At 42.1% G+C, this 72089-nt stretch overlaps 1 protein-coding gene across 2 annotated transcripts; it reads left to right on the top strand.

Annotated features, from left to right (window-relative positions):
* Window positions 1–18387: 18387 nt before the first annotated feature.
* ACTR3B (actin related protein 3B) lies at window positions 18388–45094 on the top strand. 2 transcript variants are annotated; one of them, XM_082045564.1, is made up of 12 exons: window positions 18388–18547; window positions 27533–27588; window positions 29324–29448; window positions 30428–30538; window positions 30923–31018; window positions 31745–31852; window positions 32944–33087; window positions 33700–33873; window positions 36602–36694; window positions 42901–43026; window positions 43475–43558; window positions 44151–45094. In XM_082045564.1, the coding sequence occupies exons 1-12, from the start codon at window positions 18504–18506 to the stop codon at window positions 44283–44285; spliced, it is 1296 nt and encodes a 431-aa protein (XP_081901690.1). In that variant the 5' UTR covers window positions 18388–18503; the 3' UTR covers window positions 44286–45094. The 2 variants fall into 2 exon arrangements, with proteins under 2 accessions (XP_081901690.1, XP_081901691.1); XM_082045565.1 differs by having other exon boundaries at window positions 44147–45094.
* The last annotated feature ends 26995 nt before the right edge of the window (window positions 45095–72089 follow it).

Below are 72089 nucleotides of genomic sequence, written 5' to 3'. Positions count from 1 at the left end.
GGATGCAACAGATCTAGTCTTCAGTAAAGTATTTGACACCATAGCATTGTTATCTGGAAGCTGAGGAACTATAGGTTAGATGAGTAGACTGTTAGATCAGTTCAAAACTGCCTGGGACCAGGAGGTTTGAAGAACATTACTAACAGCCTGACACCCAGGTGGGGGCTGGTTAGTAGCTACGTACCATGGGCTTGATACTGGGGCTGATGTTGATCAGCACTGTCATTGCGATCAGTGAGAATGCAGCCTCAGAAAACTTATGCGTGATGCTAAATTAGAGGAAGCAATTAGGACACTGAACAATAGAGCTTTGATCTGGTGGGATCTTGAAACACTTGTGGCTTGGGCCTTAAGACATTCAGTCAGGTGTGTGGAGCTTGGTACCTGGAGCAGAATAACCTCATGCAGCAATACACACTGGGAACTTACTGTGAGAAATGGAAACTAAGGGCAACTTTGAGGGCAAGGGCCACAGTTTACATCTTGGGAGATTCAAACTGGACATTAGCAATACTTCCTCAATAGGAGGACAATACAGCACTGGGGTACATTATTTAGAAGAGCTGTGGAATCTCGATCCTTGGAGGTTTTCAAGATTCAGCCAGATAAAGCCATGGCTGATTTCATCTAGAGTTGCTGATGGTCTGGCTTTGGGTGGTAAGCTGGTTCAGATGGCCTTCAGGATCATTTCTCTCATTCTGTAATCTTTGTTTCCACACAGCAGCTAGAAGAGTCATGAGTGACTTCGACTGCGAGCTCCCCAGATCTGTTGGGTTTTTCTTGCTTATAAGTTTCTTGCACGTGTGCAAGCGGGACTTCTTTGTCAAAAGCGGTTTTGACTTCTGATACTATGGAAAGCTGTATCATCTGTGATGTACGTTACATCAGCAACAGGGATTCTCTTGAGTAAGGCAACTCTTACAGAGTTGCACATGTAGAGTGTGGCAAAGACAGCACGTTGCACCCACGTTCACCTGGCATGCTCGTGGTTCTTCTGTCAAGATGATGGAAGATGGTCATGGGAGCGACATAGAGTCAGTCAACAGTTCACTGATCAGTAGTTTTCCAATCAAAATATACACTGGTGGAAAACAAAAAGTTCTTGCAGATTCTCTTGATTGAATGAAAATGGGTTGGGTGGATTTCTCATCTTCAAAACTCCAGGGTGAGTGTTTTGGAAGTTGTTGAGGCATTATTGATCAGCAATTTCGATGTGAAAACTGTCTTGTGAAACAATTTTTCCGATAGATCTTACAGTTAATTATACTAAGATATTTGAAAGACAAAAGGCCATAGTTGAAATGAAACATTTAAAAAATGTTCTTTTTGGCTCACTGGTGGATTAGAGTACAAGACTTTGCTCTTTTGGTTCTGAAGTACTGAAACTCCCCCAGGATGGGAAACCTCTTCATGCTGTTTGTTAAGTAAAATAGCCATCCAGTGTCATATTAGGTCAGAGTGGCACAAAATAGCCTTGTTGTGGGTCGGGAACACCATCTTGTATTTTGATTTCCTGTATTTGGTGGATCCTGACACTGGTGCAAAAAGTCACTTTGGGATAACCAGTATTTCTCTGATTTTTAAATGTATTCACTTTGTTTGTGTTCATACCTATTTCAATGCTTGTTATTCTGCATACATTCTCACAAAAAGCTGCTGATGGGAATGCTCACTGAAGCAGCAAAATTGTAAGAAAACATTCAAGTATATCTGCAGAAAATTAATTAAAAATATATCAATATAAAACCCACTCTTTCTTTTCATCAACTGTACGATCTGTGTGCTCACATAAGCAGTGCTGGCCTTAATATTCTGATGATGATGTGTGTTTATAACCAACTTGCTGAGGGATAGGTTACAAAAAGAGATTTCTTACAGAGAAGTTTGGAAAAAGGTAATGGTAGCCTCTGGAGAAAAAAAGTTATGATAATATTCTTTCTCTGCAAAGAGGTTTTTCTGAAATACTTGCAGATTATGTAGATCATGAAAACATGGTCACCTTTTCGCTGCCATAATCTTTGATGAGCAGTGCAACAGTGAATAGTGTTGCATCAAAACATTAGCTGTGAAAATTAAGCACTTGACTAAAACAAATCCGAGTAATTTAAGATTTCCGATGTGCAGGCTAAGGCTGCAATTGCCTGATTGCTTTTAAATGACATAAATTCATGCTGCTGCTGCTACAAGACGTGATCCCTCTCTGGGCTGCACTGCTTAATCTCAAAGGCTGATTTCTCCTCCATCAAATTTATGGTCTCAGAAACAAAGCCTAAAATTCTGAAGCACAAAATGAAGCATCCAGAAGAGAACACCCTGTTGCTAGGCCATCCGGAGTTGATCCAAAAAGTTTTTTTGTGTGCCTGATCCAACACAGGGCAGTTTCTACCCTTTAATTTGTGAGGGAATTGCGATAGATCTGATAGGTTGAAATAATTTCTGCATAGATCATTTGACTGCAGCAGAGTTTCAACAATAGTGATTTCACCCAAGGTAGCGACTGGAGCAAGAAATGTGTTACAATACTTCCTGAACAACTGCATGCAAGCACTAGCTTATATTTATTAAATGGATGGTCAATAACAACACAGCAAGTTGGGAATGAGTAGTAGACTTACAGGAGCTGCACAGCCCATGATCATGGATTTCTGGGAACATCTCCACGTCAATGGGGCATTTCAGAAGTTACCTGCAATACTAAAAATGACGACAAGGAGCCTCTGCATCAAGAGCAGGGTTTCTGACACACAATAGCCACCAACAAAGGTCCCTGGATTTCTGAGAGACCGCTGCATTTTCCAGCAGATCTTTCTGTTGCTGCTGGCATCCCACAAGCTGATTTGTGTCTATGTTAACTGGAAGAGCCGCTTCTTAGGAAGAGATGCAGTTGTAGCAGGAGAGTGAAGCATGGAAATATCCGCATCGTTGAAATGGAACCACTGGTTTGAGTGGTATAAAGGGTGCTGAGAACAGAGCACTAGGAAAGAACAGGACTGGTTTGCAAGAAGAGAGGGGAAATAGGGGCTGATACGGTCAGGAGTCGGAGGTTAACATCACATCTTCTAAGTGAACACAGTAGCTGCTAAAATTGGTGATTTCTTTCTTGTGTTTAAAAATAACACGGGTTATTTGGATATGGGGATATGGGGATATGGGGATCCAGCAAAGCTCTTCTCACCCCCTAATCTGGAGTCTTCAGCTAAATGTCATGTTTGCCTGCCCTTCCAAAGACAACCCAGTAGTTCCTTTAAAAATAGATTTAAATAAAATAACCAGAATCATTCCCTCCATTCCCCTTTCCTTTTTGTATTGGCAAACAAAGCACCAGCAGACAAAAGCCTTCACTAGTATAATCCCCAACCCCCCAAATTAATTCAAAAGGTAGCATGGAGGTAAAAAAAAAGTATAATCTGGGTAATTTTACCCATTATTAGAGCCTGAAGGCTGCATGAGCAAGTGTTCTCCACCTTCTCAAGAAATGAGGTGCCTCTGGGGAATTAAACACAGCTAGAGAGATGAGGAGTCTCAGGAGCAGTGGAAGGGAACACAAACAAGGGCAGGTTGCATTCCTCACAAGCAAATCTGCTTATGGTTTAATGCAGACCTAAATTAGAGGACTGGAGAAAGAAAGGGAAACAGTCCTGATGAGTTTGAGCGATTGTGGAAGTATTCCAACTTTATCTGCATCTTCAATATTGTCCTTTTTCTCTTGGGATACTGTATTGGAAAAAATATCACAGTTCATGATTCAAGGTAATTAGCCAACAGCTGTGATTTGAATCATTAATTACAAGCATCTCTGCTTACATAGGAGTATGCATTGACCTTTGGCTAGATGAACTGATGTAGCACTGCCTTCTTTTGTCACATTTTACAATCAGTCTCTTTCATCCTTATGGCATATTGTCTTGCTGTGCTTTGCCTGTGGGAGCAGAGAATCATAGAATCATTTCGGTTGGAAGAGACCCTTAAGGTCATTGAGTCCAACCATAACCTAACTCTGGCACTAAACCATGTCCCTAAGAACCTTGTCTAAATGCCTTTTAAACCCCTCCAGGGATGGTGACTCCACCACTGCCCTGGGCAGCCTGTTCCAATGCCCAGCAACCTTTTCCATGAAGAATTTTTTCCTAATATCCAATCTGAACCTCCCCTGGCACAACCTGTGGCCATTTCCTCCCATCCTGTCACTTGTTACTTGGGAGAAGAGACCAACCCCCTCCATGCTTCAACCTCCTTTCAGGCAGTTGCAGAGAGTGAGAAGGTCTCCCCTCAGCTCCTGTTCTCCAGGCTAAATCTGGGTATTTCAAGCCAGGCCGCAGCCTGTGCTCCCCTCTTCATAAGCAGTTCTTTGACTTGTGTCCTTTCCCACCGGAATACTCAGTCCTCAGTGGCAGCAGCGACTTGGTGCAGAAAATGATTGTTGGCAGGTTATCATAACACTGTCTTCACAGGGTCAGCCAGGTGTTGACCACAGAAAGAGAAATAAATGTTGATTTTTTTCCTCAGGGTCATCCACTCCCTTTCAATTAAACACGAGGTGAACCAGGCCCAGCCAGTGCTGAGACTCTGCTGACGTTCTCCAGCTGTGCATTTATCATCTGCTTCTATTCTTTGTTTTTTTTTGGTTTTTATTTTTCCCCCTCACTTTTGCAGGATGAAAGTAATGACAACGTGGGATTCTAAATATACCCGAGCTGCCTGCAGGTTCTGTGATTGCGCTGTAGGCTGTGTGAAATCTGCAGGCGACAGTACGCCCGCTTGCCGTGTTGCTTTAGGTGAGAATCTGTTTAGTGCCCTAAGACAAAGTTAGACACGTACAAAGGCCCAAAGGCTAATGCACTGAAGGAGATGTTGGCGGTGTTTGCCTGAAACCCTGCTGTCTGTTAGCAGGTAATGTCCCCACTGAAAATGATGAGTTTGGTTCGGTGGTAGATCTCCATGACAGGTTATTAGCCACCCACCAGCACACAAAGTTTCAGCAAGTAAAGCATTTCAGGGAGAGAACACGTCCATCCTCCCAAGGGCACCTGAGGAGACACAGTGAGGTAGTCAGTTATTTTTCCAGGCTGGGGGTCTCAGACCCGTCAAAGCAGCCCCTTCTGCTCCCTCACCTCCTCTACTCCCAACCACTCCTTCCCACTCCCTTACTCCTCCTTCTGCTACGCTGGCACAAGCATTTGGACATGTGGTGAAGTGCAAAGGGAGAGCTAATCTGGCTAAAAAAATCCTGGCTGAAAAGGAAGGGGGGTGGGGGTGAGCCAGCTTAGCTCTCTGCTCTGATTTATTTGCAGCAACCTAGGAGGTACAAAGAAGAAAGATGTAGAATCAGAGTATCATAGAATGTCCTGAGTTGGAAGGGTCCCACGAGGATCATTGAGTCCAACTGCTGTCCCTGCATGTGACAGCTCCACAGTTCACACCGTGTGTCTGAGGGTGTTGTCCAGTCTCCTCTTGAACACTGTCAGGCTTGGGGCCGTGACACCTCCCTGGGGAGCCTGTTCCAGTGTCCAGCACCCTCTGGGTGAAGAACGTTTTCCTGATGTCCAACCTAAACCTCCCCTGGCACAGGGACTTCTTAAGTAGACAGAGCTGCTGAAAATAACGCTCATCAGATATCTTTTTTGTGATGACTTCTTCCTGCCACCTGCAAGGAGACAAGATAGCCCTGTTAGAGTTTGCTCGGTGAGGATGGGTAAGAAATTACCTGCTCACAAGTGCTGAACTCCAAGCTGGGCATCAAAGCAGAATTTAAAATAACCTGTCAAGTGATGCTCAGGATCTTTTACACTCTTGTTTGTTTGGCCTATAGTTCATTTTAAAATAACAGTTTTTCACTAGTGAGACTCTGCATGGTTTGAACCTCACTACCTCCAAACAGAGGAACTGCTGCTTAGTTCAAAACAGATAAGAGAAACCAGTGAACCATTAGAGAATCATTGACTGAAAGGGAAACATCTCCTTGGTTTTTATCAAGGAGTAGCTCATTTGTACTCAGAAGTTTAATGGCTTATGTAATTTGTAAAATATCTTTCTATGATTTTTTATTGTGGTGTTAAATATTATAATTATGTTTATATGCATTTATATACCCTCCCCTCTTTTATTTTTCAATCCTACTTACTTCTTGGCCTGAAGCGATAACTGGAGGCTGTAGAGAGTGTTTTCAATGACTCAGTTTGAAAGTTCCTCTGGGGATCGGAGGTTGCACAAGTGCTTTAGAAAGCACAACCAAGGACTCAAATATACTCAGTAGCTTCAGGCACTGGCTTAAAGTGAAATAACGCTTCAAAACTAAGTCCTGGCCATCAGGCAGTGATTCCAAGCTGCTGACACAAGTCCTGCGGGTCTCCACATAGTAACTGAAGGCAGATAGCTCAGAGGGCATGTCAGCCTGCCCAAGGCAATACCTCTCCTATGTGCAATGAACCAACGGGATGATGAAGCCTGTGGGCTGAGGAAGAAGCTCTTGGGCAAGCCGATGGGAAGCGATGGATGAAGATGTGTCTGAGAACAGGTGCCTGACTTGGGACTACCCAGGGGTTGTCTCTGTCCCTTACAGATCAAGAATACTGAGCTCTAGGAAGGTAGGTGTGCTGGTTCGACTGAAAATGGAGTAATTTTCTTTGTGCAGTTATAAACCTTTCTTTTTCATAGCTAGCATGCTCATTATTTGGACTTAGTTTGAGAACAAGAGATAACACCCCAGGACAGAGTTAATATTTTTAATTGCTCTGGTCTGAGAGCCAAGGACATCCCGAGTGTTTGGCCCACAGGTGTGAGGCAGCGAGGAAGGGGAACAGGGATGGAGCAGAGCTTGACTGACATCCAGACTGATCAATAAGAGTTTTCCATCCCATTAGCATCATGCTTCAGATATAAGGAGTCAGGGCCTTCTGGCTGGCTCTGCTTTTCAGCTTGCTTGCTTGCTCTGGGGCGTACCCGGGGGAGTTTCAGGCCTGAGTTTTAGTTTGACCTTTTCCCATTTTACAGAGGCTTTAGGACCAGGCGTGGCTTGCTGGGACTGGCTGCTCAGTTGTGGATGGAGTTCGTGGGGAATTGCCTTGAGTATCTTTTATTTCTGTTATATACATGTATATATTTACCAGTAGTGTATTAGTATTTTGTTATTTTATTAAACTGTGTTTATCTCAATCCAAGTTTCTCCCTTCCCTTTTGATTCTCTCCCCTGTTGGGGGTGGCAAGGGAGGGGGTGAGCGAGCGGCGATCGTGGTTGTATTGCTAACTCACTTTAAACCACCACAGTAGGGAATAACAGGTGGGCTCTTAAATGGGAAAATACAAGCCGTCCCTGAGTGAGAACCACATCCCTGCCTTCAGGAGATGTCCAGCAGTAAGAAGTCAGGTTCACACTTACTTTCTTACTGGCCCATTGAAAGTCGTCTTTGCAGCTCAGCACACCAGCTGCAGTAGGAGATACATGGGAGTGGGACAAGATCTTGCCAGAGAAGTGGGAGCTGTGGAGGAGCTGGGTCTTTAACATGTTAGGAGTGTGTGGCAGACACTGAGTTATGATACAGAAGGCTACCACTGTCTTCTCCACCTGCGTAAGAGTCACCTTGATATACTAAGATAAACTCTTTATTTTTTTTTTTTCTTTCCTTCCTTTCTTTTCTTTCCAGGGACTTTTGCAGGAAGCACAAAAAACTCACAGCAATTTTGAGGCAGCCTTTATGGGCTCTGCATGTTCCTTCTTCTCTAGACCTCAGGTAAGTTTGTATTCCAAAGTGGTGACAACAGTTGAGATAGTTAAACACACACATGTGTATGTACAGACTTAGTTCCTCTGGCAGCTATTTGGTACTGCAGTAACTGGTCAGAATCATTATCTGAGAGTGAGTTCCCCCACACTGGCTGATTTGCTGGTGATGGAGGTGGGGAGGATCCAACCTTCTGGCTTTTAAATCAGGTAAACTTTTTTTTAAAAAAAACAAACCTGAATTGTGTTAGAGAAGTACAACATAGAACAAGGCCCTTGCGTTCCACTTATTTCCTCATTCCAGCGGGAACGGCTTTGGGCAGCGGTGTGGTGCACAGAGATGACGATGGCTTTATCGTTCCAAAGTAAGGCTTCACGAAGTGATGATGCAGTGGCTGCGTCCCTGCAGTGTGCTGGGCAGATTATAACTGCTGGATAATCTTGAAACAATTGCCTCACCCTCTGTAGCTCTGAGCTCCTGAATTACTTTAGAATCCCATGTTTCATCTGTAAAGCTGAGAAGCAGATACATTTTTCAAACAGTAAGAAACATTTTTCTTTCCTATTTTTCTCATGCCAATTCTATAGCTTTCCTGAGGGAGCCAGACTGCCTGGCTAAGTGGAAAAGTAATAGTGGGTCTGCAATAAATAGATAAGATTAAAAACTTGCCCTATTGTAAAGGGTGCAGCTGCTTGATTGCATCTGCTTATTTTGTCAGTGTGTGATATCCACTTTCTTCTTGTCAGACTTTGAGATTATTAGTACTGAATCTTCACCTCATTGCTCACATCTACTGATAGTCTTTTTTTTACTTTTAACCTCATGATGTGATAGTCTCAGCTACTGTAATGATAGCTGACTTACGCAAAAAAACCCCCACAAATAACAAAACCAAACCATCTGAGGAAACGCACGGCACCCACAGAAGCACTTTTTCCTCAGCTGCTCTGAAGAGCTGGTACAAACCTGAACATTTCTTGGAGTGGGAGTATCGGCAAGAGACAATTTGGTGTGCAAGGGCTTGCAGAATCATGGGGTAGCTACTCACGTCTGCCTCAGCTGGGGGTCTGCTTGTAGTGGGTAAATACATTTGATTTAGCTTTGATCTGCTTTGCTTGGGCAACACGCAGGGTGAAGAGATCAATGGAAGAGCCACCCACTTGGTTAATCACCTACAGCCCACCCCATGCTGCTGCGTCGTCACTCCTACCCATAGCTGAGATATCTAGATTAGGAACAGCTTGCATATGTTTACAGATGCTGCAATTCTTTTTTCCCTGTTACTGAACAGACCTGTTGCTTTGTGGTATACGTGAAGGTGTTGTGTGAAAGCAGGTGTCCACAGACTTGAAACTCTTTCTTTTCACAAATGCTGAAGCTATGATATAGACTTGTACCATGGGGTTTTGCCTTTCTATAGTAGTAGTACTGAAATATTTTTTAATTCATTAGCAAAATTCTATACTTCACGGAAAAGTCTGTCTGTTACTTGATCTATATGTCAGCTGCCGAAAACAAGTGGAGCTGGATGCAAGGAGCTATTAGTGGAGACACAGGAGCTGAGGGGGAAGAAGCAGCAAAGAGTATTTGAGAAAATTGTCTTTTTCCATACAGCAGAAGATGAAAATACTGGTTTGGGAAGATGGGTTTCCTTTGATATCTCATGTAGAGAAATACTAAAGTTTGATGGTGAATGGGCTTGTATAGGTCAGAAACACTGAGGCTGACATAAACCTTTATGGTGCTTGGGGTAGAGAAGCAAAAATGTATAAATCAGTGGACAGTTGTCAACAGGATAACTCCCACAGGTCTGAGCTCTCTGCAGCAGGTGACAGCTGTTGGATGCTTGACCTGGGAAGTTAAGAGTCAAAACCACAGCCCATACTCAGCATTTTTACTGCTAAATGGATGAATATTTGCAGTGAGCTAAGTCCAACTAGAGATGTTGCGGATTCTTGATCAGTTTCAATATACAAATGACCAATAAAGGTATATTTACCTGAGTTACAAGTAAGGTCCAGCTCTGTTTTTTGTGAATCTTTTTGTGGCAGGGCCTTGGAGAAGGAAAGAGCCCATTCCCCTGCTGAGAGAAAGAATATTCCAGGATTTTTGTGTTACTGAGGAAAATGAGCCCCTGGCCTCTGTGGAAAGCTGCGTTTCCACCTCCAGGTACTGTGTGCCAGTACCAGCCCCAGAGCCCTTCTGGTGTGTGACTTGTTGCAACCTGAAATAGTCACAAATTTTTCCTCAAATAGCCTTTTTTTTTTTTAAAAAAAAATAATATTTTGCTGATTGAGCAAGTTAAACACAGACTCAAAAATATATTGGGTATAAATAGTAGGGGTTTAGGAGATGAGGAAGGGGATGCTGCTTTTGATGGTGCTGCAGACCAGCCAGTGCCCTTCTCCTGGGGCAAGGCTTGGTCAGACCCGCTCAGCGTCGCTGGGGTTGGCCCTGTCACATGTAGTTTGGATGTCCATGATTCTGGACAGCTGTATGCAGCTGCAATAAATGTTTTCTTAAAGCCCGATTAGATCAAAATGATGTTTGTGTTGCGCGTGACAGTGCTTGTGGTGACTTGGAGAACCAAAGACTTCACCTCCACAAAGAGCCTTCTTGATATCTCTGGTTTGGCTGATTAACAAATGCATTTAGTAACTGGAAAAATATGTTGTTGCTTTGTTGATGTGTTGACTCATTTGATGTATTTTAAAAGCAAACAAACAACAAGCCGATTTGCTTGTCCAAACAAGTCTAGCTGACATATCTGCAGAGGCAGGCTGGGCTGGAGGATGTCAAGATCGCCTCTCATCAGATTATGGTGATCTCTTGTTTGCTTCATGGTCTGTATGAAGAAATCAGTTTTGTATTACCACCAGCTCTTCTGGGCCTCAGATGAGGTTTCATATGGCATCGTTGTGACAAACAGATCGACGCTTTATGAACAGCCTGTGATGGGAAACTTACCAAACCATGGAACTGGAGCATGTTTGATATTGATAAAAACTACATTGCCTAAAAGTTATCTGAATGGTATTTTAATTACTCAGACAGTAACAGGAGAAAATTATCCATTCAGTGCACAGGAGACAAGAAGTTTCCAAGCTGGAGTAACAGAGGGTTAGTTCTGCAGGCAAATTTATTTAAGGATGGAAACCATTGGACAGGAGGTTCTGCACATCCAAAAGTGTGCAGTTGCTTCTGAATGAAGCCTGATAGTGGGGGTGGTTCTATATAGTGTGTAGCTGGGTTGTTGTCTGCATCCTGGAGTATTCCTGAAGGTACTTAAATCTCTCTCTCTTTCAGTGTGTTTAAAAAGCCTGAATTGACATTTTTGGAACTGTCTGTAATGCATCTGTTTCCAAGCAGACAGAGATTTGGGTGGCCACATGTGCTCTAACGATGACAAATTCATCCCTGAATTGCTGTGTTCTGCACTGTTTTGCTGGCTTTCTGTAGCCATTGCAGGAAAATTAAGCAAAAACTCCAGTAGATATTGGCACCTGGGAAGTTGCCTCTGCCATGTTAATTTGTTCTTGTCTGATGACACCAAATTGGGTGGGAGTGTTGATCTGCTGGAGGGCAGAGGCCATACAGAGGGATCTGGACCAGCTGGATCGTTGGGCTGAGGACAATTGTCTGAGGTTTAACAAGGCCAAGTGCCAGGTCCTGCGCTTGGGTCACAACAACTCCAGGCAGCGCTACAGGCTCGGGGAAGAGTGGCTGGAAAGTGCCTGGGGAAAGGGATCTGGGGGTGTTTGTTGACAGTGGCTGAACATGAGCCAGTGTGTGCCCAGGTGGCCAAGAAGGCCTAACAGCATCCTGGCTTGTATCAGGAACAGTGTGGCCAGCAGGACCAGGGCAGTGACCGTTCCCCTGTGCTGGGCACTGATGAGGCCAAACCTTGAATCCTAGGGTCAGTTTTGGGCCCCTCACTGCAAGAAAGCCCTTGAGGAGCTGGAGCGAGTTCAGAGAAGGGAACGGAGCTGGGGAAGGGGCTGAAGCACAAGTGTGATGGGAGCGGCTGAGGGACCTGGGGGGTTCAGCTGGAGAACAGGAGCTGAGGGGAGACCTTCTGATCTCTGAACTGCCTGAAAGGAGCTTGGAGCATGGAGGGGGTTGGTCTCTTCTCCCAAGTAACAAGCAATAGGATGAGAGGAAATGGCCTCAAGTTGTGCCAGGGGAGGTTTAGATTGGAGATTGGGAAAAATGTCTTCCCAGAAAAGGTTGTCAGGCATTGGAACAGGCTGCCCAGGGCAGGGGTGGAGTTGCCATCCCTAGAGGGGTTTAAAAGGCATTCAGACAAGGTTCTTAGGGACACGGTTTAGTGCTAGAGTTAGGTTATGGTTAGACTTGATTCTCTTAAGGGTCTCTTCCAACCAAAATGATTCTGTGATTCTACAATAATAATGTACCTGTGCTGATGCTGCAATCTGTCTGTGGGGGTGTTATTGGCCTTTCTCTGTAAATTTATTGGCTGTTTTCTGCACATAACTACTGGGAATGTTCAGATCTTTCAGGCCTCTGCCCTTTACTCAGGCTTGGTTGAAGTTGGTCAGTGAGTTCAAGTTGGAGTGAGGGAAAACACTGGCAGATAATACAAGCTTTATTTCCTAAAAATACCAAACTTGTCACAGAGGCACCCCAGAGTCAGTTTTAGGTGGATAACAAGATCCAAAACAGTCTTTATTCCAGACGAAAAAGTGTAGCAAATAAACTGAATAGGAATATGATTTATACAATTAGTTAGCACTCTGACAACATAAAATACAGGTTCGGATATCAGTTGAGGAAATTTTTGGGGTACAGGAAAATAAGAATAATGAGGATCCACATCGTGCACGCACACACACACAAGAAACAAAAACAGAGCCCTCTGACTCCTGGGTACCCACAAGAAATAATCACTCGCCTGGGTTAGGCGGGGGCTTACACTTGCATGGTTAGGCAAGGACTGATTCAAGGATATATCCAGTAAATAACCACTCACCCAAACGAGGGGGTGAGGCGCTCTCAATCCCGGGAAGTCTCAACTGCCCCATCGAAGGCTCCAGATCACAGGGGGATGTGCAACTGCCACAAAACAGAAAACCCAAAGATGGAATTTGAAAGTGAATACTACAATTAATATAAAAACTTGACAAACACAGCTGACTTTATGCTATTTCCATCTTCAATATGGGCAGTCTTCTTTCTTCTTCCTTAAATTTATGATGCATAAATGTATGGCTGGTATTGTTCAGGAAGATAGGGATGAACAAAGTAGTTCAGACCTTCCCTAGGTACTCGCTAGACCTTCTGTTGTTTTCCAGATTTCTTCAGAAGTGCAGAGGTAAAATCCCCTGATACAAAAACATAGTTTCTGGTGTATTATTTCTAAAATTAGAGGTATAATGTTTGGCAAATTCCATGGTGCAGCATCATGAAAGACACAGAACTGAGTATATGGAACAAAATTGTGTTCTGTTTTAAACAAACCCATGTAATGCAGTTGTGTTATTATATATACACGTACATATGCAGAGTTTTACTGTATAGTTAATAATAACAAAATTTTAAGGTAGACAGGCATGTTAACTTAGGTGAAAGTGAGCATACGAGTTTGCTGCAAGTCTGCTGGCTTTGCTTGCATCTGAGGAACTTCTGCTTTCATTAACTATGAATGTTCTATATCATAACATTTCTCTTAGAGAACCATCTAAATAGAAGCATATTATTTACATGGGTGTCAGCATTACTGCACTTGATATTTTCAGCTACAAGTGGGTCCCAGGTCACTCTGGACTGGCTTCAAATTTCAGACTGTTATTTGCAAAGTGCAAAAGGGGAATTTCGCAGCTGGGCTAAACTGAAGTTGTTAGAATTCAGTTTTAAAGGCAAAGAATTGGAGTGGTTTAAAATAAGCTTTACATACCCTCTACCTCAAAGATACTTTCTAAAGCATTCAGCTACCATGGTGATGAATGTGGTATAAATAGAAAGCGGATTAAATAGAACCCAAAATGTTTCTGAGTAGATCTAAATTAACAGTGGCCATTCAGGAAAGTGAGGTAGGAAGACACTGTGCAAAATGTAAGAAAATACATGCCAAGAGTAAATCTAGAGTGGCTTACAGAACGAGGAAGGTAGGAAGCAGTTGGCAATACCATGGCTGGTAATACAATACCAATGGGAATATTGGATTCTGATTCCGTTCAAGCCTAGCACAGAAAAGGCAGACACAGGAGATGTTTTAGAAACTTGAGAAGCACAGACAGATTTTTACCTGGGAGACAAAAACCTCGTTTGAGCAGAGAGGTGCTAGAAATGGCAATGTTACCCTGTGTACCTATGAAGCAAAAAAGGATCCCACAACAGTGGGATATATAAGTACGAAAGACACTCAGAAATAAGTTACCTATTCTGCAAAGGACATACATCTCTGTCCCCCCTCAACCAAACCCTCTTTGTCTTGCAATGTAAGACCCCAACATAATTTAAAGACAGCAAGTACTTTTAATCTGTTTGCATAAGCAGCTTGTAGTTTTCTGCCACAATATATTCAGGTCAACTGTTTCGTAGGAATTAAAGCTGGTTTAGGCCCCAATTCGCACTTATTTGAAGGACATAAAACTTGAGGGACATGGATAATTCTGTTGTTTTCAGTGGGACTACTCATGTGCTTTAAATTGCAGGTGGACAGAAATACCCTCCTGAAGGGTGGTCTTAGAAATAGATGTGTACCGGTCTATGTAGATATAAAGAATATACAATAGGTTACAAATATATCTTTGTATGAATGGTTTGCACCTTGTTGCTGCCTTTTTTTTGGCTTTGTTTCATCTGCAGCCAAAGGGAAAGCTGGGCTTCTCCAGCAATTTACTGAGTAATACTCTGTGATTGCTGGTGTGTGACCACCATCACTTGGTGACCTTTCCTCGTGATTGTACGACGACAACTGCATAACAGCTGCCCTTAACCTCGCCCCATGTTCAAGAAGATGAAAGGATTAAAGACCTGTCTTTCCCGCTGCTACTTTTTGAGCTTCTGAATTGAGTCTTTTTTTATGCTGTCATCATTTCTGCTAGCTAGAAAACAAGTTGAGACTTCAATTGTGTATTTGTCACCAAGATGTAAGCACTGTTTTTGGCTGGTCAGATGAACAAAATCAGATGCTGCAGTTTATCCAACTCAAGTCTTTCTCTGAATGATCTGATAACAGTTCTCCACTACTTACCAAAAATCAAAGTTTAAAGGAAGAGTGCTGATGAATCACTTATCTAGAGATTGAAATTTTAGATTTGAAAGTAATTAAAAAAATATATATAGCTGGAATTATTTTGGATGAAGCACAATAGCTGGACAGAACAGAAACTTCAGGGGATATGTGGTAGTGCTCCCTCATCCTCACATTACTTGATTCAAGATACTGATGACCCTTCTGCGAGGAGGCAAACGTGCAGGAGAATATTCTCAGGGCCTCTATGAAGGTGCCCACTAAAAAAAGAATGAGAGAATATTATATCCTTACAACCACCTCTTAATCTAGAATTCACCATGAACATGCGGCCTGCAGGTAAGTTGTTCGGGCGATGTGAACCTGAATGCCAACACCACAGTCCTTCAAGAGATCTCAGGTCTTATCAGCACCACTGAGATAGCCCAGGGCTTTTACAGATGAGCTCAGCAAGGAAGAAAAGCTGACTGAAGCTGATCTCAAGCAGGGGAGAGGTTATGTAAACAAAGAAAACCTTTGTTGTAGTCTCATTTCTTGGAGGGTATGCAAACGCAATTGGTTAACTTGCTAATTAATTTGGTGATGTCCCTGGACTCTGAGCTGTCACTAAGCTTGTGCACGCATTTCGTTTAGGACCCCTTGTCTCCGCCTGCCAGGTTACATATGTAACCAAAGCGGGGTTTCCATTACCCCTTCTCTGAAATAGCAACATGATATATCTGGGCATGACACCATCAGCTTTGAAGATGCATGATCTAGTAAAACAATGTGCAGTTCATCTTAATAACCCAAAGCTCACATAAATGCATCAAAAGCACCCTCTCCTCACATACTGACTTCTCACAGCTAAGTGCAGACTTGCTTTTTCAAAGTTATCTATGAGTTTCTTCGGGGCTGCTCTGTAACTGTTGAGTAAATTCTCACAGGAGTACAGGGTTATCAAAGCTTCAACACCTTCTGCTTCTTTAGATTACCTTCTTTATTGTAAACATACAGTAGTATCAACACTTTAAGATAAAAACCCTAAAATAAAAAGTAAAAAACCAATCCTCTCCTGCCTACGCAGTTTCCCCTTTGAGACTGAAATGAAAGAACAGTAGATATTAGCCACATCACTTAACACATTCCTGGAAGGCATTTGGATGCTATGGTGAAAAGGGATGTAGGCAAACAAATGTAAACCAGCATAGCTGCAGTTGTGTAACTCATGGCAGGCTCTGCAGACAGTCAAACCGAGACCATGTACACTTTTGGGTGTCCATTTCCCTTTCAGTATAGCTTAAACTCAGCTAACTGCTGTGGTCTGTATGGTGCTGAGAGTGCGAGGACGTAACACTCCCTGTGGGTTTAAAAGCACAGAGTGACAATCAGAATGGCTGTGTTCTGAGGGAGAGGCCATGACATCCTCCAAATGCAGCCTGCTGATGGTATAAGAAAAACCCATCATTTGCTAAGCTGTATAGATCAGGTGTCTCCTCCTTCCTCTTCTACCTGAGGAACTAGTTATCATTATTGTCATTTAAAGAATCATTAGGTAGTTGATTTCTAATACATCACTGGGATGAACTAATGTTTTCACATTTCTCATTGCTGTAAGACTGTCAGCTGATGCATGTTATCGCAGTTTCACGGCACGGCTTTCGTTCCAGGTTCTCCATGGACTTGCCTCTGTATTACTTCGACTACAGGCAGATGTCCTCTTCTGGATCCAGCTGGAACAGCTGAAGATGTCACCATGCTTTACCCCTCCCCTTGCTTCTGCTAGCGAAGCAACTTGAGTGCTCCCTAACCCACTTCAGGCACAATCAACCGTGAGTTAGCACAGAGCTCCGATTTAAGCTGTTTGAACTCCCTCAGCTGATTCTACTTGAAGTGGGTTAGGGAGCACTCACACAAACAGCTGGGAGAGCTACAGGGGTAGTAATCAATCCCCCAGGGACCCTATTGAACAGCCTAAGAAGAGAAGGACACGGCACAAACGTTTCAAACCTCTGCAGCTGTTGAATGGCTATGCAGAGTCTGCATGTGAGCTATGGCAATAGCTCTGTTTCCAGATGAGGGGTTCTCCTCTTCTCCTCTGCTGTAACAGCTAGCAACCTCTTTAAAAAAAAAAGTTGACAATCATAAGAAAGTTTACAGTGACGTGCCCCTACAGCATATGAGCAAATATTCTCTGAGCTGAATGCAGCATATTGTGCAACAGCATGGGAGAGGGGAAATTTTGGCCAGGAAAGCCAAAGCATATTCTTTCCTTTATCTGTTGGATGCTAAAGCAGTGCCGTTCACATGATGTTTTGATTTGACTGGCCTGAAAAGAGGGACAGACAATTTTTATCAGGCTTCAATCCCCAGTCCGGCAGCCCACTTATCAGAGCCTGAGCATTAGCCGTTTCAACCCAGCGATAAGGGAGCCCTTCCAACAAACAAACTGGGCTGCCTTCCACCACACGCTGTATCTTCCAAAATCTCCGAGGGGATCGGAGTGAACAAATATGTTGATTGAGTGTGCTCAGTTTGCGGCAAATGGCTGAACAACGCCCCTGGGGCATATGGACAGTCTACAGCCATCACACCAGCCCTGGGTCTGAGGACCAGAGGACCGATCTCATTAATTTTCATACACAAGCTTCTGGTGTAGAGGGAGCTGGGAGAGGGTGACAGAAAACTGAACTCTCAGGAAACACGCTTGTTGTGGTGGTTCATGCCCAGGCATCCGGAGGGTCTATTTCTGGCGTTGCCACACACCCGCAGCATGACCAGGGCTGAGTCACATCTGAGGCATCATTATTCTGTATGTAAATTAGGTATCAACAACTTTGCAGGTGATGTTCGTTGCAGCCTGTGGTGTTTTGTTTTGAATTGCTTCAACTGTACTAATATGTTGTATTCTGGGTCTGTTTATGGTCACCCCGGAAGATCTGTGGGCTGTAGCGTGGCCACCTGCACCCACAGAAACACAGTTTTGTGTTTTTCTACAACTGACTGGTTCCATGTCGGTGTTTTCTCCTGGGACAAATGCCACTGAAACGTGAACTCTGAGGCAAGTCTTGCTCTGAGGGGCAGCAGCATCGGCAGTGTTTGCTGGGGGGCGGTGAACCCTTCCTTCCCCCGACACACGCAGGATCTGCTGTGGTCATACATGGCTTGAATGAAGCTTTCAAGCCGTTGAAATCCATCATGGCCAGTGTTGAGGTCAGCCCGGGCTGACAGGCTTGAGGCACACACCTCAGAAAGCAAAAAGGAGAGTACAGCACCAAGCCCAGAACAAGGCCACAACCTCATTGACACGCGTGACCTCCGACACACTTCCCCACCCGCCTCCAGAGCCCGTGAGGACGGGCTAAAGCCGCGCGCGTCACCCCCACAGCCCCGCACTGCCCGGAGCCAAGATGGCGGCCCGGGGGCGGCCGCGTCAGGTGGCGGCGGGCGGCGCATGCGCCCCGGGGGCGGCGCTGACAGGCGGCTGCATGGTGCCCGCCGCCCGTGCACTGAGGCCGCGCCGGGCCGGCCCGGGGGAGCCGGCGGCGGCCTGGATGGTGGCGTAGGGCCCGCATTGCCGGCTCCCCAGCATGGCGAGCTACCTGCCCCCCTGCGTGATAGACGGAGGCACCGGGTGAGTGTGGGGAGGGCGGCGGAGCGGGGGGGAACCGGCGCTGCCAGTCTGTTTCGGGGGAGTTGGGGGGTGTCTCCGCTGTGCTGGCGAGCGCCCTCAGCGGGGAGTCCCTTCCCCTGTCACGGGTCCGGGCTCCTGCCTGTCGCCCCTGGGGCGAGGGTCTCCCTCCCCTGCGGGCCGCTGGGGCGGCCGCTGCTGCCCCCCGCGCAGTGCCCTCCTCCTCCTGCCCTTCCTCCTCCTCCTCCTGCCCTTCCTCCTCCTCCTCCTGCCCTTCCTCCTCCTCCTCCTCCTCTGGCCGATCCTCCCCGCTGGCAGCTCGGGGCAGGGCAGTCCTGCCGTACCCCCCGGTGCCTCCGGGGATGGTGTGTTTCTACGTGCCCTTTTCTCTCGGGTCCGATTTTGGTTCGTGTTCTCCGACTTCAAACTATTGCATCGCTAAATTGCTAACATTTGGGGCGGCTTGTTTCAAGCGACTGCCCGGAGAAAGAGGACACAGATTCACTTTGCCCGGGCGCTGTGACCCAGCGCTGGCCCAGAGGCAGGTGAGGTGTGTCCATGGGCTGCGGCGTCTCCTTCATCCACAGTGGGTCATCATCGCTGGGTCATGTCTGGCATGTACATCTTCTTGAACCTTCCCAGGTGTTACCTCCGGCCAGCAATGAGACAACAGCCCGCTGTCTTATACTAGTGGTATTCCTTGGTCACTAGGTCACCTCTTCTTCAGCTTTGTCAAATCAGTGTGAGATTTGGCTTGTATCAGGAATAGTGTGGTCAGCAGGACTAGAGAAGTGATTGTGCCATTGTACTCAACGCTGGTGAGGCCAAACCTTGAATCCTTTGTTCAGTTTTGGGCCCCTCATCATAAGAAGGACGTTGGGGTACTGAAGAGAGTGCAGAGGAGGTGACGAAGCTGGTGAGGGGTCTGGAGCACAAGTGTGATGGGAGCGGCTGAGGGACCTGGGGGGTTCAGCCTGGAGAACAGGAGCTGAGGGGAGACCTTCTGATCTCTGAACTGCCTGAAAGGAGCTTGGAGCATGGAGGGGGTTGGTCTCTTCTCCCAAGTAGCAAGTGACAGGACATGAGAAAAGAGCCTCAAGTTGCACCAGGGGAGATTTAGATTGGATATTGGGAAACATTTCTTCCTGGAAAGGGTTGTCAGGCATTGGAAGAGGCTGCCCAGGGCAGTGGTGGAGTCACCATCCCTGGAGGGGTTTAAAAAGTATTTAGACGAAGTTCTTAGGGACATGGCTTAGTGCTAGAGTTAGGTTAGGTTATGGTTGGACTTGATGATCCTGAGGGTCTCTTCCAACCAAAATGTTTCTATGATTTATTTGACATTTAGCCAAACCACAAGTTTAGTCGCTCAAGTCTTTGAGGGCTAAAATTAACCTAAATTGCAGGGGCTGCGTTCAGGAGGCGTTTCAGGAACAGGTCTTTCCTACCTGTCCATGGCTGGAGAAGACCCATTCACCATCCGACAGACCAGTTCTGCTGTGCTTCAGGAGCGGGAGGTGTCAGAAGGTGCTACCGAATATACAGTGTGCTATTGTTAATATCTTTCTTGTGGCCCAACAGTTACAGGCAGCTCTGAGAACAGGAGGCACCCATCTATGAGTATCCATCAGCCAGTAGCTTTACTTGTCAGGCTGTGCCTCAGTGTCATTAATTGCATCAGTTTATTGCAATGATAGACCTTTCCTCTGCAGGGAATTTCCAGCACTACTTTTGTTTATTTAATGCTTGGAAAGTTACCTTTAAAGTACCCCAAACTGTACCATCGTTAAAAAAATAACAAAAACAAACCCAATACCAACCCAAACTCCTAGATAACCAGAGGAAGCAATTCCCAATGATGTGGTGTCACACTGCCTTCTCCTGAAAAAGTGTTTTGTATTTTGAAATCTGTCTTTATTTGGCTGTCACAGAGCTTGTAGAAGTCTCTTGCTCTGTTTCTACTTTATCTTACCAGAAATCAGCTCTGTCCCTTCAGTGGAGAGTACTGGAGTCCACAGCTGGAAACTTTAAGAGTAGAATAGAGAACGGGTTTATCTTGCATGTGGTTCTGCCTGTGTATTGTATACTCCTTGGTAATTTCCCAGGTTCCTTCTGTTTATTTGCTGAAGATATTCTCAATATCTGTTCTCCACAGAACTGTTGGTGAATATTACTTAACTGTTGGAATATTACTTGACAGCTTTGAAGAGGTTTTCAAGGAGATAAATGGGAGCTCTAGGTGGATCCTTTAAAAAGGCTACAGTAAAGACTACAAAATGAAGAAAATGTATTAAATGTGGTGCCTATCTCTTGGAGGGGACCTCCTTCGCTCTCAGTTTGTGGAGGTATTACGGTGTTGCACTAGCAGTAGATATTGCGGACCAACAGTTGTACAAAATAAGTAAGGACAGAAAACGGTTTATTTTGTCCTTTCAGATAAATAATACTTTAAGTAGAACTTCTAAAATCTATTTAGTGCTAGCATGGGAAACACTGGTGGAGTTGGTGTGTGTGGGCGTGTATATCAGTTTGTTTCAGGAAGGGTTCGGATAGTCCCCAAATGGTGCAACTTTGCATTTCCATGGCTCCAAATGATCTTAATTCATATGAGACAACCTGTTGTCTCTGCTGATGGGACTTCTGCTCGTCTTCGCTGCAGGGCCCCGACATATGGAAGACTTCTCAGCAATGAGATTATTGAATTTGAAATAAGTTATCTTGCAGAATTCGAGAAGAAATGAGTCTGAACCAAAGCAGCCAGAAGCATTAGCTTGACTCATTGATAAGCAGTCTCTGGAATTTTCCGCTGTGTGGGCTGAAAATCTTCTTATTGTTAGAATGAATCTACTTTGGGTTCAAAGCTTCAAACAATTCATTCAAATTATTTGTGAAAGTGCTTTCTGATTAAAAACTTTGAAGAGCATAGTGGAAAGGAAAAGGTATATGCAGACATGAACCGTGGAACATTATGTATATAAAATGCAGTTTCTACTTACATCTCCGGTACTGAATGAGGTGCTTTGTCCAGGCACTAATCTCCCTTTGTGTAAGGGGATTTAAGAAGTTTGTGAAAAGACTCTTGTTGGTGGTTTGCTCATAAGGAGCTTGGTGTAATTTACTGTTGTTTGTGGCCATAGGCGTCAGTCCTGTACAGTGTGGGAATTTTACCAAAAAAGGCTACAACAGGTGTATAGAAAATAGGTACAGCCCTCCAGTGAGAAGGTATCTTCATAGCAGGACAGGGTAACGTTCCTTTTCTCTATTGGATAGATGACTTGAACTTTCTTTATGAATAGAGTGAACAGTTTGTGACAGATTTTGCAGAAAGCGATAATAATTTGTTACCGTCTTTTCCATTAGTATTTGCGAATGACTTGTCCTGCTTCAATTTTCATGCGCTACATCTTCATTTTCTTTGCGTGAGGTTTTCCTCGTGATCAGTTTACACATTGCTATCGGTCTTTTTGTGGAGAAGGGCATGCTATTTTTAGTTTCTTAGGACTAGCAAGCCTTCCTGGTGTTGCTGTTTTAAGTAGCTTTAAACTTCGTAACTAGTTTAATTAACTGTCATTTAGCTGTGGGACATCAGAACACTAGTAGGTGGGTGTGTGAAACAAAGATGTCTTAAAATACCTCTCTCTTCAGTGTGTGTATTTGCAATCACTGAGGAGTACTTCTATTTTGGGTGTATTTTATCAAAGTCCATTTTTCTTTTAGCAAAGAAAAATGACTTTGGCAAAGTCTTGCTGATGAGCTTAGAGGTAAATACTTGATTTCTGGGAGAAGTGAGCTGGACTTGTCTAAATCTTGAAGCTTAAGGTGTTTGTTGTTGCTGGGCTATTAAAGGTGGCTGGAACCTCTGAAAATGTTACGTTTTCCCCCTCTTACTGTATTTCTGATGTTAAATGAGTTGCTTTAGCCGAGTATTACCTCTGCTCTTTACATGTGAGATTTGTCAGCAGGCGTTACTGTAATTGCTGGGTTAATTAACTGCTCTTTATAATCACAGGCTTCAGTTCTTTAAAGTTGCTAGACTCTCAGAAAAAACACTTTATTCTTTATTCTATAGTGGCTGATGGTGCTCTTGCGTAACTTGAGCAGACATAATAGATTTTTGACATTTCCCTCTTCATACCTCCTTTCTTCATTACCATTCCCTCATCACAACCTCTCCTGCATTTTGGAAGTGCCTTTCCACATCTTTATGAAAACCTTGTGTTGTGAGTTTCTCAGCCATATTTGTAATAATGATGATACTGTTTATGGCAGTATCACATCCCTGGTGTTCTGGCAGTAATAACTGTTAGTTATTTAGCATCAGAAAATACATTCCATTGACTGAGGTTATTTTTTGTTTGTTTACTGGACTTTCTTAAAGCATTTTGTTGTTTTCAGTCGCTTTGTATCTATCTTTTCAGAGCTTTTTTTTTCAGATGTAACACATTGTTTTAAAGATCTGGACTAAAAAGCAATAAAAAGTGAGGAAATGCTGAAGTGTTGACACCTGGGCTTTGTCCTTTTGCATACATGTCCAGAGAAGAATTGTGTGTCTTGTATTTTGAGACGGATAAAGCAGCTACCTGAGTCTGTGACTTTATATGCTTAAATTATGGTGTTCCAATGCTTTAATAAGAATTTTTCAAAATATACCTGTGCTCTTTAAAGTGGTTGAGAGTGCAGCATCTACTTCCGAGTCTGGTGCATTTGTATGTCTTTGCAGTTAGTTTTCTATGTAAATTTTTCCATCTTTCCATGGCAGGACCTCACAAGGGAGGGGGTTAGGACAACTATTCCTCATGCTGGTGAAACTGATTTGTGCACTAACTAATCACCTGGGAAAACACTGTGTAGGAGAGAACACTATTTTTAGAAACTGTTGTTTTCAGCAATATGTAATTGCCAGTGATTTTTTTTTTTTTTAATGAGTATTCCCTCCAGATCTCTTGCATGAAGTAGCCTTAGTCTATTGGATCAGTTTTCTCCTCATCTTTAATGCAGTCTCCAGTATCCTATATTTTGGAGAGTTTCCAGTAGGTTCCTGTCTTACCACAATAAATCTGCTACTTTTAATGAAATTGAGTTGGAATACTGATGATCTACGTGTTCCCTACAGCTGTCTTTGTAATTTACAGATCACAAGACGTTGCATTACCATTAGTCTGCTAGGCTGTAGCCCAGGAGAAAGAAAACCATGTTTTAGATGCTTAAATATTCATTGGAGAAGGGACTGGAGACCAGGTAACCTCTCTAACTGTTTAAGTCCAGAGCCTTTCAGGTCAATGAATATTTAAATATCTTGTATAAAAGGGAACAATCTCTGTAGGAGCTCATGGAAGTGGGTCACCCAAACACTTTAATGCACTCTTGGGTATGGCTCTGGAAGGTGGAATGTGTTTGAGTCCTGCTGGGCAGAAGAAAAATCTGGGACTGAGCCCGCCATGGCCTGAGCACGTTGTCTTTTCCTTCTCATCCTCAATTATTTTGAAAGTAGTTTGAGTTACCATTCCATTTGGTTTTGTCAAAACACCTGAAATACAACTGCTTGTTCAAGTCTGCCCCTTGTTTAATCCTAAATAAGGATAAGGACAACAAAGCTGGGGAAGGGGCTGGAACACAAGTGTGATGGGAGCGGCTGAGGGACCTGGGGGGTTCAGCTGGAGAACAGGAGCTGAGGGGAGACCTTCTGATCTCTGAACTGCCTGAAAGGAGCTTGGAGCATGGAGGGGGTTGGTCTCTTCTCCCAAGGAACAAGCGATAGGACAAGAGGAAATGGCCTCAAGTTGCACCAGGGAGATTTAGATTGGATATTGGGAAACATTTCTTCCTGGAAAGGGTTGTCAGGCATTGGAAGAGGCTGCCCAGGGCAGTGGTGGAGTCACCATCCCTGGAGGGGTTTAAAAAGTGTTTAGACAAAGTTGTTAGGGACATGGTTTAGTGCCAGTGTTGGGTTAACAGTTGGACTCGATGATATTAAAGATCTTTTCCAACCAAAATGATTCCATGATGCTATAGTTCTAGTATTAATCCTTCATGCAATTGCATGCAAAACAAATCTTTCCAGATGTTCATCTTGTGATACTGAGAAAAAAGCTTATCTTACAGTTTTAACTGGGATTAATTCACCTGGAGAAGGAAAAAGATCAGCAAAATATTGAGCTATAGGCTTTTGGTAATTTTAGAAGTTATTCTAGTAGGGGGATATCATCCCTGCTTGAGAGGGAAGATAAAACTATTGCAGACTAATAGGCACTTTGAGAGGGCATTTTCTTTATACTCCTGTGAGCAGGTGCGAGTTTAGCATGTGGGTAGAGGGGGAAAAGGTGGTAAACTGAACTTGCCTCTTGGGCAGAGTTTAGTTTAAGAAAACAGTTTTGGTTATATCGCAGGAGCCTTTTAATTTTTATATAGGTGTATGTATACGCATATATAAATATATAAAAATTGTATAAGAGGGTGTAGCTACATATTTACATGCTTAGGTATATGCATATATATGTATGTATTGACTTTAGGTTTTTTTCACTGGGGCTTGAAGGGTGGTTTTCATGAGGTTTCTGCCTGTTTGCAGTTTCAAAGTCTTAGAACTAGGTCTCTTGAATCCAGAATCCAGTTTCCTTGGTCCTCACTATGTGCATTTGAGCAAAACCCATTTCAGAGAGAGAAACGAAGCAATGTGTCTTAAATCCCAGTGTAACTCCTGCTGTTGCTTGTTATGTTTTTAGCGATGTTCCCTGGATAGGCCTCATTCTAAAATGTGAAGAAACTATGCAGTAATAATAATAAAAAGAATTCTTGCTAGTAATGGCCTTCTTTACAAATCAGTCTAATTTTATGTCCTAATTATATTTTTTTGCGATTCACAGAAAGTATGTATAAACATTTTGAATGACTGAAAGCATATGCCCATATAATGATGATTAAAATACAACAAACCCTTGCCCCCAAAACCCAGTCCTTGTCTTTTTAGCCTTGGGGAAAATGGCTTTTTTAACTATTATTTGAAGTCTGTTGAAGCTGTAGCTTTGAAGAGATGTTGAAAATACGATATTTGAATTCCTAGGTCATTACTAATTCAGTTTTGATTTAATTCCTTTATCTAAGCAAACTGACTCTTAATGAGTGTTTTCCTACCAAATACTCCATAAAGGGAAACTTACTGTTTAAGCTGCTAATGAAGGAGCAACCTCCTGCTTGAGCAATGCCATAATATTGTTTGCAAATATTGCAAGTAGACTGTAGACCAAGACTCTAAATTCACTTTAGAACCTGGATTGTGATTGGTCTCATTTAAGTATGTCACGGCTTTAGGCTTCCATGGTAAAAATGAATGTGAATAATGCTAATTTCTCTCAAATCATGCTATTATTGTACTCCTGTTCCAATCTAATGACAATATTAGAGAAACACTTCAGTCTATGGCATTTAATTTTTTTTTTCTTCTTTTTTCTTCCCCCATCTCTCAGGAATTAGAGCTGGTTTTTATAGTCTGGGATGTTAATTATTTCTAGTCGCTCAAGACCTGAACTAGCTTGCAGCCAGTAAAGCCATACAGAGATTTTAGGTTTTGTGTGAAAATTCCTTTTCTTCGTTTTTCCTTCCCCAAGTTGCCAGTTTCTTTTTTTGTCTTGATGCTTTGCTTGTTAAAATAGATATTAATATATATCTTATATAGGTATGTATCATATATAGGTATGTATAATATCTATGGCACACCTGAGGGCTGGGATGCCATCTGGAGGGACCTGGACAAGCTTGAGAAATGTGCCCAGCAGGTCAAGGTGATTCTGCTCTGGTGAGCCCCCCCTGCAGTGCTGGTCCAGCTCTGGTTCCTCAGCACAGGACGCACATGGACCTGCTGGAGAGGGGCCAGAGGAGCCACAGGAATGATCCGAGGCTGGAACAGCTCTGCTGGGAGGACAGGCTGAGAGAGTTGGGGTGTTCAGCTGGAGAAGAGAAGCTCCGGGGAGACCTTAGTGCGGCCTTTCAGTGCTTAAAAGGGGCCTGTAAGAAAGATGGGGACAGACTTTTTAGCAGGGCCTGTTGCGATAGGACAAGGGGTGATGGTTTAAAATAAAGGAGGGAGATTCAGGTTGGACATGAGGAAGAGATTTTTGGCACTGAGGGTGATGAAACCCTGTCCCAGGTTGCCCAGAGAAGTGGTGGATGAACCATCCCTGGAGAAATCCCAGGCCAGGCTGGATGGGGCTCTGAGCAACCTGAGCTGGTGAAGATGTCCCTGCTCATGGCAGGGGTGGCACTGGATGAGCTTGGGAGGTCCCTGCCAACCCAAACTATTCTATGATTTTATATTGAAAGTGACAGACGATGCTTCCTACCATCTGCTGCCTATTTCTAAAGCATTTTTTCAATGCATGCTTACTTTGGTTTAGGATGTATATTTTACTGCACACAGATATTGTGATATTATACCTGTGACAAAGTGAAGGGTTTGTGCGAGGCACGAATGGGAATTGTGTTGGGTTTGAAACTGGAGTTCTGAACTGTGGTAACTGTGGTTTGTACTTAAGATATGTTTGTTTGTTTGTTTGTTTTTTCCTGTGTTTGGCAATATTAAACGAATATGCAAAGTTTAATGACATCTTTGGTCATAGTAGCTTTCTGAAAGGTAAGATCTGCACAGCCCTCTTTTTGCCAAAGAGGAGAATGTAACCTGCCCATCTTTGGTTATAGCTGGGCAACAAGATGGAGAATGTAAGAGCTGAGTTCTCAGATGTCATGGTTTGGGAAAAATACTACTAAAGTTTGTTAACTGGAGGTGTCTGAAAAATAAATAACACCTAAAATATTTACCACTTCTGGGTTTTCTTCTCAGCTGGATGACACTTGCAAGCATAACCCAGAAAATGTAGATGTGGTATGTGATTGTTTGGCCTTCACTTCAAGAAGTGTAGTGAATTGGAAGTGGTTTTTCTTTTTTTTTTTTTTAAATTCTAAGTGCATCCAATGACCTTGTGATCATTCTTTTTCTAGGTATACGAAACTTGGCTATGCAGGAAATACAGAACCTCAGTTCATTATCCCATCATGTGAGTAATTTCTTGTCTAATATACAGCACTATCACTGAGCACTTTCATGATCAAATGACATATTTTCCTCCTTCCACCTCAGTCTTTGCAGTCTCTTGTCCATCTGGGAAGTGCTATTCATTGCATTAGCATCTTTGGCTAGGGTGTAGCTAAACAGAACTCCTTTATCTCCATTATTTTTGTGCCAGGATGCTTTGAGCAGACAGAATACAATTTATCTCCTGTCTACCTGACACCGTGGTTATTACCCGGATAATCTGGAGAAGGCTTCCAATCAAATTAAGTACTAAAGTGCAGGTGTTGTGTGCCTTATTTACATTGTCTGGGACTGTAGACAGTTTAATATTCAAAAAAGTTGTTCCTTTTAGAAGATGTTATTTTCGGGCCCCTGTTTACCAAGTAAAATATTTTTGCCCATTTAACATACTTTTGTTGAGCAGATTTACTCTCAATTTTTATGTATGTTAAACTTCTTTAAAATGTTCTACCTTTCTGGTGTTCTAGATTTTAATTGTTGTCTTAATGGTTTCTCTCACATGCTATATATGTTTATAAATAGTAGCACTGACTATAATGTGTCTATAATGACATCTGTTATCTCCTGGTTATCTCTATGCCTTGTACTCTTTGTGAACTTCATCAGTAAACTACTTATTAATGCATCTAGACTGCCTTGTAGCTACTCACAGGAGAAGGTACAAAGATAAGGAAATAATTAAGGTAATTGGAGGCCAAGGAGGTGGAGGGGACACACTCTTTACCAGGCGTAGCTGCACTACTAGTTGTAGTCTAAATATTTTAAGTATTGTAAAAAATTCCAACTGGAACCACCAGTAAAGATTTAAATGTCTCACGTTAAAGAAGTGAGATAGCAAGAGCTTCCTGGGAATTTGTTTAAAATCCTGTTATATAAAACTATAAACTTGTTGGGGCTTAGAAGTGTTTCCAAAATAATTATTTGCTTGTCGGTAGTTTTTGGCGCTGATAGTATTCAGTGTCTTTGTGGATGTTGCCTGTCTACTCTGTATTTTTTACTGTATGTTATTTAGAGCCTGATTATGACTTATTAAAAGAAAACTGTATATAAATAAAGTTATGTTTTAAGAGGACTTTAGTTTTATTTATAGCTTGCCCTAGATTTGGAGGGTTTTTTGCTGTCTTATCTTCTTGACTGTAGCAGCGATCATCTGATAATTTCAGTGATAGTTGCAGCCTGCTAATGGGAAGCGTAAGTGTTTCCAAAGATTTCTCTGTAACACTGTAAACTGATTTCTGCCCCCACCCCCTTCCTCCTTCTCACCAACTGGGATAATTATTCCAACACTGATTTCTGAAGTATATAGTTTATTTTCTGCTCCTGTGCTCTGTCTCTTAATTCTCAGGGTTTAACCTCAGAAAAATCACATTGCTTAATGGCTTAAAGAGTATGTCCGGTGGAAAGCTGCACTAGCACATGTTTAGTGACTGCTGTAGTCTGTAACAGAGTAGATTTTTAAGATTTTCTCTGAGTTATTAATTACATTAACAAGGGATGGGTGACCGGAATCCTGCAAGATGCAGTGAGAATGAACTCTGCTATATTGGTTTGTCAATAGGTCGCTTACATGATTTCAGCTTTCTGCAAACTAGAATTTCTATATCCCTATTTTTATTTTTGGAAAAGAATCCTTAAGTAAATAAATATTTGTTGCTTGGTATTAATCTGTTTTGATTTGTTTGGGTTTTTATTTGAAGGTATTGCAATCCGAGAATCAGCCAAAGTAGGTGACCAGGCTCAGAGGAGGGTAATGAAAGGCGTTGATGATCTGGACTTTTTCATAGGAGATGAAGCCATAGATAAACCTACCTATGCTACAAAGGTAAGCATTGAGTATTTTCAGGAAGCGTTTCCAAATGTTCACATTTTTATTATTATATACTCTTCTAGGCCTTTTTTTTTTGGTAGTCATTTAAAACACACATTTGCTTTTTGTGAAGTATTATTGCTTTTTAAAAACAGCATGATTTTGTCACGGCTTTACTTTTTTTTAATGTCTATTTCACTAATACTGTCCTGTGTGATTGGTGTTTGAATCTTTTGTAAATATTCATTGATACAGTGCAGCTGTGCAATTTTCAAAATTATTAGCTATTAAAATAGTCACAAACACTGAATATTTAAATTCTTGCTAAAACTATCCCCTTAACATGGCATGTGAATGTGTTGAATACTTTTGCTTCGGGGAACGTCACAATTGTTTTGTGGAGGGCTGTCTTCAATGCAGTTTTTCTGTGAATCATATTTTCCATACCCTGGTAAAGGACTTCTTGTACTTACAAAATGTTACTGGCTTGTGAATTATGTGGAAAAAAAATGTATTTTATACATCCTACTGTATTACTTAAATGTCAACTGTGTTCTTAACATTGAACAAAATGTAAACATCATCCTTGCCAGAATTTTCACTGAAAAATATATAGCCTGTGTGGTCTTTATTTCTTTTAGTAGATTGGAAGGCATGTTGAAGCCAAATATGATTCTCAATTTTATATATGATAAAATTGATACAAAAAGAGGTTAAAGCACAGTGCCTCAACAGAGCAATAACAGTATTAGGAATGGAACCTGGATTCTGACTTCTAGTCCTACAAGATAGAATGGTAGTTTGAAATACTGGGAGCAGGAGGTTAACTTCAAAGTGTCTCAAAATTAGAATGGAGAATTTGATAAGGTAACCATGAGTTGATGTGTTTTCATTCTTGCAGAAGTTATGAGCGTTTGGGGACTTGAGCTGTTCCTATTCCTGGGTTTCTTTATCCTTGTATGGTCTAGAGTATTGATAAGTTTTCTTGCTCCAGTGGCCTATTCGACATGGAATTGTTGAAGACTGGGACCTCATGGAGAGATTCATGGAGCAGGTCATTTTTAAATACCTACGAGCTGAACCTGAGGATCACTATTTTTTAATGGTGAGTGGGTAAGAAAAGATTTTTGTAAAAGGAAAACTAAATAGTATTCCAAGCAGAAGTAGCTCTGTTGGAGGATTTTTCTCTGTGTGTCTTTTATTTCTTCAGCGTTGAAGGGCATGGTTGGGGCGGGGGAAAGAGGAGGAGGAAGAGGAAATTAATCTGGAAAGCTGCATTATGACTAAATTCTGTTCATTTTGTGATGCAGGCTACTGCAGTTTGGATTTTGTTTAGCTTCAGTCACTTTGTTTAAACTGAATTATATTTGAAATTTTCTATTTTGAGTGCATTGAGAATTTAAAAAGTTTTGTTACCACACTAAGCTAATCAATAAAAATGAACCATTAAGACTCTATTGAGATGCTTTTTCAAAACCTTTTTTTGCAGACAGAGCCTCCACTGAACACACCAGAAAACAGAGAGTATCTTGCAGAAATCATGTTTGAATCTTTTAACATACCAGGACTTTACATCGCTGTTCAGGTGAACAAAACGAATATATACTTCTATAATAGCGTGGTCAGCAGGACAAGGGCAGTGATCCTTCCCCTGTACTCTGTGTTGACGAGGCCACACCTGGAGTATTGTGTTCAGTTCTGGGCCCCTCAGTTCAGGAAAGAGATTGAAGTGCTGGAGCGGGTCCAGAGAAGAGCAACAAGACTGGGGAAGGGACACAAGACCTGTGGGGAGAGGCTGAGGGAGCTGGGCTTGTTTAGTCTGGAGAAGAGGAGGCTTAGAGGTGAGCTCATCACTCTCTAGAGTTAACTGAAGGGAGGTTATAGCCAGGTGGGGATCGGTCTATTCTCCCAGGCAGTCAGCAATAGGCCAAGGGGGCATGGGCTTCAACTCTTCCAGGGGAAATTTAGGCTGGATAATAGAAAGAAATTCTTTCCAGAGAGAGTGGTCAGGCATTGGAATGGCTATCCAGGGAGGTGCTGGACTCACCGTCCCTGGAGGTTTTTGAACTGAGATTGGACGTGGCACTTAGTGCCATGATCTAGTCAATGGACTGGAGTTGGACCAAGGGTTGGACTTGATGATCTCTGAAGTCTTTTCCAACCCAGTTGATTCTGTGATTCTAAAGTACAGTATAACTACAGTATCTATAGTCTTCTGTTTGCACATGCCTAAAATGTTTGACACAGTATTTTCTGAGCCTGTAAATTGTCACAGTCTGCCCACTCTAAACAGAAACTCTTTGTCATGTAGGCAGTGCTGGCCCTCGCTGCCTCTTGGACGTCACGGCAGGTTGGAGAACGTACTTTGACTGGCATTGTTATCGACAGTGGTGACGGAGTGACCCACGTAATTCCCGTGGTATGTAGCAGGATGCAATTTGAAATTATCGGTGGTTTGGACAAGTATGGGGTTTGTTTACTATAGGTTTAAATAAGAAGTCTCAAACTAAGCTTTATTTTTTAGTGTTGCTTGATTGGGATTTTTTTGTTCCCTTATGATTGCTTTGAAAAGTATGTATTTTATTATTTATGCAATTAATTTAGCTTGCAGACGATAGGAATGTCACAGTTCATTGTATTTTAGAAGTTAGTGAACTCTGCTTGTGTGGAAACAATGATGAGCTTCTATAAATGTGGGTTCATATACGTGGCCGATCTCAAACGGCTTAATTACGTTAGGATGATAAAAATATACAATTATCTGTGCATACCGACATCTGTTGTGTTGATGTAATTTTGTGTATTTCTGAAGCATATAGTATGCTTGAATGATCAGTTATTTTAGAAATGAAAATTTGGTTCTCTTTAGCTTCATCTTGCATTTTGGTATTAATGTGGTCTTCTCCATATTTTCTTAGTATGGAAAATGCTGGGAATAACAGTATTTACCATATGGAACTTTGAAAAGTATAAAAAACAACAATGGAAGAAATAATGTTGGCTCAGCAGTACCAACGTTTTCAGTAAATGCTTCCTGAAAAAAATACAGAAAACAGATTTCTTATTTTTATTGCGCTTTATTGATAGTTATTTCACTTCATTTTTCTTGTCTGAGAATTTTAATAAATTTTATACTTTCTCCTATTCATTTTTCACTATCAAACAGGACACGAGTGGTCTATTCATAGTCCATTTGCTTTTCAGATCATACTTAAAAGGAACCATTTGACCAGACTTTGACTTCTAATGTGTGCAACATTTTTTGTCCATCACTTGCATGTCTATTAGATAATCAGGATCTGTTTATAAGTAGTAGTCAAGGTATTTTAAATAAAAATAATATCCACTTTGCAGCAGGCTGGACATTTTCGTAGTAATTTTACAGTGTAAAGATTTTACTTTTAATTAAAAAATCAAAACCATTATATAAATGGATTTTAGTTTTGCTGTTAGTTACTGATCCACAGTATGCTTTTCCCTAAATATTTTCTTTCCTCTCCTCCTACATAGGCAGAAGGCTACGTCATTGGAAGTTGCATTAAACATATTCCTATTGCAGGTAGAGATATTACTTACTTTATTCAACAACTCCTAAGGGAAAGGGAGGTGGGAATTCCTCCTGAACAATCTCTGGAGACAGCAAAAGCCATAAAGGTACATCTTTCTTTATCTCTTAATAAATAAATACAACTCTTTGAGCTACTTTATTTTTGGCTTTAACAAGTTGCCAGTGGCTCTTTTAAAAATGCAAATGCAGGCAGTGTATTGTAATTACACAAGCTTCTGGTGTTTTAGCCAATCAAGTGTGGGGGAAGGAGAAAGAGGAAGAAAATCTTCATGCTAGACTGTTTGGAGCGAGTGTTCTGCAGGTTCCATCACCATTTTAAGCTTTAAATTTGTTTAAAATTTGCTTTTTAATTTAATAAAAAATAAGTGTATGTAATGTCAGTAGGGTGATAAGTGGGTCTGATCTTGCAATGAGAGCTCCCCGTTGAACTTTGTTATCATCATAGACCTAATGGTTGTGATGTTTGGATTTTGAGAGACTGATCTGGATGAGTCAGTGTGCAATTTGATTGAAACAAATAGGCCATGTGCATTGTCCTGTAGGGTTGAGTCTTCAGTAGTCATTTGGGTGAGAACACTTGTTGAACAGCCCCATCTGTAAGAATGCTCACATACCTTTGTTTTCTGGTTGTGTTATACTTTAATTCAATGATAGAATAATTATTTAGGCAATTTTTAATGCATGGTGTTTCTTAACAGGAGAAATACTGTTACATTTGCCCGGATATAGTGAAAGAATTCGCCAAGTACGATGGAGATCCTCGAAAGTGGATCAAACAGTACACAGGCATCAATGCCATCAACAAAAACAAGTTTGTTATAGATGTCGGCTACGAAAGGTTCCTCGGACCTGAAATTTTCTTTCATCCTGAGGTAAGAATAGGGCCGAGCAATATGAAGTTATAGAAACTTCACTGGGTGAGTGAGGAGCTGGGGGATGGAGGTGCTGTCATTTCTGGTGTTATTTCTGGAGCCAGCTCGCCATCCCGTGGCAGCGAGACACCGCTGCATGTCAACTGCAAACCACGGGCAGCCTCGTGTCACTTGGGCGCAGAAAAACATAAGCAGGGCAGAGAATTATTTTTTCTTATGTCCTATGTAATATTTAAAACATTCTGTTTCTCTCAAGGCATTTAAAATTGAGAAGAAATTGAGAAATTGTTTGAACTTAGAGATTTTATATAGTGTTTTCCTTCTTTCTTTCTTTCAGCATTGCTTTAAACCAGTTTGTCTTTGCACTGCGGATTTGGTTATGTTGCCAATCCCTTTGGGCATTACTCTGCACGGTAGCAATGCACTGATAATATTCTAAATCTTAAGCACTTACTTTTGATTCTGAATCAGTTTATAAAGCATGGGTGCTAAATTTGTCCATTGAAATCTCTGGTGTGTACATGTGCAATTCTGGGAAACATTACAATGCCTAGTCTGGTTTTCGGGAGTTCAGTTTGACTGAGCTTCAGGATATTGTGATACTGTGGGAAAGAGTCAAGTTTTAGTATGTTACAGCATAGCAGAGAAGGTCCTCTCCATTTCTATACGCTCCACTGAGTTTATTGCAGCCACCCATAACCTATGATGCTATTAAAAAATACAATCAAGATCCACATTAACACTGGTGAAGTTTCCCTTTGTCTATCCTCCTCCTATTGGAAGAATATTAAAAAACCCTCATTCTTCTACCTTTTGTCTAAAATCCAGCCTTAGTCTCTTTGTAGTCAGTTTGTAGCCATCTGATTTTGTGCCAGCATTAAACCTCTGGGCTAAATAGTTTGTCCTCCCTGCTGTTTACCCGTGTGGTCTTACAGAAGTGTTGAATTCCATGTCAGGCATCATTTCTGCAGCTCCTCTTTCCATAGTTCCTCAAAGGCTGTTAGGAACAGGATAAAGGACTAATTTCCAGTTTCTTTATTTCTTGATAGCTTCCTGGCTCTGTATTGAGAAAACAAAACAGAACCAACAAAAAACCCCAAACAAAACAATCACCAAACAAAACCAGAAACAACCCAAACAACAACAAAACAAGACCCAAACAAACCAAACAAAATAAAACAAAACCAACACAACTGACCTGGCTTTCTAGATAAGAAAAACACACTAGACGGTATGTACTGCATCCAAAGAGAATTTATCTCTGGACTTCATTAGCTCCTCACTTAAAAAGGCATCACGTTAACAAGGTAAAAGCTGCCTTTGGTAAAGCCGTCTTGTAATCTTTTGCTATTTTCAGTTTACAAAATTTGTTCTCACATCTTCAGTACATTTGAAGTTAGGCTTCGGGGTTTGTAGTTATCCAGATTATTTCTCCACTTTTAAAATTGGATATTTTACTTGCTGTTCTCCAACCACATGGTATTTACTAGCAGACTGCAATTCTGCAGTTCTCTTGTCCCCATTCTGGGAGCATGTTATGCTCTGCTTTGGATGCCGCAGCTCTCATTTCTCCTTATTCCTTTTGCTCTGCTGTTTTACCCATATTTTTATGGAGAGCTGGGGAGAAGCTTTCAGGCTGTAGTTCATTCAGAGGAGAGCAATGTTTCTTTTTTTCTCTTTTAATTCATGTGGCTTCATGTTTTAGCATCTTGCATGATTAATTCTTACTACTTACTAATTCTTACTACTGAAATTAGCTTGAATTCGTGGGGATTTTTCACATCATTCTTATGGCTCCCAATCTCCAAGCCAACTTTCTTTGCTACAATAATTTTTCTTTCAGTTCAATGTACACTTGTTATGTTTTGGCTTTTGTTATTTATCCAGTTAGATACATGTTTAGGATGTGAATCTCAAATAGTGTCTACACCTTTGGGAAATTTTCAAGTTATATAATGTATCTATAGTAATACATTATTATTCATTGATAATTCATTTAATTTCTTGAAGTTTAATCTCTGAAAGAGCAAAACCTTGGCTATGAACTGGTTTGTTGGTTTTTGTTTAAAGACCCCATTAAGTTTTAAGTAGAGAAGTTCCACCAGTCCAAGAATGTTTTCTAACATTAGCAACTCTGACTCTCTAGTATTTATATAATAAATGCAGAAATTTACATTAGCACTGTATTAATGTTCTCATTGATGAGGATTTCCATTCAAAACCTTAGAGTATTATTCCTTCTTTGAATATTGGAGATTGTGTGCTTGGAAAAAAAAAATCAGACTTCTTCGTGGAAATTTAACACAAGTATTTTGCTAGGATTGAAAACTTTTTATAGGGGAAGATTTTGATTTTTCACACGGGTAGTTTTGATTTCACTTGGTAGGGAAGACAGGACCACACTGCACAGTAACAATATGTTTCATATTGCAGGAAAGCGCAGGCTCATGTGACGTGCAGTCGTAGGCCCATAGTGCACAAATTGTCAACAGTCAATTTACGACCAAAGAAGAGAATCTGAATTTCTCAGCAGAAAAGGGAATTCTTATTTCCCATGTACAGAAGTGGATTTATTATCATGTAGAATAAGTGGTGAGCAGGAGTAATACTGACCTTGATTCCCCCCGCTCCTTTAAAAGTGCCGTTACAAAATCTCTACAGTCTCACTTCTGCCTTCTTGCTTCTCCATTGGGATGAAGAACCTAATGCCTGTTCTGTTTCATTTTAGTTTGCTAATCCTGATTTTATGGAATCCATTTCGGATGTAGTTGATGAAGTTATACAGAACTGTCCTATTGATGTCCGGCGTCCATTATATAAGGTATGATCTTTGTGTTGTAAGATTAACTTATGGGAAGACTAAATATCTGCATCATCATCATAGCAACGTTTAGGTTGGAAGAGGCCCTCACCACTTCCCTCACTATGAGACATGTGAACTTTGAATAGAAATAAAGTTCAAGTTAAAGAAAGTATCACTTCTGAATGAAGAGTACTTGATACTGGCTGCTTTTTATTTTTGAAAGAAGACTTATCTGTAACAGTGGCTTGATACATAAGTAAGTTCCTGAGCAACTGAGACAGAGGGGGGTTATTTGTGTCTGACACTTGTAATGTGAATTCTGTGCATGAACGACTTTGACTGTTGCCTATTTTAAGGGTTATGTAACGGTCTCATCCCTCTTATTCCCCTCACCCCCTGCTTTATTAAGTTGTGGTTTCAAATACACAGATTTTTCCTTTTTTTCTCTAGTCTTGTGTCTGCCCACTGTCTGCAGTTTTAGCCAGGTATTGAACCCAGTATTAAAATGTTTTAGGAGTTAATTATGCTTGCTTGAACTTGTCCAGGGTGTAGTCCAGAGTACTTTTCAATCACTGATTCTTTAAGAAGTGAAAAGGAAGGTACTGACAGGCGTAGCCTATGGCAGACTCTCTTTATATTGGCAGCACATCTTGTGTTTCCTGGTTGTTTTCTGCTTGTGCAGCAGCAAGTGCCCTTTTGCACATAACAGCGTATCATAATACCATGGAGAGGTTTGCATGCTTGTGTATAAGGTGACAGTTTTCTTCACCTATTAGTTCAAACTTAATGCTCATTCTAAGTCATCTCAGGGTGATTTGTAACTATTAGGATTTTTCAGTCTGTTTTACTTGTCTAGTAAACATACTCTGTAATTTAGAATGAGACATAGAGCTTCAGAGCAAACCTGTGGTGCAGGTCAAAATGGCAAGTTAAACTGCTTAACAAGCTCATATGTGGAGTGAATTTTGCAGTAGATGTCTTCAAGACTTTCAGCTTAGGTATGTTGCAGGAGACTTTAGGAAACTCTTCGTGTCTGGTAGTGCTTAGGTTCTGTGCTTTTTTTCCTGAAAGACCAAAGTTGTCATAGAGTAATCGCTTCATTGCTTGGTAGAGTAGGGATTAGTACTGACTTCCAGAAAATGTTATTTAAAAACTGAGGTCGAGTTACTCTTTCCTCGCCTCAGGAGGCAAATAACTTTCCCTTGTTTTGCCATTTTCTGTTTTTTTTTGTTTTATTTGCTTAATTAAAACAATGTAACACAACTACCTATTGAATAGAATGATAGATGTCAGTAGTTATTAATGCCAGATCACTGCAAAGGGAAGAGCATCTCTGTTCTCACTGGTTAGGACGGTCTATATGTGCAGAAATCTACTCATACTTTCTTAGTTTCTGTGGTTTATAGAATCATTTTTGTTGGAAAAGGCCTTAAAGATCGTTGAGCCCAACTGTTACCCTAACATTGCCAAGTCCACTACTAAACCCTGTCCCTAAGAACCTCATTCACGCTTCTTTTAAACCCCTCCAGGGATGGTGACTCCACCACTGCCCTGGGCAGCCTGTTCTAATGCCCGACAATCCTTTCCATGGAGAAACTTTTCTCAATATCCAATCTAAACCTGCCCTGGTGGAACTTGAGGACATTTCTTCTCGTCCTATCACTTCTTACTTGAGAGAAGAGACAGTGCGACAGTTCTGAGGCTGTGCCTTCCCCCAGTAGAAAGGATAAGCATAGGGTCACTGGCTGTCCCAAAAGTTCATTTCTTTCAACTTTTTTCTGCTTTGTTTTTCACACAAGTATATGGATTAAATAACTTAAAACAAGTGACATCTGAAACCAGGTAAATTCTGTCAGAAGTATATCTGAAAGGTCCTAGCCAAGCTTGTTTAATTATTCACGATTAAAATTGATGGATCAAATTGTCACATCATTGACCTCAAACTTTTAAGCTACTTCCGGGGCTGAAAACATTGTGTGAGGGGTGACTGTAGTATATGGGCAAATGCGGTGGTTTATTGTAGATAAATCATACAGGTTTTCAGTAGAAATGGAGGTACATGGAAAACTTAAAGATACTGGCTCTTTTCCTCAGAGAAGATGACATCTTAGCTGTGTGCACAGCTATTGTGGACAATAGTGAACTTGAACTTGCTGCCTTGATTAAGATTTGCACTAGACTCTGTTCTGTTGGGAGGTTAAACTGTTGACAGCCCAGCTCATAATGAACCATCCTCAAAGCCTGCAGAGATCTGGGATGCAGGATGCTAAAGGGGTGATAAGCGTACCCTCTAACATCACGTCTAACCTGAGTTTGTGGGAAATACTTTTGAAAACAGCTTCATATGCGCTGCATGGTGTGTAGATGGCGCTGGCAGACTGCGAGCTGCAGGGAGAAATCCCGGCTGCGATGGTGCCCAGTTTATTTGCTGTATCAACCCTATTCTTGCCTTTCCTCTCCAAAATTGTAGATATCCTCGAGCTGAAGACTGGGTAGCATTCATCTGACTTCTCTGTGCTTCAGCAAAAATGACAATGTTTGCTATTAATTAGTAAGTACAGAGCAGAGATGCTCTGTGGAGAGACTGGCAAGCCCTTAGCTCTGCATTGTATTTGCACCAATGATAAGACACAAAAAAGGAAAGGTATTCCTGCCACTTCACGTGGAAGTCTTGGGTGATTACCACTGTAGCATGGGAGTACTGAGAAGCCCTGTTTGCTTCTATAACAGCTGTAATTAAATTTATAACATTACCCACGCTAGCTATTTAAGAGTAGCTTGATGCATCTGCAGTATTTTGTGGTTATGTTTGTGTCTGAGCGCAGGTATATTCCTGTGAAACAGCACGACCGTAAGTCATGCTGAAATCTTTTGCTGTTACTTGTGCTGTTTAATTAACATTGAAAATTATGATTTTAAAGAAACCGAAATTGTTTCTTCATTATTAAAAGCCAAACTTACTTAAATAGCATTTCTCACAATACATTTACTTTTTTGTAATATGTTTGTTATGTATAATATTTCTCCTTATACTTTCTACACAATGTTGACAAATATTGCCCTGTTTTAACAAAATTAAGAGGCATGTGGCTTAATTATAGAATCATAGAAACTTTATGTTTGGAAGAGACCCTCAGGATCATGATTCACTTGCTCATGAAGCGCTTGGCTTCAGCTTGTGCCCCTTCTAGTTTTTACCCATAATAATTTTTATTAACAGTCATATATTGCTCTCACTACGTGTCTCTGGTGGGGGGGTTGTGTCACTTTAAACAACACTAATTTAGGAAGGGAAGAGAAGAAAGGAAGGGAAACTGGGGTGTGTGGCTGAAGTTCCTATTCACCAGAAAAGCAGCGGATGCTTCTCAGTTTGATGCTGCGAAGTCTGATGTGTCCAGCGGAGCGTGTCCTTGTACTGCGGTACAGGCTGCGCTGTGAAGATGCACAAACTTCATCACCTTGTGCTCAGTAGCGTTGGGATCTACTGATACTTTTTGGTAGTTTTATGTAGAAACCCTCCAAGATGATTGGTGTTCACCCGCCAGTTTCCTTCCAGAAACAGCCTGCTTTATTTACTTGTCCTGTGTGGAAGATCTTCAACCCTCTCTTCTAAGGGAATACATTCTTTTGAAGCAAATTTTCAACCAGTTAGCTAAAAGAAGTAAAACTCAGCTGGAGCCTCTTTCTGTCAGAGGGTCTGATAACCAGTGTTAGCTGTGAAACCTGTGGTCAGCTCAGAGCTGTTAAACCAGGAGAGGTGTGTTCGAGCAGGGTGAGATCAGAAGAATTCTTGTTTAAAGGAAGCAGCTGGAAACAGATGCTTAAATCCTGACTTCTGGTTTCTGGGAGGCCAGAGAATTCCCAGGCAGGCTGAAAACACAAATATCACTAGTAAGCTTTCTCCACAGAGGTATTTAGCATGCGTGATTGGTAAGTTTTTTTTGTTAAGTAGTTGCTGGAATTACTATCCTATGTTACATTCAGTTATTCTAGAGAAGGTATTTGCTGTGTGTGTGTGTGTGGTGGTTTCATAATTTCTTTAATTTTTTTTAATCTGACAGTCTTTTCCCACTTTCATTGGGTCGTTTGTAAGTGGTGGGTGTGCTGCTTGAGGGGTGGGGAGCGTGTGTGGATTCTGCTTTCACTGTGAGTGAGGACAACCTGCCTTCTGCTGAGCTGTGCGAACTTACTGAAGCCCAGACGTGAGCAACCGCCTGCTGAAGAATTAGCGCAGTTTTGGCCCAGCGCTAACAAGAGTTGCAGCGAGCAGGGGAACTGTAACTGTATAATTAACTATCTTATAATGGCAGCTGGTGAGACATTTTTTTACACATCCAAAATTCTGCTTGGCCTGGCTTGTCCAGAGATGTGATAATGAAGTGACTCACCTTTTCAACAAGTATACCCTGGTGCTTCTGTTCTCCTTGACCAGTATTATTATTAAACTTCTTTCGGTGTATAGGAGCACTTGAATAATCATTATCTGAGGAAGGTGTAACCTCTTAGCTTCTAACCCTGGAATAATAAAAGATTCAGTGTTACTGTTAATCCGTAGTTGCATGAGTTGGTCTCAGATGTATTCAAACAATTATTCTTGGATATATTCTGCAATCTGTTTTTAGTGCTAGCATTTTCCACTTCTTGGAGTATACTTGACGTTTAATTTGCTTTGAATAGAATTATTCCTTTCACTGCCTTTGCCAACTTCATTATCTCCAGGTAATATTTTCTGATGGCATCTTTTTAATTGCTATTTCATCACTCAGGTTAGTCATTGTCTTTTTTTTTTCCTCCATTGGCAGTTTTCTTTTCCTATGTGGAGTGCGTGACCACTTTGATGCGGGGGAATGGATGTTCTTGTGTACGGGGGGAGGAAGGGGAATCTCCCTTCTGCTTTCATTTTAGGACCAACTATACATAGTGCTCCTCACCTTTGTCCTCTTTCTTTTGGGAAATGTTTCAGTAATGTTTTGGGGATGTGTGCCATTTTTTTTAAGTACACCTACCTTGCTATGCACTCTTCTAGATTGTAGATAATCTGAAGCTGTGAAGAAATGAGTTTTTCCTGCTGATTCTTTTTTTTTTAATGTAAATAAACAGCTTTCTTCTCACTTTACATATTGCAAACAAGGTTTTCCTTGTTACCAGTTGCTTAAAGTCCAGGTGGTTACTGCTGCACCCTGCAAGTGTGAACACTTACCATGCATGTCTCTGAGTCTTCAGATCTCTGTGCAGGCTGCCTGGCTGAGAACAGCGGTTCAAGATTCTTTCATTACATGCTCAGGCTTGGTCTGTAGTGTCAAAAACTATTACCGAGAGAGAATCCTTTGACCCGTTTGTAATGAATTCTTAATCTCAGCTGAGTTCCTTGTGGACATGTGTCTAAGGCTTCAGAAAGCACTGATTAGCACTTCGGTTTGCAGCTGCAGCGGTACGCAAGGGCCGTTTTGTCGCGTACCGAGTTTGTTTTTCTGATTACAAAAAGCATTTTTGCTGCCACCAATGCTGTGTTCTGGGGTTGCTGTTTTGAATCCCCCCCACCTTTAAAATAACTTCCCTATTAGTCTATGACCCTGTAACATTATCAGAATTGAGGATGTGACATTCTAAAACCTCTATTCAAAATCCAAGTACAAGTCTGGGCTAAGAGGCTTTTGGTTCTGCTCTGAAAAGTAAGTAATACCAGGCAAGCAGGTGTAGACAGCAAAGGTGAATGTATTGCACCTTTCTCTGTGCTGCTGTCCTCTTTGGAGGTGTGCTGCCTTTTTGAAGAACCATTTGACTCGCTGGTAGCTATGCTTAGAAGTTTAACTCTTAAAATAATAATTTAAAAAAGAGTGCTAGATAACTTCACAGCTTTTGGAAAGACACTAAGAGTAATACGATGAGGCTACTGCTTACTCTGAGCATCTCTGGGAAACTTTTTGATGTAGTGTCTTATTTCTGCTGCTCTGCACATGTAGGGGGTACTAGCTCACCATTTTAATGGAATCCTTCTCTTTTGTAAGAACATTTGATATAAAACTCTTCTTTAAAGGGGGTCAAAAAAAAGAAAGTAGGGGACCATGGATCTCCTATGGAAATTGAGCAATGCTTAAGTTGTTCTGCTTAGCTTGTCAGCTTTCTAATGATGTTAAGATTCAAATAGTCACCTCTGCAGTGTTGACTTTCGGGAAACTTGCTTGAAGGTGGATTTAAATAATGCATCTTTAATTTCTGCGCAGAATGTGGTCCTCTCAGGAGGATCCACAATGTTTAGGGACTTTGGGCGACGACTGCAAAGGGATTTGAAGAGAGTAGTGGATGCGAGATTGCGACTTAGCGAGGAACTCAGTGGCGGTCGGATAAAAGTGAGTACGAATTTTGAGTGCATTAATTACATGAGTAGTGAAAGAAATAAAGTTCAGAATTTTCACCGCACTAGGGAAAATGCAATGTTGTAAAATGAGTAGTATATATGTATGTGGTATTAAACATGTTGGTAGCCTTGCAATGTATGACATGTCTTTACAGAAATCTTAGTTACTGTGGGCAGCCTCTAAGGGCATTTTTGGCTTTTCTTCTAGGAGATAAATGATCTTAGCAGTGGGCGAGAGTGATTTAACTGTTGTTCTAATAGACATAATAATTGTGAAGAGTTTTATAACTTGGTCTCCTAGGGAGTGTGGCAGACTGAGTAATAAGTGTGAGATGGTAATGTGAATGGAGGGGGGAAGATGTCTGGGTCTGAGCACTTTTGGTTTGTAAGGATTTTGCCAGAAAACATAAAACAACTAAATATGACTTGTTTTTTCTTAGCCCAAACCAGTTGAAGTTCAAGTGATAACACACCACATGCAGCGTTACGCGGTTTGGTTTGGCGGTTCCATGCTGGCTTCAACAGTAAGTCTGTGTCAAAATTGTTCTGATTTATTTATTTATTTTAGTTTCGTGTTGTTTTCTGGCTCTAGTTGATCTGAGCACTAAGTTTTAAACCTTTTCGTTTTGATTCCATTCTGGAATCCTTACCCAACTTTTATCTGAGTAAAATTTTTATAGGGAAGGTGGAAGCTTTACTTGTGTAAGGATGTTATGATTTGATGTAGTTCTGAAGTAGTTTTTACATGATAGTGGCGTGTTCCCTCCATTCTTGAAGTCAGAACTAGAGATTAGTTAGGACTTCGGGAATACAGGATCTAAATCAATGATCTTAAACATGAGAGGAAGCAAATACAGGAAAATGAGAGCAAGTCCTGTCTCCGAAGTGGGATTTCTTATTGATGTGTTTAAAAGCAGTTTTCTGTCCAGACAAACTTTTCTTGATTAGTTGTATTCATATCCTAAGATTTCTAGGTTTATTCTATTTCAAAAATATAGTACCACATCATAAAGCTGCAATCTACAAAAATGTTAAGGCATTAGTTTATTTGTTGTTTTTTCTACCTGATATATTCTTATGCTTTTGAGGGGATGTGTTTTATATTTTCATAGCCAGAGTTTTTCCAAGTATGTCACACCAAGAAAGACTATGAAGAGTATGGCCCTAGTATTTGTCGTCATAATCCTGTTTTTGGAGTCATGTCATAATGCTCGTCTGATGGAAACAAGATCTCTGATATCTTGCTGGTGAAGAAACTCATGTAAAGCAGAGGGAGGCAGCAGATACTGTAAATACTGAAGCAAGATACGGTTATTGCTTGGAAGCATTTGGATCACCACCGTGCACTAAAGCACACCTTACAGCCCCAAGTCATTTCAGTAAAAGCCATTTCTCTGCTGACTACTTTAAAGCCTATCCTTCTTCCTTCCTAAATGTGAGGTAATTGAAAATAGGTAAGTCTCGGTTTAGGAGGTTGTGCAAATACTACTGAAACTGAATCTAGAAGAATAAGGCAGTGTTTTGCTGCTTGTGGAAAGATTGAAACCTTTCCCACTTGTGCCCTGATTCTGCAATCAAATCTTAGCAATGGAGCACTAAATACCACATTGCCTTTTGGGGGAGTTGGAATGGATGTAGGTACCTGCCCAAAAGGATTAGATTGCAGGATTGGGACTGTACTTTGTAAATGTAGGTTTTTTCATATCATTTTGTATTTTATGATATTGGTAGAGTGAATTGATGACTAGGTCTAAGCACGAACAGCTATCAATGTCATGGAGTGATGTTACGCTTTTCCAGGTGTGAGGCATGTATTGGAGTTGTGCTGGTATTTTTTGGGGGAATAAAAAACAAAGCCATGTATGCTAGAAACTGATTTGTTCTTGTTTGGATGACACAAGTGATTTATAGTAGTGTATGAAGTTTATTATAGCCACTGTTAATTTGTTTTGAATTTTCTGAAACTGTTTTATAGAAGACGATGTTTTGTTTTGATGTTGGTGAGTGGTGGATGACACACAGGCCTTGCACCAGTGAAATAAAAGCTGTTAACATCTTTATTAGTGTTTGTGGTAGTCATGATTTACATACCCATCCATTTTATTTCACAAGGTTAGCTTTCTGTTCATATATCAATGTACATGGAATCACCGTAACACTGAAGTTGGGGGGATGTGTGGAGATTTCTGGCCCAGCCCCCTGCTCAGTGCAGGGCTCACTTCAAAGTCACACCTGGTTGCTCAGGCACAGTCAAGTTTCAAATTCTTGTGAATGGAGGTTCCTTAATGTCTCTCCCACCCAGTCCTAAGGCTTCACTACCTTGTTATGGGTGGATGTTTTTGTGTTGTGGACACAGTGGTTGTTGTTCTACGATTTAAATTTCAATAGAATAGGAAATCTTACTTTGTCTGTGCTGATATTTATCCAGTCTCTGTCAGCAGAGGTTTTATAGCAGTTTGTGCAGCCCAATAATTTGCAAGACACATCAATTTGGTTTTAACTGGCATGGAGGGATCACAACCAAGCAATTATTTGTTCAGCATAAATCAACAATTAAACAAAATGGGACTCCATGACTCAAGCCTGGTTCTGAATGCTTTTGAACTTCAAGTTCAGCTCTGAGGAGAAACACACTGAAGCTTACTTTGCTCAGTCCTCTCACTAAGAAATAAATGAGTAATCTAACATAACATGTACCATTACAGCTTGTTCCAGTGTTACATCAGCATGTCTATGTTCACATCTGTGTTTCAAGCCTGTCACTACACTGGTGACTACTTAGGTTTTTACCCTATACAGCAGAATCCAGAACCATGAGCACAGCGTGGCTGGAGTCAGGCTGCAGAGGAAGATGGACGTGTTTAGTGCATTGAGCAAGTGTGGGCCAAAATGCTGGCGTGCTCACTTGGTGCTACAAAATAGGGAATGCTGGGCATGTGGCGTACTTGCATGTGACATGCCACCGGTTTTAACTAGGAATTGAGATATCTTTGAGTTGGCAGGAGCTGGTATTTTCACTGGACGCTTTTGACGTAAGATGTAGGCAACCCATTTTTGGGGAAAAAAAACTTATTTCAAAAGTAAGCAAGACTCACATTGAGCATATTTCCTCATGTGTTTTTATGTTTTCTTTGCATTAAAAAAACATGGATAGTAATAAAGCTAATACAGGATGTTTGAATGACATGAACCTGAGTTTTCCCATTGTTCAACTTTTTGGAAGGCTGACCTACCATTCACTACAGACCAAGAGAGTTTAAAACAGTCATTGGGGGGGGAAAAAACTAAGATGAGATGTGTCAGAGGAGAGATGCAAATGTGAGTTGTCAGACCCTTTTCTTTTGCCTTGCTGACTGTTTTTTATTTTAATTGTGTGGTTGGAACAGGCTGCCCAGGGAGGTTGTGGAGTCTCCTTCTCTGCAGACATTCCAACCTGCCTGGACACCTTCCTGTGTAACCTTATCTGGGTGTTCCTGCTCCAGCGGGGGGATTGCACTGGATGAGCTTTCGAGGTCCCTTCTAATCCCTGACATTCTGTGATTTGAGGTTTGTTGTCCCCAGTGGCCAGTACAGGGGGACGGTCACTGCCCTGGGCCTGCTGGCCACACTATTGCTGATACAAGTCAGGATGCTGTTGGCCGCCTTTGCCACCTGAGCGCATGCTGGCTCATGTTCAGCCTCTGTTGGCCAGCACCCCCAGATCCTTTTCCCCCAGGCAGTTTTCAGCTGCTATTCCGCGAGCTTGTAGCAGTACATGGGCTTCTGACTTTTATAATTGAGGTTTCTGACTTTGAGGGTTTATGATACCGTATGCCCATTAGAAAAGGGGATTACCTATCCCCATAAACTAATTAGCAAATGATGTGTTTTAGCCATGATTAAGTTTAACTTGATTTGAGTCAATGCTCTAAAAGTGCAAGGTATTGTTTCCTGCTACTGGTCCTCTATTTTCATTTTTTTCAGTAGTATTTAAAAGCATTTAAGACTTTTTGAACCTGAAGAGCATTGTGCGTATATTCAGTGTGGTACTTTAAATACAATTAGTCTTGACGTGGAGTACTGCTCTTTCTGTAAATAATTCATTCTTTATGATCACTGGGTTCTTTCTCGTCTGGAAAAATTACTGTTGTGCCAAACAAGTGTTGGAGACAGAACAAGTGAAAAGCTTATTTAAAACCACAGGGGATACTGAGCATAGATAAGTAGCCTCCTGCTTAATTGAAAAGTGCGTTTCATAATATCAAGAAGTGCTGTGTGGTGGCTGTCAGATAATTACAGTGAATGAAAACTCAGGTAAAACTGTGGCAAAGGAATAGCTAGTTACCTCATTTTGATTTGCTCATCTTTTTGCAGAAGGTAAAGAAGACCACAAAGGAAGCAGTGAAGGGGAGCGTCCATATAATTTTTCAACTTCAGTTTATTTTCTGCAAGGTGAATGTATGTGTTAGAAGAAAGAGGCAGAATAGCGTTTGTCCACAGCTTCTGTGTCTGCTTTTGTTCTTACTGTTTCACAACTGTTGACTTTCCTGTAGACACTCAAGGCCTGACCCAAAGTCAGTAGAAAAGAATTCCCTTTGGCGTTATTGATCCTATGACGTTTTACAAACCTTTCCATCTCTTACTGCCGCCTACCAAGTCAGTCTTGGCCCTGCTGCATCATTTTGGGCAAATCACTTCACTTCTGTGTGCTTGCTTCTGATCTTTTCCTAGCAACTGCCTCTGAGATGTATACCTGAGCATTTGTCTGCGCTGTCATTACTGTCAAATCCTCAGGTGCGGATGTCTGACACGGTCACTTTGGCGTCAAAGAGAATAGCAGAATTGTGTCTGAAGGGAAAGTCGTCTCATCCTGGTATATGCACCTAAAACAGGTTGGTTGGCTCATCCTCTGGCAGAGCTTTCTCCATTCAATTGACTATAAAAATTGATCATGTCTAGCACAGATGTTGCGTCTAATCCTTAAAGGCTCAAAGTTAGAGGAATATGAAAAATTCCTACCCTGCTTTTGGTCTCTGGGCGCTGGGGACCCTCAAGCAGTGTGGTGAGGCAGCAGAGTTGCTGAGGAGAAGAGCTCATGCCCTGCACCCTTGAAAAACGGTGGAGGTGAGTGCTGTGCTGTTTTGTCTTCCATGTGGCTTGAGGATGTTTTTTGTTTTTTTCACCGTAACTATTTAAATGAACAGCCTCTGTGGTCCTGCTTGCATGTTCACAGCTTTAGTTTAACTGCCTGGTTTAAGAATAACTCCCATAATCTGCAGCTTATTCACGTGCAAGGTAGAGCTGTGCTAGCGCGGCAGTTTTGCTTCGCAGCGTTCCGGACAGAGCTCCCGTGAGGCAGCGGCTTCCTCACATGTACCAGCACTTGTCACACTGTTCTAGAACAAAATTTTGTCCTCTCTATCAGCAGCGTAGCTTTGGTGACATCCATGTCTTGCAGCACCCTCCTGCCAGGCAGATAAAAGGCTCCGGAGCAGCCTAAGAATGTCTGCTGCCTCCAGCTGTTGTTGAAGTAGAGGTCAAGCTAAATCAGGACATTTGGATCACTTCTCAACTTGCCCTCTGGTGGAATTTGTAAGAAGAGGAAACATTTTGTAATTCCTCAGGGCTTTAAATTGCTTTCATTTTTTACCAATATGTTACAATGAAAGGTAAGTGTTGTACTTGGGGAGAGGCATGGGGTTCTTAAGTACCTCTAAACAATTAAACAAATTCCTTCTCCTTCTCTAGTGCTATTTCTCTTTAAGTTCTCTAGAGTTCAGCTGATGAATGTAACTAGGTTATATTATTAATCATTGTTTCTTACTTATGTCTAGTTTGAAACCTGGTGCTGCTTTGCTTGTGGTCTCAGGAGCCTGCTACGTTTTCCCAGTTGTTCTAAAATTAAAGATTTTACATTTCCTGACAAAAATGACATCTCGTGTTATATGTGAATACTTGAAAAATCATGAAGGAATTTTTTCCTCGCTTCCAATTTATCTTCCTCTATAATTAGAGCAAGGAAGTGGTAAGGCCACTGGTAATGGGAGATGCTTAACCCTTTGCCTGCTGGGGAAACAATGAGCTGATGTGGATTTGGAAAGTCAGACAATAAAGGGTATTTATAAGGATAAAGGCCACCACACATCTAGAGTTTGCCATCACGTGCATCTTGTGTTTGTGATGTGTGTGCATCTCCACTTTAAGAAGTGCTGCCCTATTCTGTCTGTTGTACATCAGCAAATAAAGGAGCAGGTAGTTTAACTGGGAGGCTGCAGTCATCTCAAGCACTTTTTCAGCAATTTGCCGTGTTATTGTTTTTCTAGCACCCTGTGGGGTAACGACAAGAGTTGCAGCCACTTTTACAAAGGGAAAATGGTTTGCTGCCTTCGACAGGTGGTAGATAGTGTATATGAAAGAGAGATACATTTTTAATGCAAACATGTATTGCTTGTTATTCTATTTCTACTGGTAATCTGTAGTTTTGTACAGGAGACAGATGCTTTGGGTGAGTTCTGATAAGGATGTAGTAAAAACAAAATAGAAGATACATTGTTGAGGGGATGGGCACCCAGAGTAGCTCCAGAATTGGCAGCTGGGTGATAAGGGTCCCCTGATCTGGACTGGTCACTTAGGGTGACAGGAATTAGGAGCAGGGACACAGCCAGCCCCTAGGAAATACTGGGCATGACTGTGTCCTAATTTTTGTCCTTTGGATCCAGAAACAGGATTCGTTTGGGGTAGAGAGGTGTTACAGGGAAAGGTACAGTTTGGGTATCAGGAAAAAATTCTTCACAGAAAGGGTTGTGAAGCATTGGAACAGGCTGCCCAGGGCAGCGGTGGAGTCACCGTTTCTGGAAGGGTTTAAAAGGCATTTATACGAGGTTCTTAGGGACATGGTTTAGTGCTAGAGTTGGGTTATGATTGGACTCAATGACCTTAAGGGTCTCTTCCAACCAAAATGATTCTGTATTTCTATGACTACCCTCCTTCAGAGTTCACTAACTCGGCAGGGCTCAGCCTTTTTAATGTGGCAGGTGGTGTCCTCCTCTGAGGTGCCAACCTTGGGGTAGGAGCAGCTGCTGAGGAAACTTCTCAACAGGCTGAAGGGGTTTCTCCTGGTTTTGAAGCCTCTTACAGCAGGAGAGGATGTGAGAGGCTGGATGGAGCATCCAGGTCTGGAGCGGGCAAGGTTTTATTTTCTGCGTTTGGACTGTTTATACGTTTGTAGTAGTAATCATTGGTTACAAATACAAGTAACTCTTGGATCAGTGAAGAGGTCCTTGAACACTGTGTTACCTACTTGAGAATAATGGCTAGGTTCCCAATTATCTTTTCAGTTTTTGCTTTCCAGTCCCATATGTTGTACATGTTCTTAGACTGTAGATAAGCAAAAGGTTTAAGCAAACTGTGTCAGCTTCCTTGGCTCTGGTTTTCCAGGGTAAAACCAAAATGTTGACACTATCAATGTGAAGAGCATAAGAGATGACCAGAGGAGTAATCCTTACTAGCACTTGGGTATATGGTCTATTTTGGTTTCACTCCATTTCGGACTGGGTCAGCATCTACTGTAGTTTCAGTCCTCTTAATTTCTTGCCAAAGAATTGCTAGAAATCTGTTTCTGCCATTTGCTTGACAGTTGATTGATGTAAGTGGCAATTTATGACACAAATTTCTTTCAGCAGTTTTAATTTGTGCATCCAGAAAGGTACTCCAGAAAACCAACTATTGGTGCAACAAATATGCAAAGCGAGAGTAGAAATCCTGACGTTTCGCGGCTGTGTATTCTGACGCTTGTTAATCATGATTCTTGTTTAATAGCCTGCATCACTGGCTGTGCTGTCGCTTTTACGGCGGCTTACTTGCAAAATGTTTTAGTGCATTTGTTCATCTAGTCATAGAGTATGTCCATAATGCATTAGATGATATTGGCAATTAAAGGATTAGAGCTAGGATATAATTATGGCCGTGTGGAAGAGAGTTTTCAAATTATTCTGCTGCAGTCTGTAATTACACTGTGTGTGCCCCTGATGCCAAGGATTAACAGGGGGATTACAAACTATTTTCCTGTAACGTGTAGTTCATGGATATGTAGTTTACGATTCTCTGGCTTTGAGGAGCCAGTCACCTCTCATGGGAAATGCTATTACGGGATGCTGTCCAGTGGAATGCTGCTGGTATATTATGTTTGTTTCTCTCCCTCAGCCCAGAGTTTATCATGCGGTGACTAGTCAGGGCAGCTCAAATCTTGAGCAGACAACCCTTAAATTGGAGTATTAAGGAAGTGAAAGCAGAGAAGCTTCAGTAGGCAGCCTTGCACTGTTAAACTTGCTTATATTTTGCACTCTTCCTCACACCAGAGACATCTTAGCTAGATGCTCTGGATTCTTCATCTCCATGGAATGGAGATGGGAGCCTTTGTGATGTTATTATGTCTTACACAAACAGTAGGATTTAAACGTTTTCTTTTTGTATATCTGAAAATAATGTACTCAGAGAACCTCTGCAATCAGCGCTGCTCTGAAGAACTTCAGTTGTTTAGTTGTAATGAAGATAAACCGATGTTGATGCTATTCAAAATGGATGAGAATGGAACTATTTGAAAAAGCAAAATAGTGCTGAACTGTTAGTTGAATCCCCGAATGGGAAACGTAGGCTTCTTTCTGCTGAGTTACAACAAGTACACTAAATGTCATTTAATTTTCTGTGCACTTGGATGACTCTCTTTAAAGGTAATATCAAACTTTATATTAACTTCAAAATGCAACATCTTGCTTCCCATGTCAGTTCTGGGTGGTTATAGCAATTAAATGTGCTCAAAACCCTCCTTTGGCGCAGAGACCCACTTGAATGGAACAGCCTGTTCTTATCAAACTCTGTTTAATTTACCAGCATAAGTCGAACCTGTGCATTTTCAGTGACGGAGTGATGCCAAATATTTCAAACAGGTTATTTTATTTTCTTAAGGTTCCAGATCTTTGTCCTGCTCTTGTTTTTTTTTTTTTCCTGTGGTTTTTTTTTCTGTGTTTTTTTTTTTTTGTTTGTTTGTTTTTTTTTTTGGTTTTTTTTTGTTTTTTTTTTTTTTTTTTTTTTTTTTTTTACACGAACCTGATTTATATTTTAGGAAAAGGCTTCTACTATAGTTGCTGAAGAAACATGAGCCTCGGGCTGTTGGGTGACAATGACAAACACTCTCCAGTTTGTTTTGAAAAAATATCATAATTTTTAAGCCAATGTTTCAGTTCTTAATGTCAGAATAATATTTAAAAATATAAGTTGTCCATGTGTAAGAATACAAGGTCAGCTTATATTCTTTCTGTAGTGTAGGGTGGTGGGTTTTGCAGTCTTCCATATTTAACAGGTTTTTTTCCCTTAGTCTTTTAATTTCACTCTTTTGCATGAGTTAACATCACGTAACCTCAGTGCGGCTTTCATTGTAGAGATGTATGTAGCATCTAGTTCTCTTTGAGAATCTTTCCTCCTGATGGGTGCATGTGAGAAGGAAAAACCCAGCTTGACTTTTCTATTTCTCCGGATGGCTTTACGGAACTATAAATGGAACAATTTGTTCTGGAGCATTGCCGCAAATAAGGCCTGGCAGCTGGAACCTGCCTGCTATGTGCATTGCATGAACATTAAAGCCCCTGTGTCTTTTAACTTCAAGCAGAAGATGGTTTAAAATTGCAATAACTATTTTTCGTGTCTGTATGTGTTCTCCCTGTTCCCCTCTGCCCCAGTTTTCTTCTGTCTTGGACCTAAAAAATTTGCATGGATGTCTTGATGAAATTATTAAATGGACAGAAGAGATTAGCTGTGACAAAACAGCTCCTTTCAGTGGCAATGGGAAGACTTTTTGGGCAACTCTGCTTGAAGTAGTTTCTTTGCGTAGTCATTTTTCTGAACGAGGAATACAATTCCCAGCATTGGGCAAGACGCAGACTTTTGAACCTGTGTGTTCCCAAATGGGGTAAAGAAATTGTAAAGCAGAATTAAACACGCTGCTAGATGCAGTTGCCATCATGGTTTGCATAGCAGTGGAATAGCACTGAAAAACAAATTAAAATCAGTAGATGATGAGTTTAGCATTGTTATTTTTTCAAAGCCAAGCATTGCTTTCTGTTTCATAGGCCAGACTGTATGCTCAATGAAAAACAAAGCAAGCAAATCTTTGAAGAATAGTGATTTAAATCTGTCCTGTGAGTTGGAGACGCTGGGTCATGAGTACTCCAAAGTCTTAATAACCGAAGGTAACACTGAAGTTAATTCCCCGTTCCTCTTCTGGGGCTAAATGTAATTGGGCAACAGATCAGTGCTATCATCAGTTACACTGCATGGATATAAATATCCGAAAAATTACACAAAGTCAACTGCAGCGAAGCCAACTCAGTTCTTTCCCAAGGGAAGGTCTGCTTGTTCCAATCATGATTTGCGCCACGGGCTTTTATAGCAGGACAGCAAAAATCTTATAAAAATTGTATTAGAGTAGGATCAGCCACCCTTAAATGTATTAGGCTTCCAGCTGTGAGCAAATTTGTCCCAGAAGCCTGGGGAGATTTGAGTGAGGTTCCTAATTTTCTTAAAATCTTTCTCTAATAGTGTCTATTATTAAAGCTATTTCTCCCTCCTGGGTGTGTACAGAGAAACAAGCAACTCGTGATTAAATGCATGTTGGGGTCCTGGCCATAGCCCTTACTGATTCACGAGCCATTGCGTCTTCAGAAGCAAAAAGACAATCACGCTCCAGAGAGCGCGCTTTAATTGTTCAAATAGGTACATTAAACTTTTATGCATGAATAATAAATTACGTGGAAGTAGATCTGTCTCTCTGCAGCTATTTTATCTCTGCTCCAGCAATCAGCAGGCGCATCAGCAGCCCAGGGAGATCATTCAGGTACCTTATGGGTTGGTGCTCACAGGTCGCCTTTGTTTTTCAGGATTGAGTTTGCATTTCTGCTGCCTTCAGGGAGATAGTTCTGCAGCTTCTCAAAGCAGCTGCTACTTGAAGTGAGATGCCCTGAATTAGGCATTATTATTACTATTATTATTATTTTAATGCATGTAAGCAGAGAAAAGTGCCAATGACTTGGTTACTGTATTTTGTGATCAGGCAGAGTGTAATAAGGCTCAGCACTTGTAAGCTGGAGAATGAACCTAACAGGCAAGAGCACACGCACGGTGTGGATATCAAAGTAAACGCCACCTTTCTTTAAATGAGGCAAGTTTAAATGAATTAGAATGATCCATTTTCCTTGTTCACTGGGGTATGCTGAAATTCTCTCCAAGCAGCATCAGCTGTGAGGATGATTTCTAGATCGGCACAACTGGGAGCTGAGCTGGGATCAATTAGATCACGGGAAAGGCGCCGGCCCTGAGCAGAACCCCTTGTCTTTGGCTGTCCCAGACTGGGTGTAGTGAACAAGACTCAAGGAGGATTCACAGTATCACAGTATGTTTGGGATTGGAAGGGACGTCAAAAGATCATCTAGTCCAATCCCCCTGCTGGAGCAGGAACGCCTGGGTGAGGTCACACAGGAACATGTCCAGGCGGGTTTTGAATGTCTCCAGAGAAGGAGACTCCACAACCTCCCTGGGCAGCCTGTTCCAGTGCTCTGTCACCCTCACTGAGAAGAAGTTTCTTCTCAAATTTAAGTGGAACCTCTTGTGTTCCAGCTTGATCCCATTACCCCTTGTCCTATCATTGTTTGCCACCGAGAAGAGCCTGGCTCCATCCTCATGGCACTCACCCTTTATATATTTATAAACATTAATAAGGTCACCCCTCAGTCTTCTCTTCTCCAAACTAAAGAGCCCCAGCTCCCTCAGCCTTTCTTCATAAGGGAGATGCTCCGCTCCCTTAATCATCTTCGTTGCCCTGCGCTGGACTCTCTCCAGCAGTTCCCTGTCCTTCTGGAACTGAGGGGCCCAGAACTGGACACAATATTCCAGGTGTGGTCTCACCAGGGCGGAGTAGAGGGGCAGGAGGACCTCTCTCGATCTACTAACCACCCCCCTTGTAATACACCCCAAGATGCCATTGGCCTTCCTGGCCACAAGGGCCCAGTGCTGGCTCATGGTCATCCTGCTGTCCCAGGACCCCCAGGTCCCTTTCCCCTACACTGCTCTCTAATATGTAATTTCCCAACCTATACTGGAACCTGGGGTTGTTCCTGCCCAGATGCAGGACTCTACACTTTCCATTGTTAAATTTCATGATGGGCTGCTTGCCATTTTCTCAGCCAGACTAGATTAGTCCAAAAAACATTTTTTACTAAGCACTTCTTCATGAATGGAGACTTTTTGTGTGTGTGGAAAATAACGCATTTCAATCCCCAAACTGAAGAACTGCAAATTAAGTGCCACTGTTAAGCTGCACTTTCAGATTGGTACTGGTTGGGGTTTAGCTTTCTTTTGGGATTACAGGGAAGTGCTTCCAGGATTCTTCACCTTCATTTTTGTTGGTTGGTTGGTTGGTTTTCTTTTGGAGAATAAGTTTTCATTTAATTAAAAAAAAATCTTCTCAGAAGTGTTTGGTCAACGTGCACTTTGGTTTTGTGGGTGAAACTCCAATAAACCTCATATTTTAACCGATTTTATGTGCTGTCAGAGATGCACTCATGCTACCTGACCTTCGCAGCAATAATTAAGAGCAGATGCTAATTATCTTCAATCCAGATGATCTCTGATGTGGTGAGTACTGACGAGGAAGACATTCCTGGCCAACACTAACATATCTCTTGCTCTAGATATTTTTCTTTATTTTATTGTCTTGTTGACCATGTTGTCACAGCTTTTCAGCTCTCTGGGCAGCAGAATAGAGACAGATGTGAGCAAATCCACCTGGAAGGGGTTGTATGATGAAAAACTTGTTACTTTACAACCATTCCTTCTCCTGAAGGTGGCAGCTTGCACGCAAGAAGAAGAGTCCTCACATTGGATATTCTTGATTCCTTAGTGGATGCTCAAGTAACTCACTGCTGTGTGCTGAGAAAACAGGGTTGTCACCCTGAGATGAGGTCTTATTTTTTAGGACAGAATTAATCTGTTTGCCTTTGAGCCTCAAAGATACTTAAATCTGAGCTCATCAGTTTTGGCTCCCGTCATAATCCTAGGAGAGAAGTACGTGCCCGTGAATGCAATCACACGGGTCTAAAATAGGTCAGGTAAATTATTTTGTGGCACCGCCTCTTTCTTTTAAGGAAGAAAAATCCTCGCAGATCAGGATACGCAGTGGAACTTCGGTGAGAAGAGTTTTCTTCTCAGAAACTCCAATCTGTCTCACAAGCTCGGGCTCAGATTTTCTGATGATCTCTCTGGTCTCTGTTTGCTGAACCTTCTGGGGTGTATTAGAAGGGGGGTGGTTATTAGGTCCAGAGGGGTTCTCCTTCCCCTCTACTCTGCCCTGGTGAGACCACACCTGGAATATTGTGTCCAGTTCTGGGCCTCTCAGTTCCAGAAGGACAGGGAACTGCTGGAGAGAGTCCAGCGCAGGGCAACAAAGATGCTGAAAGGAGTGGAGCATCTCCCGTGTGAGGAAAGGCTGAGGGAGCTGGGGCTCTTTAGCTTGGAGGAGACTGAGGGGTGACCTCATTAATGTTTACAGATATATAAAGGGTGAGTGTCAGGAGGATGGAGCCAGGCTCTTCTCGGTGACAACCAATGATAGGACAAGGGGCAATGGGTACAAACTGGAACACAAAAGGTTCCACTTAAATCTGGGAAGAAACTTCTTCCTGGTGAGGGTGCCAGAGCCTGGCCCAGGCTGCCCAGGGAGGTTGTGGAGTCTCCTTCTCTGCAGACATTCCAACCCGCCTGGACACCTTCCTGTGTAACCTCATCTGGGTGTTCCTGCTCCATGGGGGGATTGCACTGGATGAGCTTTTGAGGTCCTTTCCAATCCCTGACATTCTGAGATTCTGTGATTCTTGAGAAACATCAGTCGTCTTCTGAGTCTGAGAGCATCAGCTTAGGACTAAAACCCCTAAAAGGCTTGAAAAACCTGTTTACTCCTAGAAGCAGGGAAAGATCCTGCATTTCTTAATGAAATTTCTGGTAATGTTTTCATCTTGTCCTGAATTTGAGTCGATTCAAACATCCATTTACCAATTACCAGCTGATAGTAGCACTAAATTGAGTGTAACAGTCATGATCAGATAAACTGTGAGTGTTTATTCTTTCCACGCATCCTTTCCACATTATTCAGTTGTACTTGGTGATGCTGTGTTTTAACTGCCCGATGTAATTTGTGTGAGTCCGAATATTACACATTTTCAAAGGCGCTGAGTTGATGTGCAGTGTCAGAACTGAGCAGGTTCATTTCGCATTGCTGCTGTTTGTGACAGTATTGCTTATGTTTAAAGATCTTCTTTTGACGTCTTTGAGATCATCTGACTCCTGGACCGTAGCTGCTCTTGGTTCCTTCCTTGTTTGTGTTACATGGTTCTGCTCTTAAAGTTATTTTTCTCCTTATCTTCACTGAGCTGTCAAAATTTCTTCCTTCTAACAAGCAATGCTACAATGGCTTGGTATATTGTGGTTTATCAAGGGCTAGGGACATCAACTAAGGCATTTATTATAGCTTTGTAGTTCAATAACAGGAAATTCAGATTTTAGGATTCTGTCTTATTATCCTAAAGGCAGCTGTTAGTTCATGAGTGACTGTAATTCCTGTTCCTGAGCCTGTATCTGTTGCCACTGAAGGCAAAGACCAAACTCCTCAATAGCTTTATGAATTCATTTGGGATTGCTTTAACCTTTTCCAAAACAAGAATGAGAGTTTCTAAGGAAAAGCAAACAGAAGAGGAGGAGGAGAGCAATGTTTAAACCCATGCATGCTGAAAAAAGATGGGGATGAAGGGGAGCCAGCTCTCCAGCGGAGTTTGCTTATCAGGATTTGTGAGATGGAAGATGCCGTAGGGTCGAAGGGGCACTGCTACCTTGAAGCCTGATCTTTTGGTTTTATTTCAGTCTTAATGGGAATTATTAGCCCGGCGACAGCCCTGCTGTGGCTTTGCTGCGCATCACCTTTCCAACCTGCTTGTTTTGCTGTCTCTGGTTGCTGATGGTGTTGATATGAGTGGTATTGACAGGGCTTTGAATGACAGTCCCCAGCTCAGTGGTCCTTGTGTTCTTCCACAAAGCGGGTGATGCGGTGCTGCAGGTCTTGGTTATAAAGCTGTGCTGTGGTTCCTGTGGCGTCGGCTGAAATCCCCGTGTCGGCTCTTGGTGTAGCACGAGCAGAGGAAGAACTTGAAAGTCCCAGGGATTCCCCTCACATTTAAATGACTAATGCCAAATTCATTGGCCAGCAGTTCAAAAATGACTTTTAGCCAGTCTGAAGCATCACCTGTCGCCAGTTTAACAACTGCAGCTCGGTCACATTTTTGTTGTTGCTATAAAACTGAACACAGTGTTTTCATTCCTGCTGTCAGCTCCTATATGATGTTTGTTGTTTTACAGTGGCCATCTATCATTCAAGCTATTCAGCTGCACAATATCCAGCTATTTGTCTTGCATCGAAAATTACTGCCAAGTGTCCTGTTGTTTCAGCTGGTTTTACTTCTGGTAAGGTCGTTACCTGTCGGATCAACTTACGTCTGTAGCGAACAATTGTCACTGACACCAGAGTGCTGTAAGTCAACCATCTCTGCATTTTGAGGCTCATCTCAAGTTCCTCATCGGAAAAACATCATTTCAATAGTGAAGGTAAGTTAACCCATTAAGAATCACGCCAAAGAAGCAAAAGACGTGCTGTTTCCTACACCTATTTGTACCATTATACCTTCTCTTGAAATCACATAATGAATTGTATGGTTAAAAACAGTGTGATCCTAACAGAGAACAAGGTATTCTGTGTGACAGGAATAACACCTCTGCTTATATGTGGGTTTCCTTTTTGCAAGTCGAGAATTGTTCAAGGTGACTAAATACGTTTATGGCCTCTTCACGGGTGGAGGAACGAAGGCAGAGGACAGTAAATGACTTGCTGTAGAGAGTATAAAGGATCGATGACAGTGGTAAAAACAGCTGAAGTATCAAAGGTTCCTCTCTGAGCCCAAACTGGAGCGTTTTCCCTGATAACACACAGGGCTATTAATATTCTCTTGCTGTGGGCTGCTGTTGTACTAGCACATTACTCTGAGGACGGGCTTCTAATTAAATTGTTTACAGATGAGTGATTTGCTGGACTACCCACACGGTGTCTTAATGAAACTGGCTTTCCTGAGGGCATAGGGTGTTACAGTGAGAGAGTCATACAGCTGTGTTGATCAGGAGTGCCAAGCACATCTTGGGGCTTTTTGGTTCTTTGCAGGAACATTTGCTCTGTGAGTGCACGGGGTAAGTGCAGCAGCTCAGCCCACCCTCGCTCTTTCTGAGTGACTGACAGACGCAACACAAGCAGCTCAAATGTTGGTCCTTGTGATCTGCATTGATGCTCTTGAGGTCAACGCTGTTTTCTTCTTCTGGACATCTGGAAACCTATCACATGGCTTTCCCACATACTGTGATGGTGTCTTTTGAAAGCGTACCACGGCTATATCAGTGGTTGTAGCAGATCAATATTTCATGGGTGAATGTTCCTGAATAATGTACATTTATTTGGTTATTAGTTGGCAGCTTTAGAGCAAAGTTTGTGAGACACCAGCCCGCATGCAGGGCCAAATATCTCTTACCTCCTTGGCTGGGGAGGGTCTTGGCGATAGATGTTTCTGGCAGCAAGGTGGGGCCTGGGGTGCTTGGGAAGGACCAACTGTAGAAAGCATGTAGTGTGGAGAAGGTGGCAACCGGGATCAAGCAACCATTGTTTTTTCCAGGCTAAAATAGAAGAGTAACAACAGTGGTTGCAAACAGGATCTCCTGTCACTCACTGGTACTGGAGAAGTTGCCCTCAGTTTGTCTTCTTGCTTGGGAGCACAGTGCTGTTAGTCGAGCTGTAAAATGCATCACCCATAACTGTAAGAGCTTCCTTAGGGAGTCAAAAATAGTGTTAATTCACCCAAATGGCTTCATTACTCTGGATTGTGTTGACTTTTGAACAAAAAGAGTTGGAAGGCACAGAGGGATGGGGAAGAAGGTTCTGCTGACATTTAGTGTAAAGCCCTTGGGCACCTGATGCTGTTTCATCTTTACGCCTTTACTCCACAACTACATGTACCTGCTGGTGAAATTCTGTATCCATCTTTGGAGATTGCTAGGCTTATCATAGCATTGCATTTTGTCCTGCTGATCACTGCGGTACTTCTGACAGTCCGAAGCAAGAACCCGAGTTCCTGTGCAGGTTCATGATGTGGGAGAAGATACGCTGATTTATCTCGTGTCATCAATAGGGGAAGTATTTCTATTGCTCTGTAGTTTTCTCTAGGGAAGTTGCTAAAAGTTCACATGCTTTTAAAAAGCTGATTTACTTTTGCCTGTTTGTTGTGCTTAACTTGAATAAGAATTTGAAAACATTTGGTTTTCTTAATTTCGGTGAAAAATGTTTGTATGAAAAATTTCCCACCTGCCATCCAACACCACCATCCTGAACGGTGTCCATCAGCGTGTCAGCTCCTACTTTTTAGTCAGTTTTAAATCCTTCTTGTAGTGCTAAGATCCCGCTATTACACTTGATCATTTAAAAAAAGCCAAACTTCTGGTCAGTTCATTGCATGAAGTGTTAACTGATGCAAACCTTTTACTCTTCAGCTAACATTTGTATAAGCAAAAACTAAATGGCACCGCTGTGGTTAGCACAGAAGGTGCAAAGGCGTAGCTATTGGGCAGCAAATTCCTTCATTACTTTGATTTTTGTGTGCGAAAAGTACTTCTGGTATATTGCCAACCATGTTTTTCGAGGTAATTTCTATTTAATGTATCGTACTGCTTAATTCTGCTACAGCTCTCCCTTTGAAAACATACTTTAGTTATCCTTTTTGGAACAGTGACATGTCCAGGTATTAATAGGGCTGCTTTTTCAAGAATTTTGGAGATGGTAAAAAAAAAAAAATCTCTCATTCACCTCAGTGCTCTTTGCTGAAATTTAACTGGGGCACTTGATGGAAGTGTGGAGGCAGCCCAAGAGCCTGGACCTGATTTACTTTCTCCATTTCAGAGGTGAGTGGGAATCGGCAGAGGAGAGCTTTCAGGCTATGTTCATAATTGGGAATCTGATGGACAGATTTTACTGGTTTTATGTGCCCTTTATACAGTCAAAATGTGTCTCTCATCAGCCTTAGCAGGATCCCCAACTCTCAGTAATGAGTCCACCCGCTGTCCAGTGCTGCAGTCCCATCGGAGATCAAATACAGAATATAATGTGAGTTAAACTGGGTCTGGGAAGGCTTCTTGTTCCTCATCTATTTTTGCCATCAGCAGAAGAGCACAGTTTTGGAGAAGTGGTGGGGTAGGAGGATTCAATATCCATGGGCATCTTGCAGTTTATTTGGTAGAGAGTGGTCTCAGTTCTCTGCTGCCTGTAGAGGATCCTGAACCTGGCAGGTGTAAATAGCAGCTTCTGGTCAGTGCAGTCGGGGGAAACTAGAATGCAATCCACTGTTTGATGCATAGCTACAGTTTACATCCCATTTAGGTCGCATATGGAGTAATGCTGTGTATGCATAGAAATGCTCCAGATCATGTAACCTGCTGCACCTTTTCCCAACCACAGAAATGCCTGCATAGCTATTAGCTCCTCTGATGAACACTTATGTCTTTGCTTAAAACAACTCTGGTAAGGAAACCCTTCATTAAAATCGTTAGAGGTGGCAGGGTGATGTGTTGTTCTTCTCACAGAAAACTGTGTTTAGAATAATTGAAAATTCTGAAACCAAGACAGAGAACATTAGGGTGAGCAGCACCAAATGAGCAGGGAGAAATAGCACAATACACCCGCAGAAGAGCACAGTTTAGTTCTGCCTGTTTGTACCAACCACCAACTCTTATTTACACCCGCCTTAGAGTCTGTCGGTCTGTGCCACGGGCAGAACACGCTGTGTTTTACAGCCTCTCTGTTGTTGTGTGTGTGTGTATTCATCCTGTGCTACTTGTCAGCCCACAAACCACACATCTAAACAACTCATTAGCACCCAGGTGCCCAGGCCGAGGGGTTTTCTGTCCCAAGAAAGGTGGGATGGTCTCCACTACAGTCAGAATTGTGCTGACCCTTCTAGGAACCCCTCTGTCTTCCAATAAATCCAGTTAACTTTGGGAGAGCTGACAACTGGCAGCATAAGTTTTCCATTTGCTTTGCTTGGCTACGTAGGGAAAACACAGTTTGAGTTTGTATATCCTAGTTTCTAATTTCTTGCTTTCTATGAGTTTGAATTTTTCATAGTTTGGTACTCAGGGATGACACCTGATCGTAGAGTCATAGAATGGTTTGGGTTGGAAGGGACCCCCAAAGTTCATCCAGTGCCACCCCTGCCATGAGCAGGGACATCTTCACCAGCTCAGGTTGCTCAGAGCCCCGTCCAGCCTGGCCTGGGATGTCTCCAGGGATGGTTCATCCACCACCTCTCTGGGAACCTGGGACAGGGTTTCATCACCCTCATTGTAAGAAAAATTCCTTCCTTCTATCTAGTCTAAATCTCCTCTGCTTTAGTTTTGAAGAATCACTCCTTGTCCTATCACAACATGCCCTGCTAAAAAGTCTGTCCCCATCTTTCTTATCGGCCCCTTTTAAGCACTGAAAGGCCGCACTAAGGTCTCCCCAGAGCCTTCTCTTCTCCAGCTGAACACCCAGCTCTCTCAGCCTGTCCTCCCAGCAGAGCTGTTCCAGCCTTGGATCATTCCTGTGGCTCCTCTGGCCCCTCTCCAGCAGGTCCATGTGTGTCCTGTGCTGAGGAACCAGAGCTGGACCAGCACTGCAGGGGGGGCTCACCAGAGCAGAATCACCTCCCTGACCTGCTGCCCACGCTCCTTGTGTTGCAGCCCAGGATATGGTTCGTAATGGTGCTGGATGATAATTTAAAACTTCTTATCATGGAATAATGAAGAAACTTTAGATTTTGATCTGACTGAAGACAAGCAGGAAAGTGTATGTGAACTACAGCCTGGCAGGGGCAAGATTTCACATCATCCTACCCCATCCTTCAGCTGTCCCTTCTGCCCAGCTTCTGCTGCGCTTGACTTGACAGCCTCCTGTTTGGATTCAGTGCAGTAAGAGGAGACTGCATTTGGCAACCAAACCTAGCCCAAATTGTCAAAGGACCCTAAGAGTAAAGCAGAGGTATTGATGAAAGCCGCCTTGTGTATCTGAGTGTTTTACAACAGACACATCATTTGCAAAACATGTTTGGTTTCTTTTACCTGCTTTTCTCCTCTAACCAGAGGTACCCTGGCCACTCAGGTGATGATCGTAACGGATTTAATCTCATAATAGAAACACACCATGTAGCAGTGTTTGGACATCACTGCAACACAGTGATTTACCCAATTGGCCAGCTGCTCATCGGTAGATGGGTGTTAGCATCCCTCTGACTCTGAATTAAAATAAACCAGCAGACAGCACTAGTTTGTTAGTTATGGAAAGGCGATTAAGGTACTAGTTGGAAAGGGGGTGCATAAATTTGACTGGTGTGAATAGGAAATGCTTGAGGAAGCTGACAATCCATCTCCACAATGTTGTTCCTCAGAAATTCTAATTAGAGATAGCAATCAGGTTGTTTTAATTTTCTTCCATGTGCACTCCAAGCAACGTGAAAGCAATTAACTTTCTTATTGCATCTATACATTACTTTATGTACAGAACATAGTGATAGAAGACATTTCTGTTTGAATTCTTGCCTTTTGGCCTTTAATAGAAAATCAGATAGTTTCAGTTTATTAGACTATTAGAGAGTATATAGGAACACAAATTTTTATCTTTTCTGTACCAGAAAAGAAATCCTAGACCTTTATACTTCTAGAAACTTTTCTGTACAGTCCTTGTGATTTCTCAGCAATTTTCTAAGACCTGATAAGGATGCACATTAATTAAGTTTAGATGAAGGAAACTACTTTGCAGTTAATCTCTGAAGTCCAACTGGTATTCTGTACATAAAGCGCTCTGTGACTAGGAGTAGGTATTTAACCAGGATTTTGTTTTGAGGCAAAGAAACATGCAAGCTCGAGTCTAAGCACTGTGCACATTCATACAGAGGATGAGTTTTAACTAAAAAGAAGTGTCTTGATACAGCTCGAGATGATTAATAGGTTTAACTTATCCCTTCCTGGCTTTCTTCTCTTTAGGTAGGACTTGTTTCTCAGGGAAAGTTATACAAATCTGTAAGCTAAAGTTTTATGGTGATTTGAGTTACTTGGTTAGGCATTGCCCTAATGAAGAGAAATACTGAATTGAGTCTGGTCTCAAGATGTTGTTTTATTCTAAGCGCTACTTCCATTTACTTTCTTTATCAGTTCTTCCTTCATGGCTCATAAATCAAGAAGATCAGCCATGAAGACTTCTGAGAAACAGTGTCTGTATTTGGGGAAACTCAACCAAAAGTGACAATTGGCAGAGACTGAAGTACCTGGCACTGTCTAGATTTATGGCACTGTAGATTTATGGTCTTACAAACCCCACAACCACCCTCCATCACGGCCTCACGTGGTGCTCCCCATGCTCCGTGATGCAGAAGAAAGGCTGTCTGCTCCCAGTGTAGGACCGTCCCCAATCTATCACAGCTCTGTCCAGCCCTGAGAGAGATCCAGACCCAGCTCTCTCTTCAGACACCACCCCAGGCAGATGCAGCTGATGGAGAAACCAGTTTCTCTGTTGCTCAATAAAGCCATAAAGGGCAGCCGTACTTTATTTCCTCATAAACTGTGCTGAGGTTCTCAGGAGAGGATCAAAGCGTGACATGAGTCCTCATTATTTGCAGCAGTGTGGCCCAACCTTTGCAAGTGCCAGATTTGGGGTGTGGGACCCCATCCTTATGATCTCTTTTCCAGGGATGTAACCTTCTATGCCCTCTGGAAAATTAACCTCTCCAGCGGTGGTTGCAACCACTCTTTGGTACCTACCTCGTACCTGAGGATGGGGAGAGGAAAGTGGGGCAGGGTGGGATGGTTGCTGCTACCTAACACACAGTGCAGGGACGCTGCTGATGGGCACGTGGGTGTTCAAGAAGCAGAGGGAGTAGCTCAGACCCATGTTGAGCCTGTGCAGGCCCACGAAGAGGTGTCAGGGCAGTCCAGCTGCTTGAAGACCTGTGCCCCTTCTCTGCTGGGGACAAGGCAGCAGGTCAGTCAGTCAGTAGGTTGGTTTATTGTGGGAAACTGCAGCGGGTCTGTGGAATCCTTGACAGAAAGTATGGGAGTAGAGATCAGTCTTGAAGATATTAAGGTTTACCCTTGAGAAAGATGGGAGTAAAGGAGTATCTGGAGATATGGAGTTATACCCATGAGAGAGAAGAGATGTACCCGTGAGAGAGAAGGGGATAGAAGAATAACATGGATGATAGCAAAATTAGCCAATGAGATGTTAGTGCTGTAACTTGTAACCAATAGTGAAAAGACACATGAACTGGTAGAATTGTATAAAAATGCACTTGTAGCAATAAATGGCATCTACTACTTTCATCCTGGAAGAACCTGGTCCATGTCGTTTGTCCGTCTTAATAGCGACAGGAGACAACTCTGGGTTTATCAGCATTCCGAGGGATTTAGAGTAGGTGGAATCAGCCTTTTTGGGAATGCAAAAGGACATTAATTAGCATGGCTGCAGTGAGTGTAGGCACTGCCCTCGTTAGATTCTCAGGAGTCTGTTTTGCTGAGGAGTGTTGGTCCCTTTCTCCTGGCCAGTCAGTAGCTGTGTGTCACAATCTATTTCCAGTGCGTTGGTTACTGGGGGAACACTGAATCTCCCCGTTTGCTTTCTGACAACGGAAATCATCCTTTGGCTGGTGCTGCCAGATGCACTTGAAGAGGTCCTGCCTGGGCTCCCTGCATTTCAGAGCTAATGGAACAATTTCTGCTCAGCCATTTCCTCCTGGTGAACCTGGAGAGCAAATACCGGCCGCATTACACAGATTGACATAACAATATTGAGAACTGTGATTCTTTAATTTTTGGTTTTTTTTTTTTTTTCCTGTAAGATGCCAAGAGAGTTACAAGAAGTGGCAAAAACCTCTTTTAAGCCAAATTGGATTTAACATTAAGGAAATAACCTCGGAAGTGACATTTCAGGAAGCTGAACTTAATGGCTTACTTGTTCATATTTATTGCTGTTCTCTAACCTGTGGGGTGATGAGAAGTAGACTTTCACACTGCATATACACTAGACGGCAAGTACAACTTGGATATGTGCAGTGTTGCTCTCCGTTGCAAGAAGTAGTTTTGTGCTACTGAACACTATTTGGTTAGCTAGAGGGAGCTCTTTGTCTAAGATATACGCTGTTTCAGCTCTACTTTTCCTCATCATTAAACAGTGATTTTAATATTACCAAATTCTCACTACTGTTCCTTTCCAAACTCATTGTAAAATGACATTTAAAGATTTGGAACGGGCTTTCTGCATAAGAAACTGTGCTTTGTTTGCCTGTCTGATCTCCAGAAAAAGTTTGGTCACCCTGGTAGGGGAATTTTTCAGCTTCCCTGTTGTGAATTTCTACTACAGTGGAAAGACATATAACTCAGTATCTGTTGTTTTTCTTTTTTAAAATCCCTTTTTAAGATCTGAAGCTGGTAGAGCTGTGTGTTAGTGGTGTTTTCCAGTGAGAAGCATATTTGCTCATGGGATGCTCATGTGCTTGCTCCTTAACAGCCTGATCCAAAGCTCGTTGCTCTGCAGGGTGACACTCATTGACTTCAACAGTTTGACCCCAATTATTTCCTGCTGGAGTTGTGGCTTTGTACAGGAAGGTCTCTCTGTCTGTTTCTTTGAAAGGTTGTGAAGACTCTGCAGGTTTCTTATTATAACAGCTTCTCCCTCCTCTCACATTTGGATTCGGTAAAAATGTTTTGGTGCTCTCCGAATCTTGAATTATCGCTTTTCCCTGTTCAGATCATCTTGCGACTATTAATGAAATAAACCCTACAATGTCACATGAGCCCACTGATGCTGCCATTCCCATTTTACACGTGGAAGAACTGGGGTGCAACACGGGCCAACAAGGTACATTGAGACGCGTGGGATTTCTGTGGCAAAGCCATTGAAACCCCAAACCTTCCTATTTCCCTGCCTTTGTGGCTTAGATGACAGTGCTTGTGGTTGTTTAGATGTTTGCGCCTGTGTCAAGAGAGCAACTTGTGACCCTTTTCATTTCTGGTCAAGACTTTCACTGTTTCATTTCTGAATATCACACTCTCCATGAAATTCAATGTGCCAAAACCAAAATAAACAGCTTGCGTGCCCCATTCCTCAAAATCCAGTTTGTTGGGCCAGAGGAATAGTGAGATGTCTTTGATGTGTGTGATGAATTTATATCTGTATATCTATGACAGCAAGATGATAACTTCATCCAAAAATGTAGTGTCTTAAACCTGGACTATCAGCATTTGTAATTCAAGGCTGCAGGATATGTTTTAGTGTGGGGACATAATGGGTATCAAGTCTGAAGGAGAGAGGTGGGTCTCTTTAGCTTGGAGAAGAACAGACTGAGGGGTGACCTTATTCATGTTTACAAATATATAAAGGGTGAGTGTCAGGAGGATGGAGCCAGGCTCTTCTCGGTGACAACCAATGAGAGGACAAGGGGCAATGGGTACAAAGTGGAACACAAGAGGTTCCACTTAAATTTGAGAAGAAAGGTTGTGGAGTCTCCTTCTCTGCAGACATTCCAACCCGCCTGGACACCTTCCTGTGTAACCTCATCTGGGTGTTCCTGCTCCATGGGGGGATTGCACTGGATAAGCTTTTGAGGTCCCTTCCAATCCCTGACATTCTGTGGTTCCATGTGATTCTGTAAAAGACTCCTGCACAAGAGCAGCACTAAAATCAAGCGGAGCATGGAGTACTGTTCAGTGCAGATGAAATCAATGACTCTTTCAGCTCCAGCTCCACACGTGATGTCCCAGACAGGTCTGTCTGCAGGGAGCCAGCAATGCTGGGAAGACTTTAGCAGGCAGAGGGTAAGGTCAAGTACCTGATTTTATGGAGGATCAGGAAGAACTGGCTCTGTGACTCCACCATTACCATGACCCTTCTTTCTCAGCCAACAAAAAAGCAAATTTCAAAATGACAAAATAAAATACTTTGGGGCCCTTAAAAACTGCCTAATTTTTCCTTCTCAAAATGATTCAAATAAACTAATGAAAAATTTTAGTTCCTTTAACAAGATACTTCTGTTATTAAGAAGGAAGATGTCTGGAAAATTTTGCTCAGGCCCTGCCCAGCATTACATGGTGCAGTTGCACACTGGCTGAGCTCCAGCTTGAGGAGGGGATGCTGCGCCTCAGCTGTGAAAATCAAAATCACAGTTTGAATTATTTCTTCTGAACAACCTGGAGAGGCAAGGTGTGGTTTGCCCTTTCCTGTCTCTCAGGTGACTTTTGCAGGACCTGGTTTCTAGATGCTCTTTAGGAACCTCCTTCAGTCAGTTTGGTCTGTAGGGGAGCACAGATGAAAACAATTTTCTTCTGTATCTGCAAAGATGCTGCAATTGGCAGCTGTTGCTGAGGTCGCTTCCAATCGTGCCTTGCAGAAATACATTGTCAGTTAACATGTGCTGGACTTCACTTTTCCCCCTTACAGCTGCCAGGAGCTGGAGCTGGGGATGGTCACAGTGGGGAAACTGGCCACCAAGTCTGCAAGGTGATGTGTGTACAGAGCAAGATGGAGAAATGCTTTTTTTGTCTATGGATCTTCTCATTCCAGAGTGGCGATCCTGGACCTAGCAATGATTTTCTCTTTTTGTTTGTTGCTGTCATGTCTGTTTCACCTGTGAGTTCCTGCCCAGGGACTGTATCTCACCATCTCTTTGTCCAGGGCTTGGTATGTCTATAGCACAAGAAACAATAGCAGAGGTCTGGAGGCTGCTCGGGTTGTATGGATAGCAGCAGCCGCGTGAAAATCTGCTGTAGGAGAAGCTGTGACAACATTCATCACAGCTGCATCTATGGACTGTACATATAAGCACAGATTTACAGGAGATGGGTTAAGAAAGTTACAATCCACCTTGCATTGAAACTGCTCCACAGCCCCAAATTTAATCTCTTAAAATTCCCAGGCCTGGGACGCCTGCCATTAAAAAAAATCCCTGGCTGAGAAGCTCTGGTCAGGAATGATTTTAGGCCAGGATAAGACTCTGCTGAGTTGTTTTTCCATGGTGTAAGTTATTATACATACTTATGGTGTAAATAACTAGTTTGGGGGAAAACTTTTAGAATGCAATTGTTAAGATGTATAAGCCAAGCGGCGTAGACGAGAAGTCTTGAAGCTGCCCCAGAGGCTTGACTCCACTGGTTCAGTGGAAAAGAATGAAAACGGTATAAGGATCGTTTGATATCTGGTTTAGATACTAAAGATTTTGTGGCTATAGTGTAAGCATCTGCAAGTGAAGCAGATGTCTGAGCTCTCATAGCTGATGATAATAGAGAAGTGGAGATGCCTGGTTTACACTGAATGGAATTACTCTCTTAACTGTTGATAGTCAACTTTACTGGGATCTTAGACACCTGGCTTCCATGTATACAGCTGTATGTAATCACATTCATATCAGTTTATTCATCTGGAGCCGAATCCTACTGTAGAAAATATAACCTGTAGAGACTGAGAACAACATGGTTGCTCAGCCTAAATGTGAAACGACTGAGAGGAACAGTGTCAGTCTTCTGCTACCAAGAGTAACTTGTTTTCCAAATCTCTGGAGGATGAGAAATGATGGATTTCGGTTGCAAAAAGGAGGATTTCGGATCAACATCACAAAAAACTTGGTGATGAAATACTTAATAGATTTAGTGAGAACTGTCAGCATTGGAGGTATTTGTCAACAGGTATAGACAAATATATGTTGGAGGAGGTTGGCTTAGATTCCTTCCAGTTCAGTGACTGAAAGGTAAGTTCACTTTACTATCATAATATAGTCGAAAGACGATGTATAAAATACCACACCGGTCACAGCTGAATTTAGAGAGATCGTTCTTAGCCCCAGAACTGGGGTTGTCATCCCAGACTGCGATGGTCCCTGTGTGTAGGTTACTCACCACGCTTCCATTTTGCTGAGGAGTTGCTGGTGTGACAGCATAAAGAAAAACGTCTTCCTGGAGCAAGGCAAAGGCGGTTTAGTTTTTAAAGACTTAAGCTACTTACAAACCAAAGTGTAAGTCATGTGTGAATATTTCTGCTAGCGTTTTGCCTCTTCAAGGAATCCCATCCACCCTTTTGGAACTGGCGTCTGTTGTGACATCCAGGAGCCTATGAAGCTGCAAGAGTCCAAGCAAAACTTGTGTGACCTACAGCACATCATACCCTTTCTACTCTATCTTAAGGCTGAGAATTTGCAATATGCACCAAAGGAATACTTGGATAATAGATTTTCCTGGCAAAAAAGAGGGAGAAATGAAATCTTCAAAGGCATTTGACATAAAGTAGTTTAAGCCTTGTGAACTGCTGAAACAGCATGATAGGGTAGGCCTATCTACTGTAGCTATTATAAATATCAAGCAATATATTACTGTGGCTATGTTATCTCTGACAAGATTAAGTGCATTCCTGTCAGAGACAATTTTCCGATAAAGATTTCATTGCCTGTTCCCCACATACAAAATGATAAGTGACCCTGGTATTTCTCTGCTCCACTTTATCAATAAAAAATGTTCTGGTTGGATTATTTCTGTTTGTCTCCTAATGAAGTGACATTTTGTGATGTGTCAGTCAATCCTTGAATTGAGAAAGACACATCAACTCAAATCCACATCCAAAAAGGAGTAGATATGTACCACACACTGAAATATGCTGTGCTGTGCTTTTAGTCTGCTTCACTCATAAAAGCATAAATCACCCATTAAAAATAATTACAGAGGTGAAGGAATACATTATTTGATGAACCAGATTGCTCCCTGTGAATCGCTTGCCGAAACAGACATATGATGGTATGGAATTGGAGACATCGAAACTGATTTAGGAACAGACACTGGCAATGTTAAATCAAAGTTACTGCTTATGAAGCAGAATATATAGTTGCTGGGTAGACATCCTGAGGACCACATGTGGTCCTATGTATATTAAATATTCCATGCTGCATGTGAAAAATGCAACAGGAAGGTCTAAAATATGCACAGGGACCTTAATTGATGACAATGGCTGCTGCATCACTCTGCCATCATGACCTTATCACTTGCATACCCTCATGGATTTGTTTCCAGGGAAAGTCACCCAAGCTGTGATGGACCATCCACAGTCAAATGGGCCCAGCACAATGAAGGCAGTTGGGATTTCCACAGGTGAGTTTACTCAGAATTAAAGTTACCCCTTGGCATCCATGTAGGTTGGAGAAGTTCATGATGGCCGAGGATACTGTCCAGGGCTTCTTGTGAAGTGTGAATCCCATTTTAAGAATATTTTTAGTAATGGAGATGGCTTGGGGGGTGCTATTATAGAAAGAGTCTGTGGCCAAAGAAGTAGGAGTCTGGAATATCTGACCATTCCTGACTTAGAGAGCTAGGAGCTAGGGAGCTGCTGCAGGTGGTATCTGGTGGAGATTGCAACCAGAGTTATACCTGCACCAGGAGCAGACTAAGGCATGTGTTATTCCCCAAGCATGAGACAAAGAAGGGGGAAAGGCATTTAGAGAAACCTGAGGCTGGTGAGATTGTATCGTATCTGATTTAGAGAATGGAATTTGCTCTCTAAACTGAGGCGTGGAACAAAGAGAAGAGCCAAGGAAATGGAGCAATGGGCTGTGACTAGAGAATTGACACCACAGCACAGATAAATGATTGATTCCTTCCACCCAGACAAAGACCCATTCATTCTTCTTGGACCGTTGGCTGTTCTGGTGGCCTCAGATTACCTGAGCAGCAAGACCAGAGACTGAGAAAGTTGATGTGAGTCTGCAGCAGTTAGTGCTGCTGGTTCTACAGGACCTGCAGCTGTTTTCATAGGTGACATCATTTTCGTTGCCTGTTATGCTGTCAAGTGTGTTAAATTTATGATGCAATGTGTTTATTTTAATGTGCAGCATC

This window comes from Streptopelia decaocto (genome assembly GCF_964273445.1).
Source record: "Streptopelia decaocto genome assembly, chromosome: 2".
Classification (NCBI taxonomy): Eukaryota; Metazoa; Chordata; class Aves; order Columbiformes; family Columbidae; genus Streptopelia; species Streptopelia decaocto.
The sequence above is the reverse complement of the archived record's forward strand: the minus strand, read 5'-3'. Positions and strand labels throughout refer to the sequence as shown.

Excerpts from the sequence above, each read along its gene's own strand:
- ACTR3B (XM_082045564.1), top strand. The coding sequence starts at position 18,504 with ATGGCGAGCTACCTGCCCCCCTGCGTGATAGACGGAGGCACCGG. Across the intron at positions 30,539-30,922 it reads AGGATCACTATTTTTTAATG|ACAGAGCCTCCACTGAACAC; the intron begins GTGAGTGGGTAA and ends CTTTTTTTGCAG. Across the intron at positions 31,019-31,744 it reads GACTTTACATCGCTGTTCAG|GCAGTGCTGGCCCTCGCTGC; the intron begins GTGAACAAAACG and ends TTTGTCATGTAG.